Here is a 60,948-nt window from a genome sequence, read left to right as displayed (position 1 = left end):
GGCTGGGAGCTTAATTTTCCCCCAGACACGGGAGTACACGGTGGAGCCCTGAGGAACACTTTAAAATTCGCACGTGACGTTCCACCGGAAGTGACGTGCTAGAAGCTGACCGGAAATTAGGTAATTTCGGGAGGAGATTGTGACGGAACCATGGAGGCACTTCAGGGAATACTTCAGATCCATCACCATGTCCTCCTCCAACAGCGCGGACAGCAGGATCGCCTTGGACTCGGGGATGCCGGCCATGTGAGCGGATCATGATATGTCCTGCATCAGGAGGCTCAGGTGGGCTCTACAGTGGGAGCCGGGCTGCTATAGTATCTTTATAGAATCCTTTCTCTCTCTGTTTCTTTATCTCTCTAATCTTTCTTTTTTTCTTTCTCTCTCTCTGTTCTTTCTTTCTCTCTGTTTCTTTCCTTCTTTCTCTGTCCTTTCCCCTCTTTCTTTCTCTCTCTCTTCTGTCTTTCTTTCTCTCTGTTTTCTTTTTTCTCTCTGTTCTTTCTTTCTTTTCCTCAGTACAAGTCAGTGTGCCCACAGCACCAGTAGAATAAGAGGGGTAGGAAACTAGGTGGCACTGGTCATATTGAGCCTCTCATACTTTTTTACTTGTGTATAATTATATGCCCTGAGCACCCCCATAAAGTGGGCCAGCCCCAGACAACAGGGTACAAACAAATCACTATTACTATCAGTCCAAGTGGACAATTATATACGTAAAGTTAATGATGTCTTGTGCCAAGCAGTGCAGAGGATCAGAATACACTGAGGAGACCAGAGCAGCGGGGTTTGGGGAGAAGAATTATATGGGGCCCATTATACTGTATGAAGTAATATATGGTGCCCATTATACTGTATGAAGTAATATATGGTGCCCATTATACTGTATGCAGTAATATATGGTGCCCATTATACTGTATGAAGTAATATATGGTGCCCATTATGCTGTATGAAGTAATATATAGTGCCCATTATGCTGTATGAAGTAATATATGGTGCCCATTATACTGTATGAAGTAATATATGGGGCCCTGTTATGATTGGGTCACCGAGGAGGAAAGCAAGACCAAGCTAAGCCACAGAAAACCAGAGAGGTTGGTAACTAAGCAGATTGCAGACCTCTGATCCTATCCACACAACTAGCAGTAGCCGTGGAGCGTACCTACGATGATCCTAGATGCCTCGACACAGCCGGAGAACTAAATAAGCCTAAAGCAAGAAAGGGAAAATCTAAACTGCCCCAGAGCAGACCCCAAAGGAATAGATAGCCCCCAAACATATATTGTCGGTAAGACAAGATGAAAACACAAAACGCAGGTAGGAAAATAGACTGAGCAAACGATGGGGCACACACTAACTAGACAGGACAGGAAAGGACAGACTCTGTTAGCAATCACGCAAAAAACCCTTCAAAAAATGCCCAACACGTCTGATAGAAAAATACTGAAGTCACTAGACGTCGCCCACTATATCAGCACTCTGGTATATTCTGAAAGCAGAGCAAAAAGAGGCCAATCTAATAAGGGACAAAAACAAACTGACACAAGCAGTAACATAAGGATGGAAATTCAGCACAGCCCCACACAAAACTGAAATAGACAAAACCAGATCAAATGTGAACAATAGCAAAAGAACACTTAGCTGAACATGCAGGAACTGAGCTGGAAACTAAGACCTCATGAGGCAGGAAAAAATCACCAGCAGGGATAGCAGGGATAGAGGGAGTCGGCTGTCTTAAATCCAGTCAGAAACTCCAGGTAGGCCAGAAAGCAAATTCACAACAGGGCCCATTATGCTGTATGAAGTAATATATGGAGCCCAATATACTGTATGAAGTAATATATGGGGCCCAATATACTGTATGAAGTAATATATGGGGCCCAATATACTGTATGAAGTAATATATGGGGCCCATTATACTGTATGGAGCATTATATGGGGCCCATAATACTGTATGCAGTAATATATGGGGCCCATAATACTGTATGGAGCATTATGTGGGGATAGGGGATGACTTTGTTTGTTGTGGATGTGACTGCTGGGACCCCCATGATCCTGGAAACGTAGCTTTGAAGAGCATCATGTAAATGGGGCTGTGGTCAATCATACGCACTGTGGTGCCATTCACATGTGGCTCTTCAAATAACTCCTTAAAGAGAGTGATGAGGGGACGACAAAGTATAGCAAAAATTCACTGATCGGGGTGAGGAGTGTTATAGTTTGTGCGCTGGTGGGATTTGTGTGGCAGGGCTGTTTTTTTGTCCCAGTCAGGTCCTGTGCCAGGCCTACTACTGCCATTAATGATCCTTGTTCTGGATACTTGTGTGTTGTTCTTGTATGTGCGTCAGACATCCTTGTGTTTGGAAACTTTTTTTTTCTAAATCAAAATGTCCACTATTATACTCAGTTTTACAGGATAGATATGAAAATTTACTTTGTGTGCGGGGGGGGCATCATTTTGCTGTCCGCCTCAGGCAGCAGAGAGGTCAGGTTCATCCCTGCATGCAGCACATGGGGATTCTATGTGGGTGACATACTGCACATGGGGATTCTAAGGGGGTGACATGCTGCACTTGGGGAGGCTATGGGTGTGTCGTGCTGCGCATTGGGGGGCTATGGGGGGTGACATGCAGCATATGGGGATTCTATGGGGGTGACATACAGCACATGGGGATTCTTTGGAAGTGAACATGGGGATTCTATGAGGATGACAGACAGTACGTGGGGATTCTATGGGGGTGACATGCAGCACATGGGGATTCTATGGGGGTGACAGACAGCACATGGGGATTCTATATGGGTGACATACTGCACATTGGGAAGCTATGGGGGGTGACGTGCAGAACATGGGGAGGCTATGGGGTGACATGCTGCACATGGGGAGGCTATGGGGGTGTCGTGCTGCGCATTGGGAAGCTATGGGGGGGTGACGTGCAGAACATGGGGAGGCTATGGGGTGACATGCTGCACATGGGGAGGCTATGGGGCTGTTGTGCAGAATATGGAGATGCTATGGGGTGACATGCTGCACATGGGGAGGCTACGGGGGTGACATGCTGCACATGGTGAGATTATGGGAGCTTCTTGCAGTGTATATAGGGAGGCTATGTGAGGCTCATGCAATATATAGGGAGGTTGTGTGGGGCTCATGCTGCATATGGGGAGGCTGTGTGGGGCTCATGCAGTATATAAGGGGCTGTGGGAGGGTTCATAGATATATAGAAGAGGCTCAATAGAGGAGTCGTTCAGGAAAGGTACATGTGCCTACATCTGGGTATCCTCCTTTACACTACCTGCGCCTATACACTGCCCTGGGGTTACAGCTTCACCTGTGGGGAGCTATACCATCTATGCTGCAACACATCATCAGCCCCAGAGGATTTGCACGCAGCATTGGCTTAACATCTTGCTTGCCAAACACCACAGGTGGCGTCACAAACTATTTCTTCACATAAACTATATCACAAACCACCATTGATTTGGGCGCCCAGGGCCACGGACCGGGTCAATGCTGCTGTGACACATCCACTGACACCGGCCCGGTACCGAGTACCCCACAGCCCTGGGACGGGGGCGACCCAAAAGTGCTGCGGAATATGTCGGCGCTATAGAAATAAAATGTATTATTATTATTACAGTGTATATAGTACAGGAGTACATAGTAAGGTGAGGGAGGTACAGGGTACAGTACAGGGGTATATAGTGAGGCGAGGGGGTACAGTGTACAGGGGTATATAGTGAGATGTAGGGGAAAAGTGTACAGTACAGGGGTATATAGTGAGGTGAGGGGGTACAGTGTACAGTTCAGCGGTATATAGTGAGGTGAGGGGAAAAGTACAGGGGTATACAGTGAGGTGACAGGGTACAGTGTACAGTATAGGGGTATATAGTGAGAGGGTACAGTGTACACTACAGGGGTATATAGTGAGGTGAGGGGGTGCAGTGTACAGTACAGGGGTATATAGTGAGGTGAGGGGGTGCAGTGTACAGTACAGGGGTATATAGTGAGGTGAGGGGGTGCAGTGTACAGTACAGGGGTATATAGTGAGGTGAGGGGGTACAGTGTACAGTACAGGGGTATATAGTGAGGTGAGGGGGTACAGTGTACAGTACAGGGGTATATAGTGAGGTGAGGGGGTACAGTGTACAGTACAGGGGTATATAGTGAGGTGAGGGGGTACAGTACAGGGGTATACAGTGAGGTGACTGGGGTTACAGTGTACAGTATAGGGGTTACAGGTATATAGTGAGGCGGTACAGTGTACACTACAGGGGTATATAGTGAGGTGAGGGGGTACTGTGTACAGTACAGGGGTATATAGTGAGGTGAGGGGTACAGTGTGTGTGAACAGTACAGGGGTATATAGTGAGGTGAGGGGGTACAGTGTACAGTACAGGGGTATATAGTGAGGTGAGGGGGTACAGTGTACAGTACAGAGGTATATAGTGAGGTGAGGGGGTACAATCTACAGTACAGGGGTATATAGTGAGGTGAGGGGGTACAGTGTACAGTACAGGGGTATATAGTGAGGTGAGGGGGTACAGTACAGGGGTATACAGTGAGGTGACTGGGGTTACAGTGTACAGTATAGGGGTTACAGGTATATAGTGAAGGTACTGTGTACACTACAGGGGTATATAGTGACGTGAGGGGGTACAGTGTGTGTGAACAGTACAGGGGTATATAGTGAGGTGAGGGGGTACAGTGTACAGTACAGGGGTATATAGTGAGGTGAAGGGGTACAATGTACAGTACAGGGGTATATAGTGAGGTGAGGGGGTACAGTGTACAGTACAGGGGTATATAGTTAGGTGAGGGGGTGCAGTGTACACTACAGGGGTATATAGTGAGGTGAAGGGGGTACAGTGTACCGTACAGGGGTATATAGTGAGGTGAGGGGGTACAGTGTACCGTACAGGGGTATATAGTGAGGTGATGCGGGTACAGTGTGTGTGAACAGTACAGGGGTATATAGTGAGGTGAGGGGTACAGTGTGTGTGAACAGTACAGGGGTATATAGTGAGGTGAGGGGGTACAGTGTACAGTACAGGGGTATATAGTGAGGTGAGGGGGTACAGTGTACAGTACAGGGGTATATAATGAGGTGAGGGGGTACAGTGTACAGTACAGGGGTATATAGTGAGGTGAGGGGCGGCACAGTACAGGGGTATATAGTGAGGTGAGGGGGTACAGTGTACCGTACAGGGGTATATAGTGAGGTGAGGGGGTACAGTGTACCGTACAGGGGTATATAGTGAGGTGAGGGGTACAGTGTGTGTGAACAGTACAGGGGTATATAGTGAGGTGAGGGGGTACAGTGTACACTACAGGGGTATATAGTGAGGTGAGGGGGTACAGTGTACAGTTCAGGGGTATATAGTGAGGTGAGGGGGTACAGTGTACAGTACAGGGGTATATAGTGAGGTGAGGGGGTACAGTGTACACTACAGGGGTATATAGTGAGGTGAGGGGGTACAGTGTACAGTACAGGGGTATATAGTGAGGTGAGGGGGTACAGTGTACAGTTCAGGGGTATATAGTGAGGTGAGGGGGTACAGTGTACAGTACAGGGGTATATAGTGAGGTGAGGGGGTACAGTGTACACTACAGGGGTATATAGTGAGGTGAGGGGGTACAGTGTACAGTACAGGGGTATATAGTGAGGTGAGGGGGTACAGTGTACAGTACAAGGGTATATAGTGAGGGGTACAGTGTGTGTGAACAGTACAGGGGTATATAGTGAGGTGAGGGGGTACAGTGTACAGTACAGGGGTATATAGTGAGGTGAGGGGGTACAGTGTACAGTACAGGGGTATATAGTGAGGTGAGGGGTACAGTGTGTGTGAACAGTACAGGGGTATATAGGGAGGTGAGGGGGTACAGTGAAACAGTACAGGGGTATATTGTGAGGTGAGGGGCGGTACAGCGCAGTCTCCTCACATAGTCTCCACTCCGTCAGTCTGGAGTCGGTCACTACTACGCATGCGCAGGCGGCAGCCGTGTCTTGCAGGGCTCTGGTGATTGTACTGGGCCTGAGGTGTCCCGGGGTCTCGGCCTCACACACGGCAGCAGCTGGGAGCAGGGAAGCGGCGGACAGATCGTTTCCTCCACTGACAGCATGGAGCCCTGAGCTCACAGCACCGGGAGCCCCGGAGACATTGCGGCCTGAGGCGGGAATGAGCCATTGAGGGAGAGAGGGACCCGCACATCCCCGGGGAGACCGGGAGCAGCGCCGACATCATGGCTCAGGAGAAGATGGAGCTGGACGTGGTGGAGATTCCAGCGGACGGAGGCCTGAGGAGGTCCAACAGCGCCCCCCATATTAACGGGCTGAGGTGAGAGCTGCGGGGGCATAGAGGGAGGGTGGGGGCGTAGACAGTCTGGATATGTAGTGCAGTTTGGGGGATTATAATCAGGCTGGGGGGGCTCAGAGAGGCTGGAGCTGCGAGGGGGGGGACTGAGGTAAACTGGGAGTTTGGGTGTAGACAGAGTCTGAGTTCCTAGTGCAGTTAGGGGGACTTTAATTGGGGGTCAGTAGTTGATAGTATATTTTGAGAATCGGGGGGGGGGCTTGGGTTATATTTAGTCATGACATTTGTAGATAATGGATCTAATTGTGATGATTAATCGGGTGCGAGCAGTAGAGAATAATAATTTTCTTTCTATAGCGCCAACATATTCCGCAGCACTTTACATTATAGAGGGGGGGAATAGTGATGAGCGAGTGTGCTTGGATAAGGTGTTATCATAGCACGCTCATGTCCTACTCGGGTATTTTTGGAAATTCAGAGTGTTCAAAAAAAAAAAATGCTCAAGCCTCCGCTGCATGTCTCATGGCTGTTCGACAGCTGCAACACATGCAGGGATTGCCTGTTTGTAAGGCTGGGCGCACACGTTGCAGATTTGCTGCAGATCCGCAAGTGATTTACAGTACAATGTAAATCAATGGGAAAAAAACTAGCTGTGCACATGCTGTGGAAAATTCCACATGGAATCCCCAGCGGTTTATTTTAAGCAGCATGACAATTCTATTTGCGGATCCGCATGCGTTTTTACACCCATTCCATCATATTATATTCCAATCGGCAGGAAATCCGCACAAAAAACGCACAAAGTCTGCAAAAAAAAGCGCGGATTCTGCCAAGAGATGCAGATTCCGTGCAGAAAATTCTGCACACAAATCTGCAATGTGTGTACACAGCCTTAAGCAACCCCTGCACGTGTTACAGCTCTGAGACATGCAGCGGCGGTTCGAGCATTTTTTTTTCCTGAGCACTCTGAAAATACTCAATTAGGCCATGTGCACACGGTGCGGATTCTGCTGCGGATCCGCAGCGTTTCAGGCTCTGCGGGTCCGCAGCAGATTTAGCTGCGTTGTACAGTACCATAGTTTTCAATGGTAAGCTGAAAAACGCTGTGCACATGCTGAGGATTTTTCCGCGGGTTCAAATCCGCAGCATGTCAATTCTTTGTGCGGAATCCGCAGCGGTTTCACACCTGCTCCATTATAGAGGTGTGATCCCGCAGGGCTAATCCGCAAGTAAACCGCAGGAAAAATCTGCAGCACCTAAAACTACGTGTGCACATAGCCTTAGGACATGAGCGTGCTATGATAACACCTTATCCGAGCACGCTCGCTCATCACTAATAGAGTTCTGTCCAATCAGTCTGAGATCAGATGAGAGAAACTTGTCAGAGAAATCGTCTGCAGCCGTATATTGTGTGCATGTATGTGTATATACGGTAATAATAATAATCTTTATATAGCGCTAACATATTTCACAGCGCTTTACAGTTTGCACACATTTTCATCACTGCCCCAATGGGGCTCACAATCTAAATTCCCTCTCAGTATGTCTTTGGAGTGTGGGAGGAAACCGGAGGAAACCCCACACAAACACGGGGAGAACATGCAAACTCCTTGCAGATGTTGTCCTAATAAATTCTTTTTTTTTTTTTTTTTTTTTTTTGTAAATAACAAAAACAATAAAAGAACACATTTAGTATTGCTGCGTCTGTAACGACCCGCCTTATAAAACTGTCCCACTGGTTAAACCCTTTAGCGAACCCCTTAAAAAAAACAAACAACAAAAAACAATGCTTTATCATCATACCGTCAATAAAAAAGTGCAATAACACGTGATCAAAAAGATCATCTTATCATTGCGTCATCTTGTCCCGCAAGAAACGAGCCGCCATACAGCGTCATCAGCGAAAAAATAAAAAAGTTATAGCTCGCAGAATAAAGCGATGGAAAAATAATTCTTTTTTTATATAAAATTGTTTTTATTGTATAAAAGCACCAAAACATTAAAAAATGATACAAATGAGGTATCGATGTAATCGTACAGACCCGAAGAATAAAACCGCTTTATCAATTTTACCACACGCGGAACAATGTTTTTGTTCATTCTGCGTCCCAAAGATCGGAATAAAAAGCGATTAAAAAAAGTCACGTGCCCGAAAATGGCACCAATTAAAACATCAACTCGTCCCGCAAAAAATAAGACCTCACGTGATTCTGTGGGTCAAAATATGGAAAAATTATAGGTCTCAAAATGTGACGCAAAAACTATTTTTACAATAAAAAGCGTCTTTTAGTGTGTGACAGCTGCCAAACAAAAACCCGCCACAAATAGTAAATCAAACCCCCCTTTATCACCCCCTTAGTTAAGGAAAAATAAGAAAATTAAAAAAAAAGTATTTATTTCCATTTTCCCATTAGGGATAGGGTTAAGGGTGTGTTGGGGTTAAGGTTGGACTTAGAATTGGGGGTTTCCACTGTTTGGGCACATCAGGGGCTCTCCAAACGCAACATGGCGTCAGATCTCAATTCCAGCCAATTCTGCGTTGAAAATGTCAAACGGTGCTCCTTCGCTTCCAAGCTCTGCCATGCACCCACACAGTGGTTTACCTCCACATTTGGGTATCAGCCTACTCAGGACTAATTGCACAACAACTTTTGGGGTCCAATTTCTCCTGTTACTCTTGGGAAAGTAAAAAATTGGGGGCACAAATATAATTTTTGTGGAAAAAAATGATTTTTTTTTATGGCTCTACGTTATAAACTTCTGTGAAGCACTTGGGGTTCAAAGTGTTCACCACACATCTAGATAAGTTCCTTGGTGGGGGGGGGTCTAGTTTCCAAAATGGGGTCACTTGTGGGGGGTTTCGACTGTTTAGGCACATCAGGGGTTCGCCAAACGTGACATGGTGCCCGATCTCAATTCCAGCCAATTTGCGTCAAACGGTGCTCCTTCCCTTCCAAGCGCTGCCATGTGTCCAAACAGTGGTTTACCCCCACATGTGGGGTATCAGCATTCTCAGAACAAATTGCGCAATAACTTTTGGGGTCCTGTTACCCTTGGGAAAATAACAATTGGGGGCGAAAAGATCATTTTTGTGGAAAAAATGATTTTTTAATTGTACGGCTGTATGTTATAAACTTCTGTGAAGCCCTTGGGGGTTCAAAGTTCTCACCACACATCTAGATAAGTTCCTTAGGGGGTCTAGTTTCCAAAATGGTGTCACTTGTGAGGGGTTTCCACTGTTTAGGCACATCAGGAGCTCTCCAAACATGACATGGCGTCCGATCTTCATTCCAGTTAATTTTGCATTGAAAAAGTCAAACGGCGCTCTTTCCCTTCTGCCATGTGCCGAAACAGTGGTCCCCCCCCCATATCAGGTATCAGTGTACTCAGAACAAATTGCACAATAACTTTTGCAGTCCAATTTCTCCTGTTACCCTTGGTAAAATAAAAAAAAATTGGACCTGAAGTAATTTTTTTGTAAAAAAAAAAAAAAAAGTTAAATGTTCATTTTTTTTAAACATTCAAAAAATGAATCACCTGAAGGGTTAATAAACTTCTTGAATGTGGTTTTGAGTCACCGTCAGGAGTGCAGTTTTCAGAATGTTGTCACTTTTGGGTATTTTCTATCATATAGACCCCTCAAAGTGACTTCAAATGTGATGTGGTCCCAAAAAATAAAATAGTGTCAAAATTAGAAATCGTTGGTCAACTTTTAACACTTATAACTTCCTAACAAGAATAAATTTTGTTTCCAAAGGAAAGTAGACATGTGGGAAATGTTACTTATTAAGTATTTTGTGTGCCATATCTCTGTGATTTAAGGGCAGAAAAATAAGTTGGAAAATTGCAAAATTTTCACCAATTTCCATGTTTTTTTCACAAACGCAAGTTATATGAATGAAATTTTACTACTAACATGAAGTACAATATGTCACGAGAAAACTATGTCAGAATCACTGGGAATCACTGGGATCCATGGAAGCGTTCCAGAGTTATAACCTCATAAAGGTCTAATGATCTGCTAACAGCTAAATCAAATGGTCATTACTCCATGCTAATTCTCTTGGATCTCTCTGCAGCATTCGACACTGTGGATCATCAGCTCCTCCTCACTATGCTCCATTCCATTGGCCTCAAGGACACCGTTCTCTCCTGGTTCTCCTCCTATCTCTCCGACCGCTCCTTCACTGTTTCTTTTGCCGGTTCCTCCTCCTCTCACCTTCCCCTTACTGTTGGGGTTCCTCAAGGATCGGTTCTAGGCCCCCTCCTCTTCTCCTTGTACACTGCCCCTATTGGTCAAACAATCAGTAGATTTGGTTTCCAGTACCATCTCTATGCTGATGACACCCAATTATACGCTTCTTCTCCTGACATCACGCCAGCCTTTCTAGAAAACACTGGCGATTGTCTAAACGCTGTGTCTAATATCATGTCCTCACTATATCTGAAACTGAACCTGTCAAAGACTGAACTCCTTGTGTTTCCTCCCGCTACTAATGTACCTACACCCGACATTGCCATTTCCGTCTGTGGTTCCACTATTACTCCCCAGCAACATGCCCGCTGTCTTGGGGTCATACTTGATTCCGAGCTTTCCTTTGCCCCCCACATTCGATCACTGGCTCGCTCTTGTCATCTGCACCTCAAAAACATTTCTAGAATTCGACCTTTTCTTACTTTTGACTCTGCAAAAACTCTTACTGTTTCTCTTATTCATTCTCGTCTCGACTATTGTAACTCTCTTCTAATCGGTCTCCCTCTTACCAAACTCTCCCCTCTCCAATCTGTCTTGAATGCTGCAGCCAGGATCATATTCCTCACCAATCGTTACACCGATGCCTCTACCTTGTGCCAGTCATTACACTGGCTACCCATCCACTCCAGAATTCAGTATAAACTTATTACCCTCACCCACAAAGCCCTCCATGGCTCAGCACCACCCTACATCTCCTCCCTTGTTTCAGTATACCACCCTACCCGCGCCCTCCGTTCTGCTGATGACCTGAGGTTAGTATCCTCAATAGTCAGAACCTCCCACTCCCGTCTCCAAGACTTTACACGTGCCGCGCCAATTCTTTGGAATGCACTTCCCAGGTCAATACGATTAGTCCCCAATCCCCACAATTTTAAGCGTGTCCTGAAAACGCATTTATTCAGACTGGCCTATCGCCTCAACACATTAACCTAACCTATCCCTGTGTGGCAGAGCCAAAAATTTTACCATAACCAGGTTCCCAGCATCATGTTCCCACATGCTTTATGCATCCATTAGCCCTCTGTGTCTGTACTGTTACACACTTAACATTATGGCTGGTCCATACAATCAGGGCAATTGTTACCACCCACCTTTCGTGTCTACCTCTTTCCTCATAGACTGTAAGCTTGCGAGCAGGGCCCTCACTCCTCTTGGTATTTGTTATAATCTACTGTATGTGATTATTGTTATGCTGTAATGTCTATTGTCTGTACAAATCCCCTCCGAAATGTAAAGTGCTGCGGAATATGTCGGCACTATAAAAATAAAATTTATTATTATTATTATTATTATTATTATTATTATAAAGGGACAGTGGTCAGAATTGTAAAAATTGGCCAGGTTATGAACGTGCAAACCACCCTTGGAGGTAAAGGGGTGGTCCAGGTTTGACATGAAAGTCTGCAGTCACTGAATGAGACTGCAGACTTGTGGTTCCTGACATCACACACGGGGTGCGCTGTCAAGATTCTCCAGCACTGGGAGAAAACAGTTATGTGACTGCAATTATGTGATATGCAGGGTCCCTGCCACATTCTGACTGACATTCACAGCCTCCCTCAATACAAGTGAATTAAGTGAAGTTGGACACGTCTAGTTGTTATGTGACCAGGAGTGTGCAGTTAGCATACTTGTGGTCCCTAACCACCCACTACCTGCACTAGAGAATTCTGACAGAGCACAGTGTGCATAGAGTGACTGCAGGCTTTTATGCCAAACCTGGACAACCCCTTTAACGTCAGAAGTCGGCACAGTTCTACCGAACTAATGAAGACGGCTTTAGATCTACTTTGTGGATAAGAGACTAATAGTATAGCTCTACAGATGGCTGATCATGTACATGATTATTTACATTGTGCCTTTTTTGTTCCGCTTTCCACAGTGATCACTCCCAAATATTTCAACCGTATGTAGCCCGTGCTCGCAGAAACAGCACTACTGTGGTGAACCGCCAGACCGTGGTAAGAGCGTGGTGTTATCTGTAACCTAACCATTGCTGACCTTGTGTGTTACTTTCTGAAGCTTTTGGATGGATGTTGGAGCACCTGGTGTGCAATTCTTCAGTCTTAATAAATTGGGGCCTTTATGGAATGTAGATACAAGAAATCTTGCAATGGTTGTCCACTATTTAACCCCTTAATGACATAGTCATGTCCGAAAGTGTTGGCTCCCTTGAAATTATTCCAGTAAATGAAGTATTTCTCCCAGAAAATGATTGCAATTGCACATGTTTGTTTCCTTTGTGTGTATTGGAACAACACAAAAAACTGAAAAAAAAAAAAAATAGGCAGATTGGACATAATTTCACAAAAAAAATGGGCTGGAGAAAATCATTAATACTTTGCCAAAATTTGTAAACAACTTTGTTCCTAGCTGGGGATGCAGCAGTTAACCTGTAAAATCTCGCTGTCAATCTCTGACTTGATTGTGGGGTGCCGATGGCTGCTGTGAAAGTCAGCTTTTAGGTGATCGTAATTTTCAATTTTCATAACAGTGCTGAGGCACTGCCGTGTATAGCACAAGCGATCGCAACTTCAAGTCTCCTGAGGGGATATTAAATACAGTAAAAAATAAATATATTTTTTTAAACATATGGTAAAAAAAATAATTTCAAATCACCCCCTTTTTGCACCATTAAAAAAAAACCCATATATCTGGTATTTCTGCTTCCATAAAAGTTGATCTGTCGAAATATAAAATTAATCCAGTCTGTAAATGCCTGGCGCAGCTCCATATCCTGAAAAATGAAAACGTTACAGGTCTTGGAATTTTTTTTTTTTCCCCACCACTTTACTTAAAAAAAAAAAAAAAAAAAAAAAAGTGTATGTACGTACATATTTGGTATCTGCATACTCTTAACCCCTTTACCCCCAGGGTGGTTTGCATGTTAATGACCAGGCCAGTTTTTACAATTCTGACCACTGTCCCTTTATGAGGTAATAACTCTGGAACGTTTCCATGGATCCCGGTGATTCTGTGCCCGCTCCTGGCACTTAGTGCCGGTTGTCAGCTGTGAGAATCGGCTGACACCCGGCCACAATCGGCCGCACACCACTTGTGTGCGAAGCCGATCGCTATGACTTAATGATCCGTCCATAGTAAGACAGGCCCAGGTCACATGGACGGACCATTACGTTAGACGTCAGAAAGGGGTTACTGACCTTGAGAATCAGATGCCAAGTCAGTTTTACAGTATAGTGAACACGCTAAAAAAAACAAACTGCAATTGTAAAATTGCACTTTTTTTTTTGGAATTTTTTCCCGCTTTCCAGGGCGCATCACATGATAAAATGGTGTCTTTCCAAAGTACAACTCGTCCCACAGAAAACAAGCCCTCATCCACCATATTGATAGAAAAATAAAAAAAGTTGTGGCTCTTGGAAGAAGGGGAATAAAAAAGCTAAACAAAAAAACCCCACAGAAAATGGCCACTGGGTTAATCCTCTTTTTAATGGCCCAAGGGTGATGGAAAGTTTTTTTTTTTTTTGTTTTTTTAAATTGGACTCTTTCCAAGCCAGCACCGCAGCTAATGACCATTACTACCTGTGATTTCATCCCTTTGTCACAGCAAATGAGACACCCAATTGCAGAACCTGCAAAGTTATATCGCTGCTTTAACCACTTTCCGACATAATAGTACACCGACGTCGGACTCCCTCCCTTTGATGTGGGCTCCGGTGGTGAGCCCACATATTTCCCGGGACATATCAGCTGTTTTGAACAGCTGACATGTGCCCTCATTATCCGCGGGTGGAATTGCGATCCACCCACGGCTATTAACCAGTTAAATGTCGCTGTCAAACTCTGACGGCGGCATTTAACAAGCACTTCTAGCAATCGCGCCAGAAATACGCACACACCGGTGACCCGCGTCACGTGACCGCGGGTCACCGATGTGTCGGCATGACAACCGGAGTTCTCCTGGAGGCCTCTATGGTTGTCGGTGCCAGATTTCTGTGAGCGCCACCCAGTGGTCGGCGCTCATAGCAAGAGAGTAATTATACTACATAGAGGTGATCTGATCATCAACTATATGTAGCAGAGCCGTTCGGGTTGTGGCAACTTCTAGTCTCCCATGGAGACTATTGACTTGGAGACTTTTGAAGCATGCCAAAAGTTTAAAAAAAAAAAAAAATGTTTTTAAAAATGTAAAAAAAAATATAAAAGTTCAAATCCACCCCCCTTTCGCCCCATTCAAAATAAAACAATAAAAATAAAATCAAACATACACATATTTGGTATCGCCACATTCAGAATCACCCGATCTATCAATAGAAAAAGGATTAACCTGATCGCTAAAGGGCGTAGTGAGAAAAAAAGTCAAAACAACAGAATTATGTTTTTTTGGTTTGCGCGACATTGCTTTGAAATGCAATAACGGGTGATCAAAAGATCGTATCTGCACCAAAGTGGCATTATTAAAAACATCAGGTCGGTGCGCAAAAAATAAGATCCCAACCAACCCGAGATCACAAAAAATGGAGACGCTACGGGATTTTTTTTAAACAAAGTTTGGAATTTTTTTTCACCACTTAGATAAAAAGGAACCTAGGCATGTCTGGTGTCTATGAACTCTTATTGACCTGGAGAATCATAATCAGTTTTAGCATTTAGTGAACCTAGCAAAAAAGCCAAAGAAAAAACAAGAGTGGGATTGCACTTTTTTGCAATTTCACTGCATTTGGAATTTTTTTTCCAGTTTTCTAGTTAACGACATTGTAAAACCAATGATGTTGTTCAAAAGTTCAACTCGTCCCGCAAAAAACAAGTCCTCACGTGGCCATATTGACGGAAAAATATAAAAGTTATGGCTCTGGGAAGGAGGGGAGCAAAAAACGAAAACGCAAAAAAAACAGTTAAGGGATTAATATGCTTGACACCCCCCCCCCCTGCAAAAAAAAAAAAGAAAACAACTTACAGGTAACATTGATACATGATAAATATAGTAAAATCAAGCATGCTGTATTCCCTTCGGTGGATCCAACATCTGCCATTTTGGTGGTCTGTACCAACCTTGGATGGTACTGTGATTGGCTACTGCAATCAGATGACTGTAATGGTGGGCCGTTTCTATCATTTGATCACTTCAGTAAATTCCTGACCTCTGCAAATTTCCATTGCATATGGTACTGGCGAATAAACTGCATCCATGAGGATTACTGCAGGTGAGTATGCTTGATTTTACTATACTTGTAGAGAGTGGCATGCCAGGTCTGGCACGCCAGTATGAGGAGACTTAAAAGCCTCGCGTGCTCCTCTTCAAAATTAAATATGCAAATTCTCTTCAGACAGGAAGAGGACTTGAACTCTAGCGCCAACTATTGGAAGTAGCAATCCTAAGTCAATATCGACCCTTTATTGAGCCTTGCAAAATAACTTGGGATAAAAGCCAAATCAGAATCTACATTTGCAGACACGGTGTTTCGGGGTATTTCCCCTCATCAGTGCAAAGTATGAGATCTGATTTGGCTAGGTGAGAGGCTAAGACTGGGCCCGTGTCTGCAAATTGAGATTCTGATTCTGCTTCTATCCAAAGTCATATTGCAGGGCTCGTTAAAGGGTCGATATTCGCCTTTAGAATTGCTAACTCCAATAGGAGGCACTAGAGTTCTACTCCTCTTCCTCTCTGAAGAGACAATTAGCATATTTTATTGTACTTAAGACCTCCATGACATTGGTTATTTTGGGGGAAGACAACCACGCCCACTTAAGTCCCATTCCAGGCTTTTTTTTTTTTTTTTTTTGTACTTATTTATAAATTAATATCCCCATCGGTTAGGTATCATTAATGTATGTTCTATGTGTGAGCAAAATACTTACTGGTTACTGTCTTCTACAGTTTCCCGTGATAATTCTGTCCCTCTCCGCCATCTTGTAACCTCAGTTATCACTGGCCGGATATTGCTACTCACTGTTGCTTCCTCTCTTAATGTGTCTGAGAGCTTTGTTTTGTCTCATTGACTTACATTGAAAAGTGACTTCTGGTCCTCCCAGCACTGGAGTGAACAGCTAGTCACAACTGATGTTGCTTGATCCAGAAGAGGCAAAAGATGGTGATAAGTAAATACTTTGCTACACACACACACACACAGGATATACATTACTGATACCTAACTGATGGTGAAATGCAGAGTCGTGCTTTCAAGGGTTGTGCGATATTTCGCTAAAATCTATTGATAATTCTCTCCTCTCAGGTGCCGTCATCCTCTCCTGTACGCATTCCAATCAGCAGACTTCATCAGCTGAAACAGGTAATTTTACCATTAATTCAAAGTAGAAAAGATATTTTTCTTACATCTGTGCATTTTTCATTGTCTGTGGGCCTGACTGAGATAGACAAGTGCTCTACTTCCCCCAATTTAAAACAATCTCCCCTCACTCACCCCAAAAAAAAGTTGTGCAGACATGTTCCTAATCATTTAGGCTGGTTTCCCATTTGCGGACAGAGGGCTGCTGACTTCCTCTGTGAAGCCCCGCCGCGCCTCCTCCGGGTAGCTCCGCCTATTTCTCTATCGCTTCTTTGGGGGACACAGGAAACTATGGGTATATGCTGCTGCCACTAGGAGGCTGACACTATGAAGAAAAAAAAGTTAGCTCCTCCGCAGTGTTCACCCTGCCGACAGGAAGTTGCATGTCCAGTTTAGCTTAGTGTCAGTAAGAGGTGGACACGGGTCTTTCATTAGACCCTTATCTACCTCAATGTGTGTCGTTCCTTTTCAGGTACCAGGAGGGATACAGTGTGAAAGGTCACAACAGTACTCCCACAAACAGACTATGAGTACGGCGTGTACTGCCACCCCGTATCCTCATACGTCTAGCTGTCAGGACCAAAACCCCCTAGCAAAGAAGCGTGCTTAGGTGATCCAGACCTCGTCCTGGCCCTTCGTCTCCCACCTATTCGCCCACCAGAGCCTGTTAGTTGGACGAGATGTGACGTCCTGCAACATGTTTCTGGACGTCTGACACCACATGGAGAAGAGGTTAACATTGCATAAGAAGATAGGTAAAGAAGAGGAAACCCCCTAGGCTCCAGTAGTCTAGGCCCGGCTTATATCGGACCGAGTCCTCCCCTCTCCATGGCCGCTCCTGCCGCACATGTGGGGAGCTCATTCCCTGCCGAGGTCGGCAAAGCCCTCACCACTGCTTGCCGAGTGCTGTGTGGTTCAGGCTTCCCCCAGCTGGTACCCTATTCTGCAGAATAGGCGAAGGTGGGCAGCAGCCTGCTCTCCTCAGGGCAGGTCTCCCACCGCTTCCCCCTGCACCAGACTACCTTTCTGGTAGGATCCAGGTGATAACTCCAGATTTTTTCGGGCCTCCGCACCGAAAGCCCCCCCCCCCCCCTTCGTCGGCGAAGCGCAAGCTCCGCCCTCCATCCGGCCTCCCTTGCGGTGCAGAGAGAATATCCTTCGCCGCCATCTTCCTGTCCCCAGAGCTGACGGTTGGCTCCGCCCCCGTTCGGGCTGTGCAGAGTGGAGTTGTGCACAGCGCGCCCTTTTCTAAGGCGGGTAGGTGGGGGCCCTGAGCGGCCATATTGGTGTGAGCACACCGGTAATGACTCTGTCCTGCCTGCGGGCAGCGCGGTCCTCGTCACCGCTCAGTTTTGCTCCTCTTCTCTCACTTGCAAAATGAGATGTCTTCCTGGACCTTGGCATTCTCCCTGCGTCGGCATCCACCACAGCGGTCGTATTCTCCCAGCGTGGGACACGGCTAGTGCCTTCACCGGACAGGACCAGCTGTTTCCTGCCTATCTCCCCTCAGCCGAATCAGATACAATGCGGAGTATAAGCCCCTCATAGTAAAATTAAGCAGGGCCACACTTTCTGCAGGTCCAGTGACGGAGCAGAGGATCCATCTTAGCTATTGCATCTCATGTGAAATGCGCTATAGTCGTACAGTCCCTGGAGCAGTACAGTCACTAACGTAATGGTTTTCTGGAGCCGTACAGTCTCTAAAGTAATTGTACTCTAGAACTGTACAGTCACTGACTTAATAGTACTCTATAATCGTGTATTTTCCTGGCGTAATTGTAATCTTCTGCCGCACAGTCTCTAGTGCATCAGTATGTCTGGCATAGCAAACAGAGGCTTGGAGAGCCACGCTGCTGTCTTCTGTATTTGCTGCATGGCGTTGGCCTGGTAGGAGGTTTCACTCGCACGTTTTTTCATCGGAGATCTGATTTTGTCACATGGCTGTTGTGTTTTCGGCCATTGCAGATATGTGCCTTGTTTTCAGCAGAGCAACACTCAACCATTGCTTCACACATAAAGGTGCTGGAGCCATGGCATAGCATCTGCTCCCATATCTACTGCTCACAGGCACTCGCCCTTCCTTTTTTTTCTGCAGCCTCCTCCGGACGCTGGATTCATACTGCTCTAAGCAGAATAATGTGCGGCTTCTATCTCTTCACGTCTGCAGTGTTTGGGCCGGCCTTCCAGCTGGATAGAAGTTCGTGTTACCTGGCAATTGTCTACTGTGGTTCCGTGGATTGAGAAGCTGACCACAACTCGCAGGTCCAGAGGTTGGAACCATAGCACACAACAGAGAGTACAGTTAGTCTCTTTCTGATCCCAGGCCTAATGTTCTACCGTCAGAAGAATTGACTGGTCAGAATCTACTTTACTACAGTCTTCGTAGTACGGCTTACTACACGTGAAGCCGTTATTCTACCTAATGTCAGGTATCCAGACCTAGACCGCAACACAGAAGCCGTTATTCTGCCTAATGCCGTCAGGCATTCAGACCTAGACCGCTACACAGAAGCCGTTATTCTGCCTAATGCCGTCAGATACCCAGTCCTTGACCGCAACACAGAAGCCGTTATTCTACCTAATGTCGTCAGGTATCCAGGCCTAGACTGCACCACAACACAGAAAGGGCTGTCTCCTATACCCTTCTCCGGGTTCTCTCGCTGACTTGTTCACAGGATACTTGGAGCCGATGGCAGCTGTGCTATATCCGCTATACAGGCTTCAGAAGCACCACCTTCCAGGTACAGTAGTTCAAACGGCCGTATTACTGTGGAGACGTGTCTGGGGTTGACTGCTGCAGTGGTACTGGTGTTCTGTACCGTATTCAGGTGAGTTAGACGCTCTCGCCTTCAGGTTCCTCACGTTCTATTGCAGCAGTATTCTATCCCTTATCGAGCACTTGAATAGTCCTCTATCAGACATGTTTAGTCAATACATGCCGTCTTTCTGGTGACTCAAACGTACCCGAGGTCCATCTACTACACCTGTCCGACTCTACTGTCCCATTTTCAGGTGACTCAGGAGTGTCCTCTTTCGCGTTCATCTGGGTCTTTTGCAGCTTTTGCCCAAGCTCCCGTCTAATCACCACTCATGGTGAGGTGCCGGCATTTATTGCTCCTGACGGGCTGCAGCTGCGGTTACAGGCCGCGTCCAGGCTTAGTCAAACACACCTTTCAGATGCATATTTCATTGTTAATAACATCTGTGGTTTGTTAACAGTTAAACGTAAGCACTACCATGTCCAAATGGAGCGGATCTCTGTACCACAGAGCGGATCTCGGTAGCAACATAACTGGATTCTCCACCCTCAGGTGGGTCAGACACTCTAGTGTCAGGTACGGATGGTCGCGGTTTTACTGCGGCATGCTCTGGACCCTATGTGCGAGTTGCCCCACAGGAGTTTTTTGCCACACCTGATCAGTTTACAGTACTGTCCGCAGGCTATCTTTACTGCAGGTGTTACGTCTATCTTTAATGTTTGGCCAATAGTAGTTTATAAGTTCTAGTCTGTCCTAAGGGCCTTCGAGCTACCACAATGCCTAAGCTCCTTATCTGTCAGAAGTTAAGGGCCTGTCACACTAAGAGATATCGCTAGCAAGATCGCCTATAACTAGTGACGTTATAGCGATATTGCTAGTGATATCGCTGTGTCTGATACTTACCTACGACCGGCTCCCCCGCTGGTTATCGCTGATCGCGCAAGAACAGGCTGGACTGTTTCTCTTCGTCAGCTTCCTGCGGCGCTTCATGCTGTGATGACGAGCGACGCGTGGAGCCGGGCGGGAGGACGCAGGATCGCCTGGTGTGACAGGTAAGTAGCGACCCCCGTCCCCAGCGATGTCGCTGGTGAGATCTGCCTATGTGGCAGCTCACTAGCGACCACTTAGCGATGCACCAGCGATCCTGACCGCGTCATATCGCTGGTCGGGATCGCTGGTACATCGCTAAGTGTGACAGTACCCTTACTTATTCTTTCTTACAGACGCCGGGTAAAGCCTCCAGCAGCTCAGACAGGTGACTTCTGACCGTGACTGGAAAATGTATCCCACCTCAGACAGGAGTGGAATCTGACTCTGCGCAAGCATCGACCAGGGTAGAAAGCTGCTCCAGTCTGGGATCCAAGGATGAGTCTGGTGATAATGTGTTTCTTCCTTCAGCTAGAATTGTATCTTTTCCCTGTTATCCTCGGGCGTGTTGTCTTAGACTTAGGTAAGCGGGTCTACTCTCCGCAATTCCCTCCCTGCTCCAGAGGGTCCAGGATGGATTTAGTCGTTTACATCGTCATACGGATTGACCTGCCTTTCGTCAGCCTAGTTGTCTTCTGGGGTCTATTTTATCTACCTAGAGCCAACTTTCCTTACAGTTGACATAGTCCATGTTTTGCATGGACTTCCCTTGCTCGACTAATCTTTTCTTTTTTTTTTTTTTTTTTCTGATCAAATAGATTTTTATTTATCAGAATTCAAAATACAGAATATACAGTAAATCTTCCACAAACAATAGATTTACAAATTGAACATCCCCTCCCACCCCCCCATGTAGACAGCTTATATAACTCTTCTCCATAAGATTTCTCTTACACCGTAATTTACCATTAGTCATCCTTTTTACCCATATTGTCAATCAAACCATACAAAACAGAAATGTTCGGGTATTAATGGTTTATCCACAACACCAGCATTGTAAAATATAGCACAGACTAATCTCTCTTTTCTAAGTCTGGCTGGACTATTTTTTTCCATATCCACCCTCATCCCTGCATGATGGGTTTATCTTCCCTTTGATCTCAAAAGTAATCCAGTAGTCTTTGTTCTACCTGCCTAGTCGAGCAATCAGTTGTCTCTTCATAGCCATCCTGAGCCTACATTGCGACGATGAGATCCAGGTAATCCCCAGGTGCCATTCAGTACGTTGTAGGGAAGGTGACCGGATGGACTGACTGGGTAGATTTCAGAAGGGAAAACGGCTAGGAAAGTGTAGGTGACGTGCAGTACCTTGCGTTGACCATTAGAGGGCAGGGAGGAGTGTAAGCATAGGACTTGACATCAGCTTAGGGCTAAGAAACCGTTGGTCATGGGGGGCGGGGTTACAGGGAACCGGGAAAGCTATAAATTTGACAGGAGGGTTCCAGAAAGTTTCAGTCCCCAGGGGGAGCTGAAGTGGCAAGAAGACTGTGAAAGTTGGTGCACTGTGAGGAAAACCTAACCAGGGGACTGAGGAGAAAGAAAGACCAGGGGGGTGGTCCTGACACGAAGTACCGCAGTGTAGACGAGGTTCCGGATGTGGAACACCGTATTGGAACGACGTTTGACCGGTAAAATTACTGTTGGTGTATAGGCCTAAGGCAGCCACAGTGACGGAGCTGTCAGAGCGTCACTGAGTGTAAAGGAGGATGGTACGTGTAACGGGGTCTTCCAAGCTGGGGTACCTCTTTCAGTATCACCCCGTGTTTTCGGAGGTCCGCTCTGCGTTGGCTGGAGTCTGAATGAATGACGCTGGCTGGAATTCCTTGTTTTCATGGGCACATATAAAAGATCACTGCTTCTCCATGTATTTCCAGTCTGACAACACTTTACTCACAGGACACAGAATATATCACACAGATACAGAGGGCAGGCCAATAGAAAAGCGGCAGGCCAGACATGCATTACAAAAGCCGCAGGTGGCCGGAGCCTGCCGATGTTTACTGTGGAAATTACAAAGATGGGGGGAGGGCGGACAAAAGGGGAATGCTGATACATTAGGGATATGCATCTCACATAGAACCTATTATATATCCATATAACTGCACAACATATTCTGGGTGCTGAGTGGTTCTGTAACACGTAACACGGCTCCCCCTTTTCAGCGACGCGATCGGCATACACAGTCTGATCCTCAACGGATCGGTTTGGGGATGACCGAAGTTTATGGGGTTGGTACAAGTTCCGTTTGTCGACTTAGTCCATCGGCGTTACCGTTTTGTTTGCCGGGTCTGTGGTGGATGGTGAAGTCCAGAGGTTGTAGGGCTAAACTCCACCGCAGCAATCTGGCGTTCTCAGGAGACCCGATTAAGCCAGACTAGGGGATTATGGTCCGTTAGGAGGGAAAACTGTCGTCCATACAAATATGGTTGCAACTTCTTGAGTGCCCATACTACGGCCAGGCACTCCTTCTCGATGGCCACATAGCTTACTTCACGGGGCAGTAGTTTCCGACTCAGGTAAGCTACCGGGTGTTCTTGGCCGCCCGGCCCGACTTGGCTCAGTACTGCCCCCAATCCAAACATAGAAGCGTCTGTGTGAACCAGGAAACGTTTAGTTGGATCGGGTGCGGCCAATACAGGGGTATTGGTGAGGGCGTCCTTTAGGTGGCGGAAGGCTTCCTCACACCCTGAGGTCCAGGTTACCTGGCGGGGTTGGTTCTTACGGGTCAAATCAGTGAGGGACTTGGCTACGCTGCTGTAATTGGGAACAAATTTCCTGTAATACCCTGCTGTCCCTAGAAACTCCATGACCTGGGTTTTAGTGCGTGGGATGGGCCATTTGGCTATGGCCTCAATCTTGGCTGGTTCTGGTCGTTGTTTCCCACTGCCCACCCAATGCCCTAAATACTGAACCTCTGCTTTGCCCACGTGACACTTGTTTGGGTTCCAGGGTGATTCCGGCCTGGTGGATCCTGCCAATACTGTCTCTAGGTGATTTAGATGCTCTTCCCATGTCGCACTGTAGATGGCGATGTCGTCCAGGTAGGAACAAGCATAGTCCTGGAGACCATCCAGAAGCCGGTCAGCCAGCCTTTGGAAGGTCGCCGGGGCATTCTTCATCTCGAATGGCATAACTCGAAACTGGAATAAGCCGAACGGGGTGACAAATGCCGACTTGGGAATAGCTTCAGGACTAAGGGGAATCTGCCAGCAGCCTTTGCATAGATCAATGGTGGTCAAATACTTTGCCCCCGCCAGCCTGTCTAGCAACTCATCCACACACGGCATGGGGTATGCATCCGTCACTGTTTTCTCATTGAGCTTACGATAGTCTACACAAAACCGTGTAGTCCCATCCTTCTTGGGCACTAACTACGGGGGATGCCCAGGGACTATCTGACTCTTCAATGACCCCTAAACGCAACATTTCTTGTATCTCTTGTCGCATCCCCTCTCGTACAGACTCAGGGATGCGGAAGGGGTTTTGTCGCAGGGGGGTCTGATCCTGGGTCTCAACCTTGTGTTGTGCCAGGCGAGTGTACTCCGGTCTCTCTGAAAACATCCTCTGTTGCAGCCTCAACAACGCCTCCGCCTGCTGTCTCTCCCGGGGGCCTAGGTCTTCACCCAAGTGTACCTGGTCCCATGTTTTAGACTGAGTCCTTTCCCCTAAGACATCCGGCAAGGGAAGTCCGGCTAAATCCTCTGCTTCAGGTGCAGAGATGGCCACTACCTCTTCAGGGCGCTCCCGGTAGGGCTTCCGCATATTCACGTGGAACATGCAGATAACCCTGGGGTCGTCACAATCGGCGACATTATAGGTTGTGTCGGCTATTTTCCCCACTACTTGGTAGGGCTCCTGCCATGCAGCTTGAAACTTATTCTGCTTAGTGGGCTTTTAACACCAGGACCTTCTGTCCTATTTCCAAAGTGCGCTCTCTGGCCCTCCAATCGTACCATATGTGCTGGCACCGCTGGGTCGCCTGCAAGTTCTCACGTACAGCCTGAGTCAGCTCCTGTAGGCGGTCCCGGAATTCCAGCACATAGGGTACAATAGGTACCCCTTCTATGAGGCCCTCCCCTTCCCAGTGTTCCAGCACTAAGTCTAGGGGTCCCCTTACCCGTCTCCTGTATACCAGCTCGAACGGGGAGAACCCCGTGGATTCTTGGGGCACCTCCCGATAGGCAAACAGGAGGTGTGGCAAGAATTTCTCCCAGTCCCTGTAGGTCCTGGTAAAAGTCCCAATGAGCTGTTTTAATGTCCCGTTAAAGCGTTCACACAACCCATTGGTTTGCGGGTGGTACTTGGCGCTTCTAATGGACTTTACGCCGCACAGCTTCCACAGTTGGTTGGTCACCTCTGCTGTAAATTGGGTACCCTGGTCCAAGATAATCTCCCGGGGAAATCCAACCCGTGAGAAAACCTTGAGCAGGGCGGCCGCCACAGTCTCTGCCAGTACGTTAGGTAACGCAACCGCCTCTGGATACCGTGTGGCATAATCTACCACTGTCAATATATACTTTTTCCCGGACGGACTGGGTTTGGCTAACGGCCCTATCAGATCGACCGCTGCTCGGCTAAATGGTTCCTCCACAATGGGGAGGGGGCGTAATTTGGCCTTGCATCGATTTTCCCCCCCCCCCCTCTTGCCAATGCGCTGGCAACTGTCACAGGTCTGGCAGTACTGACGAACATCATAGGTTACCCCCGGCCAAAAGAAGTTTTGTGTCAGACGATGCCTGGTGCGACTGACGCCGAAGTGCCCGGCCAAGGGTATATCATGAGAGATTCACAGTAGCTCCTGCCTATACTTCTTGGGAACTACCAGCTGTTGTTTTATAGTGGGGCTCGGCCCTGTGTGGTGCCTCTCCGTGATCCGGTAGAGGAATCCCTGCTTCCATACAAACTGTTCCCCTTCCAGTACCCCTCTCCTCTCCTGTGCCTTCACACGATATCCCTCTAATGAAGGATCCTCAAGTAACTCCCTCTTAAATTCATCTGGAGTGGCCCAAGAAATGTCTGGCTATGGGAATACGTGCAGGGCTGGGATGTCTTACCTGGGCCTCCTCTGAGTGTGATTCTGCCTCCGCAGCTCGAGCTGGTCTCCGGGTGGTCACAGGATAGGTCTCAGCCAGAGGGGCCACCGAGAATGCAGACAACATGGGCCCCAAGTCATTTCCCAGCAAGACGTCTGCAGGCAAATCCTCCATCAAGCCGACCTCAACAAGGCCATCCCCGACTCCCCAGTTCAGGTGAATCCTGGCAGTGGGTAGTCGATGTATAGCTCCCCCTGCTACATGGACTGCCACTGTCTGGTCCATCTTCTCTTGGTCCTTGACGAGATGAGGCTTCACAAAGGTCAAAGTTGCTCCGGAATCTCTTAGTCCCTGCATACATTTCCCATTAACCCACACAACCTGTCGATGCTGTTGTCGATTATCTGCCCGGGCTGCCTGCACGAGATCTACTTCATGCAGCACTTCCTCCATCTCTTCCTCCCCTTGGTTAGTCGTAGCCCCCAATGCCGGGTCAGCTTCGCCTTGGTAGCAGTGTACAGCAGCCCGGCTGAAGGTAGCTGTTCCCGCCTTTGGCCACTGGGTATGCTGAGTCCGGTTGGGGCATTGTCTTTGCAGGTGACCCAGCTGACGGCAGGTGTGGAATCACGCCCCAGGGGGACTGTGGTAGGCCGGGTTTCTAGCTGGTCCCCCTACAATCTTCGGTGGTTTGGGGCCCTCCAGGTCCATGGGCGGGCCCCTAGTGACCACCTTTGATCCGGAGAACTGCGGCCTCCTGGCATCATGATGTTCATCGGCCAGACGAGCGGCTTCCTCAAGAGTCATTTGCTGCCTGTCCCGAAGCCATTCCTGTGTCTCGGGGTTTAGTCCATTAAAGAATCGTTCTAACAGGAAGAGCTGGAGGATGTCCTCCTTAGTGGTTGCTTGGCTCCCTTGTACCCACTGTAGCAGTGACCGTCGTAATTTACAGGCCCATTCAGCGTGGGTATCGGTTACGCGTTTTATAAGTCCGCTGAACTTTTGGCGGTAGGCCTCTGGTGTCAGCGCATACCGGGCCAAGATCACTTCTTTGATCCGCTCATAGTCCATACAGTCCTCATCAGGTACCGTGCGATAGGCGTCCGCTTCCCGGCCTGTCAGCTTGCTGGCCAGAATCTGAACCCGTTCCTCCGACTTCACTTGATGAAGGGGACACTGCCGCTCAAAGTCCTGCAGAAAGCCATCAATGTCTTCCTCTGCCTCCCCCAACTGTCGGAATGCATTATACTGGATCTTTTTGTGGCTTACTGTTGAAGGTACCTGGTCGAAGGCCAGAGCTCCCCCTGCTCGCTGGCTCTCCGCTCTGCCATCTCCATCTTGGCCAGCTCCACTTTGGTCCGCTCTGCCATCTCCATCTTGGCTATCTCTATCCTGGTCCGCTCGGCCATCTTTTCCTTCAGATCAGTACGCACATCAGCCATCACCTCTCGTATGATCTCTACTGCAGGGTTTAGGCCATAGAACGCCAGTCTGTTCTTTACCTCCCTCTGGATTTCGGTCTCTTCCACGTTCACATTGGGGGGGCGCTGGATTGTCGTGTTCCATGATGGCTGCTATCAAATCCGCTTTTGTTTTGTTGCTGGCGATCAACCCTCGGGCTTCCACCAGATCTTTTAATGTAGTCCTCTTTAACTTCTGGTAGTTATTTTCCATTCATTCCTTTCCTCCTGTAGAAGGGGTATCAAATCCCGCTGTCTGCCACCAGTATAACGGGGTCTACCAAGCTGGGGTACCTCTTTCAGTACCACCCCGTGTTTTCGGAGGTCCGCTCTGCTTTGGCTGGAGTCTGAATGAATGACGCTGGCTGGAATTCCTTGGTTACATGGGCACATATAAAAGATCACTGCTTCTCCATGTATTTCCAGTCTGACAACACTTTACTCACAGGACACAGAATATATCACACAGATACAGAGGGCAGGCGAATAGAAAAGTGGCAGGCCAGACATGCATTACAAAAGCCGCAGGTGGCCGGAGCCTGCCGATGTTTACTGTGGAAATTACAAAGATGGGAGGGCGGACAAAAGGGGAATGCTGATGCATTAGGGACATGCATCTCACATGGAACCTATTATCCATACATATAACTGCACAACATATTCTGGGTGCTGAGTGGTTCTGTAACACGTAACAGTACGTATATATACGTCCCCGGAGAAAGTACGGTGTCACAATGTATTCTGTAACCGGAGAGCTGTGAAGAAAAGTGCGGTGTGCTGTGAGGACGTCTGGAGGACGGCGAGAGAAAGAATATACTTGGACCTGTTGCACCCGAAACTTGCCTCCAGCTTGTGTCTGTACGTTACTGTGTGGTATACAGAGGGACCACCCCCCAGCCCGTCCCACCGACCCTACACTTGGCGTAGTCAGCAGGATCAACGCCGCTAATACAATATCTTCTGCGGCAGGCCTGCCTCTGAGGAATGGAGACGGGCTTGGACTGTACTGTTTGGATTATAAACACCTGTGGAATACAAATTGGGAGTGCTGTGGCGTAACTGCGTTGTTAGCCGAAGATCCGGGGTGGTACCAGGTTCAGAGCAAGATGGTGGTGGTGGTGCTGCTTCAGCACAGAGGAGAGATCGAGGTGTTTGCCGTTGTACCCAATGGGCTGGGACCCCCTCCTACGTACCCCTGGACCCCTGGGGACAGCATTATGTACCAGGAGGCCGGCGCTCCCACATACTGGACCCTTACAGGTGGGTGGAAAGGCCTGCCGTTGCCCCACCCAGTAGAGGGAGTGGCACAGAGAAAAAGATTGTCTGCGGCTGTTTGGCGCCATTCGATTGCTGCCCACTGGACGGGATGCGACGCTGCAGTTGTCGAGGCATCGGCCGCCTGGAGTGGCGATGGCGGCAGGAGGACAAGCTTCACCAGAAGATCCACTCCTCGGAGTCACGAACAGCCAGTCCAATCTCGGGTGGAGGAGCGGAGCCATGGCGGATCCCACGGGAGCTGCCGCCAAAGATACCAGCAGAGAGCTTCTTCGCGGAACCTCTGTGCCTGGAGGCCAGCCCCACCGGATGGTGGAGTGAAGAGCGGAAACTGCGGGAGCAGCCGTGGAAAGATGTGACGGAGACCGCGACACCGGGGAAGGTGAGAGTTCCCCCGGCTCTGTCGGCGGCTCCGCAAGCAGCCCCCACCACTCAGCTGCAGCACGCGGTCTCCTGTGATCCCGAAAGGCTGGCCAAGGAAGACCCCACTGTCTATGCGGAGCTGAGTGGGCCCTCCACTCCCAGCCCCGAGCCACACCGCCTGGTGACGCCACGCCCAGTGTCGCCCGTGCGGAGCCTGTTTCCAGAAGACGCTGTTGCGTCCCCCCTGCAAGTGATGACATCCTCCCCGAAACCAGCTGTTACTCCAGTTGTGACGGCTCCGGCTGAAGCTCCGGATGCAGTCCACCCTGCGGCCGCGGCTATGCCGGCGTTGGAACTGACTGTGGCCTGTTTGTCAGGCCCTGCGGCCCAACCTCCGGAAAACCTGTCTGCCCCTGTCCGCCACCCGGCCCCAGCGGCTGCTGGGCCGCTGACATCATCCGCCGCCTCTGCCCTGTTTTCACCCCCGGCTAAGTCCCACCCACCGGACTCCCGGGCTCACACCGGACCCTCCGTTTGGGTCGCAGAAGTGGTGAAAAAGAAGAAAGCCAGGGAACAGGAGGTATGGAACCTACTCCATGCAAAGGCTGGCATGGCGGCTACACCATCTTTAGGACGGCTCGTGTACACGAATATACCCAAGGGGTATGGGTTCATACGTGATCTGGCTACCGGCCAGAAGGTTTATATTAATGTGGCCTCTATTTGCCACGGCCGGGCTCTACACGAGGGGGACTTGGTGTCCTATTATAAGGAGTATTGCCCCCGTGGCTATTATGCGGTAGCCGTGCTTGCCGAGACAGAGGACCGCGAGCCCCCGTAGCAAAGACGCATAGGACACTCCTTAGATCCCGGGAACTCCACGGCTGTGGAACCCCTCGCTGCCGGCCACTAGGAAGTGGCTTGAACTTTCGAGACTCCGTTGTGCAGATCACAAGGACAGTTTGCGTCCAAGTTAATGGAAAAAAAAGTTTTAATGTAAAAATTGAAGTTTTTATGTGTATTAAGCCTGACAAAGCGGGGATGTAAGGGGAGAGGAATTGTCCATGTTAAAGGAAGGGGGAGAAGGAGAAAATCTGTTACGTTTTATTTTTTTGTGTGTGATGGTTTTAAAGCAATAGTAAAATAAAAAAAAAATAAGAAAATGGGGTACTTGTGATATGATATAATAAAGTTGTCCTGATGTATAATATGCACAAGAAAATGCAACCGGTCCGGGTAAGGGAAGGTCTGTGTGACCAAAGGAAACGTGAGACCGAAGGGGTCCATGAGTGAGAGGGTCTGGGAGACTGAGACGCCGACCATGACTGGTAACCAAGAGAAAGACAAAGAGATGGAAGATTTGAACCGGACAGGGGTCCCAGGTCAGGTCCCTGACACCACAGACACCCCAGAAAGAAGTCGGGCGCTGGTAATGATCTGGTAGGTGTAAGGCCTCGATCATGGCGTACCGGATTGTGGAAGGTGACAGAAGGGTAGAGTAGGGGAAGGTACACGCTGGAGGGAAAGAATCCAGGTGTACCTAGCCCAGTTTCGAAAGACGTTGTCATGTGGCGTGCGCGCTGGCGAGTGGCAGTAGGCCGCTCAGAGCATGGTGCTCCCGGTTTGGTTTGCCCCCCGCGGATAGCGGGTTTGGCCCAACAACTGGTTCGACAACAGATGGTAGTAGAAGCTTCAGAACGACTAAGGCAGAGACGACAATTGTCGAGGACGACAATAGACAAAGGAAGGGGGAGTGTAGGGAAGGTGACCGGACGGACTGACTGGTTAGATTTCAAAAGGGAAAACGGCTAGGAAAGTGTAGGCGACGTGCAGTACCTTGAGTTGACCATTAGAGGGCAGGGAGGAGTGTGAGCATAGGACTTGACATCAGCTTAGGGCTAAGAAACCGTTGGTCATGGGGGGCGGGGTTACAGGGAACTAGGAAAGCTATAAATTTGACAGGAGGGTTCCAGAAAGTTCCAGTCCCCAGGGGGAGCTGAAGTGGCAAGAAGACTGTGACAGTTGGTGCACTGTGAGGAAAACCTAACCAGGGGACTGAGGAGAAAGGAAGACCAGGGGGGTGGTCCTGACACGAAGTACCGCAGTATAGACGAGGCTCCGGGTGTGGGACACCGTATTGGAACGACGTTTGACCAGTAAAATTACTGTTGGTGTATAGGCCTAAGGCAGCCACAGTGACGGAGTTGTCAGAGCGCCACTGAGTATAAAGGGGGACGGTACGTATATATACCGGAGAAAGTACGGTGTCACAATGTGTTCTGTAACCGGAGAGCTGTAAAGAAAAGTGCGGCGTGCTGTAAGGCCGTCTGGCGTACGGCGAGAGAAAGAATAAGCTTGGACCTGTTGCACCCGAAACTTGCCTCCAGCTTGTGTCTGTACGTTACTGCGTGGTATACAGAGAGACCACCCCCCAGCCCGGCCCACCGACCTTACGTTTCCAGTGTTCGACTCTTTAGCAGGTTCCCAGTGGCCTGCTCTCAGGTCCTGTCATTTTCTCACAGAACGGACTTCAGCCGTTTCCAAACAAGGAGGCGCCTCGGTATATCTTTTTTTTCTCCAGAGCGCTTCGCAAATTGGACTACTTCTGTGGCTACGAACCCTCCGGTTCCAAGTTTTCCACCACTATGGTCCTTCCTCTCCCAGAAGTCCATTCCTCAGGGATGCCAATGGCGAATTCACACAGTAGTTGGCAAAATTCTAAAGCCGCGTAGCCTAGCTTGCTCATCAGAGCATTCTTTCTGGACACCAGTCGGAAGATTTGACTGTCCTCACTGTCCAAAAATTTTTCTTGCATGGAGACATGGGTTTTCGCCTATCGTTCCTATCCAAGGTTCCATTTGGCTTTGGTTTCATGAGCGAAATTATCCCCAAAGAAGTCCCTCACCAACTTTCCGTTCTTTCCATGTGGCTCCAATAGGCCAAATCATTGATGAGGTCACCGGAAGGACAAACGCTCTCCTTCCTCAGGCTAAACCTCGTCATTCTTCAGCGCTTTTTCCTCAGCGTGACTTTGGGGATCTAGGTTTGAGTCCATACTTGTTTTTCTCAGGAAGAAATTTTCGTCGTTCAGCATTTGCATCCTGTGAATCGCATGATTTTCCCTTGTTCCATGAAGCTCTTATCCAGGTCCTGATTTCTTCAGGGCTTTCGCGATATCTGCGTTTGCAACGGACGCGTTCCTTTTCCTTCCACTTGGTAGCCTGTCCTTTCAGACTCTCAACCACCCCTGGGGTCTCAGAGCCTGTAGCAGCCATGGTGCACTTCCTGTGGATTAAGGGTCCACTCTCCATCATTCTGAATTCCCTTTCTTTCGTCCGCCTCAGACTTTTACTTCGTGACGCTCTCGCATCAGGCTGCCTAGCCACCGCAACGGTACTTATCAAGCTCCGGCTTGAAGTGTACAGGTCCTCTGGCCTCCAGGTCAGCGTCTGCTTACGGAATCTGGTCGGCATTAGTAGGGTTGCCGGCTCAGAAAGGACTGCGTTCTTTTGAGTATGACGCACTCTGCCCGGGCAGTGTGTGTCCTCCTGGTGGTACTCTTTGGGCTTGGGCTTCGTCTGGCACCTCTGCAGTGCGATGATATGTACTCCACAGGTCCATGAGGTTTTTTTTTTTTTTCAGAGCCCATGCCTAGCTTCGGCAAGTGCCGGTCGGGGTAAAAAGACCTTGCAGATGACCTTTCAGGTGACGAGTGTGACTTCCTCGTCCTGATTGGAGTTGTTTGCTGTTCCCTCCCCTTGGGGACAGCTTTGGGACGTCCCATGGGTTCCTGTGTCCCCCAATGAAGCAATAGAGAAAACAGGCTTTTTAGTTGCTTAGCGTAAAACCTGTTTCTCTGAGCCTTCATTGGGGGGACACAACACCCTCCCAAGTTGAACAGATCGGTTACTGCATAATATTGTTAGTGTGGATTTGTGTTTTCTGTGGTTTTTATCTCGTTTACAGATTACTTCTCCTACTGCTTTCTCACTAACTGAACATCCTACTTCCTGTCGGTAGGGTGTACACTGTGGAGGAGGAGCTAACTTTTTTTCTGCATAATGTCAGCCTCCTAGTGGCAGCAGCATACACTCATGGTTTCCTGTGTCCCGCAATGAAGGCTCAGAGAAACAGATTTTACGGTAAGCAACTAAAAATCCTGTTTTCTGCATGCGGCCTGCATACCCAATCTTTAACATTGGGTATGCAGGCCGTGCTGCAGTATGCAGATGACGCCGCATGCGTCGTTTCGACGGCGCTGCGACCTGCGTAAAACGCATTGTTAGAATTTTATGCGTGCGCCGCATTGTCAAAACTATGCATGCGGCGGCATCTGCATACTGTGGCACGGCCTACGTACCCAATGTTAAAGATAAGGTATGCAGGCCGCATGCAGAAATAGGCGGAGCTAACCGGAGGAGGCGGGGCTTCACGGAGGAAGTCCGCAGCCCTTCGTCCGCAAATGTGAAACTAGCCTTAGTGTGAAATCTGTGGTCTATACATGGCTGACTTGCATCATTTATTTATAAAGGAGGAAGGTGTCGACTTAATGAATCGAGAAACGGCTCGTGAGCGGTAAGTTGGAGTAAATGTTTGATAATGTAACTTTGTACTCATTTTTGTGCCGCTTGTTAGTATTGATCAAAATTTGCCAATTTGCAGAGGTCATAATACTTTGTTTAATTTATTAGTGAAGTGCAGACGGCAATGCAGATGAGCTTATCCTGGGAAGAAAGCTTTACCCTGGTAGGCACTTATTTCCCTATATAGACTTTCTTCTTCCTTTGCTTGTGCGCGTTTTATTACTGAGATATTAAAGTTTTACACCATCCAAAATAAAATGTAAATCTTGGATTAGACTTAAAGGTGATGTTCAACTAAATACATATCTGGAATCACCCATGTCAAGAGTAACCATCTTTTTATTTTATATTTAAAAAATATATATATATTGCATGTGAAAATGTTCAACTTTCTAATATATCTTTTTAGAGAAAGGACTGATCATTCTTTGCCAAAATTCTCAATTCACGGGTAACATCTGTATTCAGTGACGACGGGTTTTCCTATTACTAAGATAGGAGACAGCGTTGACTACTGGTCAGATTCTGTGTAGAGGAGGAGGAGCTTTGCTTCTAGCTCCTCCTGCTACTTAGGAAATGACAGTTGCCACCGATGGAATCTTCATTTCAGTAATTTAAAGAATCTGTCATCACTGAATACAGATTTTACCCAAGAATTGAGAATTTTAAGAATGACCTGATCAGTCTGAGAGGAGGAAAAAAATCAGATTTATTCAGAACTAAAATTCAGAGACGCTTATCTTCACCTGTACTATTGATTAATGAAATGAAAATTAAAATTATTGTTGCTCTAACAATATTGATCCAAAGTAATGCCACTCTCCAGTGCACTTTTCATTCGTTGTCACCCATCCAACAATCCTTCTATTTTTGTTTTCCGCTTGTTACATCTACTGCACATACCGTTGTTCTTCTCTCATTACCTCGTAGTATTTTATGTCTTACTGTCAGATTACTACACCGCATGCCTGTTAACCAAGGCGCTTGCCCGTTATACACGGTGCATGCCCTTTCACCACTGAAGGGGGATCTGCACTCCAGCCGTAGGAGAAATAGAATTGAGGTCTAGTACAGATGTTGATGTAATTTGCGTACAAAACACACTATTAATGGATGTATATTGCTTCTTTTCACGTGCTCTATTGATTTTTAAACATCACTTTTTGTGAGACCCCTGTCACATACACCAGGGTTCCCCATATCCAGTCCTCAAGGCCCACCAACAGATCATGTTTTTAGCATTTCCTTTGTATTGCACAGGAGATGCAATTATCACCTGAGCAATACTAAGGAAATCCTGAAAGCATGATCTGTTGGTGGGCCTTGAGGACTGGAGTTGGGGAACCCTGACATTACACCATAGTAAGTTAACATACCACATTATATGGTGACGTCACAGTAGTTGGAGGTCTAGTACAGATGTTGATGTAATTTGTGTACAAAACACACTATTAATGGATGTATATTGCAAATACACGTCTTTGCACATGCTCTATTGATTTTTGAACAGCACTTTTGGTGAGACCCCTGTCACATACACCATAGTAAGTTAACATACCACATTATATGGTGACGTCACAGTAGTTGGATTTGGCCCACAGCAGCATTTGCAAATTTTCTATCAAATATAAGAAAATAAACCACCCTAACTAAGCTGCAGTGAAGAATGAGGTGGAGTGGTTTTAACGGGGTAGTTCACTACTCTGACAACCCTTTCTCAAGTACTATGTATACCGCTCAAGTAAAATAACAGCTATAGTCAGCTTTGGTGTCAGCCGCATTCTAACAGTGTCGATACTGTCTCTCGGAGCTTGTGTGACATTGACTGCAGGGCTCACATTTTACAATCAGCAGCTGCTTCACTGTCCTCACCTTCTGGCATAAATGGCATCCAGAGGTAGTGAGAGAGCAGCCAGAGCAGTGACTCCCTCTGGTTGTCAGTTGTGTCCGAAGAAGGGGACAGTGAAGTGGTGCTAAGAACCAGGGCACGTACCGCTGGCATCGGGGGTGAGTATAGCTATTTTATAAGGGGGAACATAGTGATTGAGAAGGGGTTGTCTAAAGTATTGGACAACCCCGTTTTGAGGGTTTTTTTCTCTTATTTTTATTTTCGAACTTTAAGTTTCTATATTTTAAACAGCTTGTGTTCCCTTACAGAGTGACAATGATTATGACAAGTTGGATAAACCTTCATCTCCGAAGCGTATTGACTTTGCTCCGGTATCACCAGCTCCATCTCCTACAAGAGGAATAGGAAAGGTAATATGTGGTGTGTTGGAGATTTGGCTGTCACGTGCCAATGTGCAGAGAGATTGCTTTGTCTCGTCACAGCATTTGTTAATTTTTCTTGCGTGTTGGGTTGTCCTTGAGATCACATAATTGTGCATGGCTGGATATTACCGTGTTCTTTATTTCCATAGAACAGCTCGAGTCTATCCATGCAATATAATTACATGGAGTCACCAGGGCTTTCAGCCTCCAAGTACAGGCTGAGAAGAAGTATATTACTCCTACATATTTCTATGCCTTTTATTGTAATGGATCTGTTTTCTGGCACGGTATGAATATTTTTTTTTTACCTTTTTGATATGTAAAAGTCTTAATCCCTACCTTCTTTGTCATCCACAGCAGTGTTTCTCTCCATCTCTACAAATGTGTCTGAGCAGCAATGGTTTGCCTCCCAGCCCAATCCCCAGTCCTACAAGACGTTTTACCACGTAAGTTTGTTTCCACAAGTCTATGTGCACTCCTCTTTGTGGTTCTTGCATTATAATAGATATTTTATTTATCTTAATGTCCTGACAATCTATAATTTGCACTGGGGAGTCTTTTGTGTAATAGGCATTTGCTTTCAACTCTGAGACAGAGAAACTGTAGTAATCAATATGAGAACTTCCCAAATTTTCAAATTTTTCTCTGTTAAATGGACATAACTTGCTATCCAGAGAATAATCGTTTTAGGTCCTGTCCATGGGATAAGGTAATTTAATAATTTCAGGGAGTCCGAGTCCTGGGAACGCACTGATGTAACAAGGTCTGTATTCAGAGAATCTGTTTCTGCAGAGCCCAGTCTTGAATAGAGTGGAGGTGTACATGTTCGTCCTCCATTGTATTCATTGTCTAAGGGACTGCTTGAAAAGGCCAAGGATCACACTACCTATTTTAGCTACTCCTATAAACAGTACAATTGTTTGCTTTTGGCCTGAAGGTGCTGATACCTATTAGACAAACTTTAGCCATATCTGCTAATTTCAGTTAAAGTAACCAGCCATTTGATCAAGAGTAGCAATTTTTTGTCACTGGTCCTGATGAGGAGGCTTGGTGGATGCTCCTGATTCATGAGGGTGTGCACACCTCTACATGAATCTAGAGTGCATGACGAGTAGTGTGCGCCTCTGTTGTGCAATGGCAGAAATCTTACTCTTTCCCCTGGCGGATCTGCAAAAAACTGGTGTGAAAGCTGCAAAAATCGCTACATTTTTGCTCATTTCTTGAGTTTGCAGCAAAAATTAGCAACTATTCAAAGTTATTTACACCAGAGTTTTGGCAATATTGCTTTGATGAATTTGGGCCTTACTCTTTTTTGTGAGTTTCTCATCTTTTTGTCAAGAGATTGTCAGGTGAAAGTGTAGGATAGGCGAGGGGAGGTGCTGATCCAACAGGAATGGGGGTGACCCACTTCTTGCCGCCGACAGACACGAGACTGAGTTAGGAGTAATATTCAACAGGTCCGTTTTTATTGGCCGCCTCTCTGACGACCGATGCAATTCTTCACAGGAATTTCACAGACCCGGGTACCTTCACTTCTTAGTTTCACCGCCGTGGTGTCCTCTGTGGCTCTCCTCACTGTGGCTGCCCTAGGCACATCCACCACAGCGCTTCACCAATCAAAGTACACCGTCCACTTGGTACCCCCAGACCGTCTCCGTCTGCGGCTAATGTCCTTTGAGTCACCCCTGTGACCATCTCAACCGTCAGTTACTCTCTGAAGGCTTTTACCGTCTTTCTACGGCAGATCCTCCTCTCTAGTGAGCTCCCCTGGCTGACTGGACCTTCCATAACTTTCCCTCAACCTTTAGGGTACGTGCACAGGCTGCGGATTCCGCTGCGTTTCCGCAGCGGTTTTGGCCGCTGCGGACCCGCAGCAGCTTTAGCTGCGGTGTACAGTACCATTCCAATGAATGGGAAAAAAAAAACGCTGTGCCGACGCTGCGGAAAAAAAACGCGCGGATTTGCTGCGGTTTTGAATCCGCAGAAAGAATTGCATGTCAATTCTTTATGCGGAAACCGCTGCGGGTTCCTATCTCCACCATTGTGGAGATAGTGAATCCGCAGGACCAAACCGCAGGCAAAACCGCAGATAATCCGCAGGTCTTTTGACCTGCGGATTATCTGCGGTTTTTGCAAAATCCGTGCGGATTAATCCGCAGCGGATTCCGCAGCGTGTGCACACACCCTTATACTCCCAGTCCTGGTAGCTCCGCCCACTATCACCTGACAGTTACCTTGACCAATGGCAGTTACTTTGACCCATGGCAGTTACACAGTCACTCTCTTACACTCCCCACTGCCCTCTAATGCTCAAACTATCACATGACACCCCTTTCTCTGTATCTCAGCCTACACTGCGCTATCCCTCTGCCTCTCTCCACAGGCAGACCTGTCCGTCAGTCCAACCTCCCCACAAAACAATGATTGGACATGATAGATTTTGATTATTCCTTTCATTCTGATCTTGTGCTCGATTGTGTAAAAGGGAATGTGGAGTATAAGCTGTTGGGCAAATGCCAGCCATTTAAAGGGAACCTGTCAGTAGTTTTGGCCGATATAAGATGAGGCCACTGCCTTTCAGGGCTGATATACAGCATTCTATAGTGCTGTAGATAAGCCCCAGATCTGACCTTAAAGATAAGAAAAATAACTTTTATCATATTCACCCGGGGGGACAGTCTGGTGCGATGGGTGCGCAGGTCCGGGTCCGGCGCCTCCCATCTTATGATCGCTGGGCCTCTCTGACCTTTCCCGGAGCCTGCACACTGCAGTACTTTCCTCTGCCCTCAACAGGGCAGAGAAGTATGCCTGCGCAGGAGCGCGATGCAGGGGACGGATGAAGCAAGCAGGGAGGCGGTGATCATAAGATGGGAGGTGCCAGACCCGGACCTGCAACACTCATCGGACTGTGCCCCCCCTTCCCGGGTGAGTAAAATAAGTTATTCTTATTTTTCAGATCGGATCGGGGGGCTTATCTTACAGAATTATAGAATGCTGTAAATAAACCCTGAAGGGCAGTGGCCACATCTTATATCGGACAAATCGGATGGTTTGCTTTAAGGAGTGCCGTCACTTTTTTTTTTTTTTTTTTTTTTTTTTTTTTAAATAAGTTGTCAACTACTTGGACAAATTCTTGTCGTACCCTAGGCTTAGCACCCATAAAATAATAAAGCCTATACTCGCCTCCCGTGCCAGCACTGTTATCTCGGTGTCTACACTCGCTGTCCTCTGGGGCGGTGTTGTGACGCCGGCACCCAATCAGGGCTGACGTCACTGTCTCCACCTATAGACAAATAGAACATGAAGAGGAAGTCCGGGTTGCAGCTGCTCTCTGACTTCCTCTTCATGTTCGATTTATCCGAAGAGGGAAATAGTGTCGCTAGCGCTAATTGGGCGTGTCACAACATCACACGACAGCCCCGGGGAGAGCGAGTGCCGACACAGGAGGTGAGTATAGGCGTTATTTTATGGGGGCCAGACATTTTGATCAAGCAGGGGTTGTCCTAGTAGTGGACAATAGTGATGAGTGAATGTGCTCATATATTATGTTTAAGTTTCTGTGGATGCATGATTTGTGGCTGTTAAGCGGGAGTCACACATAGCAATCTCGCTAGCGATATCGCTGCTGAGTCACAACTTTTGTGACACAACAGCGATCTCACCAGCGAGATCGCTGTGTTTGACAGCGATCAGCGACCGGCCCCCCTGCCGGTATCGCTGATTGCTGCAAGAAACCTCTGGACCTATTTTTCGTCGCTGGTCTCCCGCTGGCCAGCACGCATTGCTGCGTGTGACAGGCGGGAGACCAGCGATCAGCTGTAAAAAAATAACAACAAATATTGTTGTTCTCACCTTCCGACGTCCCGCGCAGCCATCCTGCCTCTCTCCACGCTCCCGGTCCCAGTAATCCTATGCACGAATGACCGCGAGACGTCGCGCTGCCGCGAGACTGTGACATTCTCGTGGTCATTCTCGCAAAGGATTACTGGGACCGGAGCGTGGAGAGAGGCAGGATGGCTGCGCGGGACGTCGGAAGGTGAGAATAACAATATTTTTTATTTTATTTCTATTTTTTTACAGGGATATGGCATCAGCGCTAACGAACACAGCGATGCCAGGCGCTCGGCATCGCTGTGCTGATCGCTGGTGAAGCTGTCTGTTTGACAGCTCACCAGCTATCACATAGCGACTTACCAGCGATCCTGACACGTTGATATCGTTGTCGGGATCGCTGCTAAGTCGCTATGTGTGACTCCAGCTTTAGTCTCAACACGTGGGGAAGGGCATGGTGCGGACCATTTATTTTTTCTGAAGGTCTTGGCACCAAAATCCATGATGGCAGTCTGCTCTGATTATTGCTGCATACTTTTTATGGGTTTTTTTGTTTGTTTGTTTGTTTTTTTACTTTGGTGCAGATTTGACATCACTTTTTTGTATGCATTTAGTGAAGAAACTCTAATTATGCATTAAAAAGAAAAACCACAATTGCGTTTTTTTGCATATAGTTTTTATTTTTATGTTGGAACATGGCTTTAGAGCAGGGGTAGGCAGTTAATTTGCCCAAGGGGCCACATGAGAGACTGTGACTGTTGTGGAGGGCCGAACCAATAGCTTGAAATTAATTCTACTCAATATTAATAGTAACATAAAAGTAATATAAATGATTTAATATCACTTAATATTGAATAGAATTAAGTATGCTGACATCCTCCTATATAATACCACATGAGCTCCCACATAGCCTCCTACATGCACCGTGAATCCCAGCATAGCCTCCACATATACAGTACATACAAATATCCCATAGACATGAAAGCAAAAAACATACTCTCTTCGCTCCTGTTCCCCCAGTGCTCTGCTCCTGTCTCCTGTGCACTGAATCCCCGCAGCAGTGCGATGACATAATTGCGTCAGCTGTCTCACACACTGAAGGATGGAAGCTGGTGCCGGCGTCCCTGTCCTCCTCGAATGTATTCACCGCTGTCTGCATCCTGAGGATGCTGATAGTGGTGAAAACAGGCAGCAGATTGCTGGTGGGTGGGGAGGGCATATGGTGTAGCCCATGGTCCACTGTTGTCTTGGTCCGCGGGCCGGATGTGGCCCAAGGGCCAATTTGCTCATGACTGCTTTTGAGTTCACATGCCAAACTCAGTCCTGGAGTGTAATTATATTTGTCAGGTGACAAAATGCCAAATGTCTACTATAGCTGGCCTACTGGATATTTTTCTGTATGAAGCAATATATGCAACCCATTATACTGTATGGAGCACTATGTGGGTCCCATTATACTGTATGGAGCACTATGTGGGGCCCATTATACTGTATTTAGCCCATTAAAACCTGAAGCTGGCCCTGTCGCTGGTACACAGGGCATGCTAATTATACAAATCTTGCCTTTTTGATCCGGCATCCTCCCTGTTACTACAAGGCTGTTTTACAACACGCCCCATAATAACATGCTCCCCAGCTATGCCACAGGCATTCACCTGAGCCAGTAGTGCCGTCACTTCCTCCCTACATCACCATGCACTCCCATTGTGCTCTCCAATACATCCGAGCACACATAACGTGCTATTGAGTTCATAGAATGGTAGAGTTGGAAGGGACCTCCTGGGCCATCTGGTCCAACCCCCTGCTCAAAAGCAGGATTTAAAAGTTCGCACATGCCATGATTTAATACAGTTTTGAAATTAACACAAATGGAGATGAATAACCTGAGGAGAGTATGTTGTCTAATCCAAAAAGGTCTAAAGGGGCAAAACCCCACTAGAAATGACCCCTATCTAGTAGGTCAATAAAACTTGGCTTTTATTGTACTACATTACAATAGTTATTTTATTGGGTAGCAAATTAAAATATGACAATCCTAATTTGCCGTGAATAGATTAGTTTCAACACATTGAATATTCTAATTATTTATGGCAAGCTAGGATGGTCATCAATGGCTACTTTTTGCGTATGCACAGTGTACACAGAAAGCAGCCAATCAGTGGTGTGGGTGGGGTTATACAGAGCTCAGAATTCAGAGTACTGCTAGATCTGCAGCAGAGGAAAAGGGATTTTTATGAAAAATTCTGATCAAGCAGCCCAGTAAGTCACACATAGCTGAAATCAGGGTGACTGCCCCTATATTATGCTGCCTTTTACCCTAAGCTTTGCTTGTTCCAGATTCAATATTTAAACAAAAATTTAAGTTTGTTTAGACATGAAAAGGTTCATCGTTATATTTGGTGAGAAAGAAAATCTTATTGTATTGTAGACATTTTTTTTTAAATAAATATCAATGTTGTCATACGACTGTCCAAGTTGTTTTTTTTTTTTTTTTTATTTTTTTTTTTTTTTTTACGCTTTGGTCCTCTGTGTATTTCAGTTTGACATCCCTGCAGGCTTAGAGAGGTAAAATTTAATAGTTTCCAACAGTGCCGGAGACGCAGTATGAAGCCAGGTTCACAGCGTATTTCCCAGTCCATATACAGACAGTAATACTTGAGTTGACAGCGGGTCTACAGAACCAAATTTACAGACTCGCAGACACTTACCAGGCTAGAAGTTCCTGTTGGGAGACCCGCAGTCAGCCGGGCATCGTGCTCTGTATAAGGACCACAAAATATCCTGTAAACTCTGTATTTTGCAAAGGTGAAGAATTGTTAATTGCATGGATGTTTTTTTTTTGTTTTTTTTGTATATGGTAAAATAAGTCTTGGACCACACCCTGCTACTAAAGTTTAGGCGAAACTGATTCCATCCTTCATAACAAAAGAAGCCCCACTGCAAATCTATTACTATGGTTTGTTTCCCTGCTGACCTTTTATTTTAATTCTTAACCTTTTGAACTTTGTCTTTAGCAAGAGAAGTCAGAGTCCTATTAACTGTATACGGCCGAGTGCACTAGGTCCTATAAAGAGAAAAGGTATTTTAAAATCCATATTTTTCCTTCAAATGTTTTTTTTCTTATATAGAACTTCCCCTATCTACAGTCTAGACATGTGCATGACGGACGTTACTCGTGTGCTCTATAGTACATCAGTGTATCCGAGGCATGCTAGAGAAAGTACATCAGGAGTTATCAGGGCTGCCAGTTGTGCAGTGCAGACTGCGTAGTAGTATATTACTCCTACACATCAATGTATAAGACGATGTGAATACTGTCTGTTACCAATGATGGATAAGAAGGTCACCGGTACACTGTGAGCTTTTTATGCAATGTCTTCCTAAACAGTGTACTATTTATTTATTTAAGTTGAAATGGACATGGAGACGCAACCAAAGAGACTGTTTCAAGGAACTACTAGTATGCTATCTCCAGACATGACGCACCTGTCGGATTACAGCTGGTAAGGCCAAATCTTCAGTAGAACAGGTTGCATGGTTGTTTGTAGATGAAATTTAATTGTCTTGCCACTGTCTCTGCCATCTGGAATGCTCTGCTGGACTGCTCGTGTTTTTTATGAGAGACTTAAGGCCCCATCACACACAGCATTTTGTGACGCCACAGCGATCTCGCCAGCGAGATCGCTGTGTGTGACGGGGATCAGCGACCGGCCCCCCTGCCGGTTATCGCTGATCGTCCTCGATCGGCCTGGGCCATTTTTTGATCGCTGGTCTCCCGCTGGCCAGCACACATCGCTGCGTGTGGCAGCGAGAGATCAGCGACGCTGGTTTGTAATGTAAACATCGGGTATCCAGGAGCCGCGGCTCCTGGATACCCGCTGTTTACCTTGGAAACCGGCGTACATGCTGGTTTTCAAGGTAAACAGCGGGTATCCAGGAGTCGCCTGGCTCTTAGATATCTGATGTTTACATTAGAAACCAGCGTCGCTGGTCCTGATAGCTGGAGGGGCTGTCTTGTGACAGCTCACCAGCAATCAGCCTAGCGATGTCCCAGCGATCCCATCATGTCGGATCCTTGGTGGGATCGCTGGGACATCGTTATGTGTAACAGGGCCTTTACTGCTTATCTCGCTGAGAAGAAAAGGATTAGCAGTCAAAAATCAAACATGCCAGATCCCTTATCTTCCCTTGACATCATCTATCAGGAGACCTCCCTTACACATTACTTTCGGGCGATATTGGTCTAATGTGAATGGGTTTCTTTTAAGTTGTGTTCTTCAACTCCATGGAAAGGAGATGAAAAGTTATGGGCTCTTGTGTACAGTACAATAAAATACTGGGAGATGAACTTAAGGTTTCATAGTTCTTGAGGTTGAAAGTAGATAAAGTCCATCGAGTTCAGCCTATAGTCTAACTTGTTGCTCCAGAGGAAGGCAAAATCCCCATGGGGCAGAAGCTAATAGCTCCATATTAGTGGAACAATTCCTTTCCAACGCAACATAAGACAATCAGACTAGTTCCCTGAATTAACGCCCCATCGCAGAATCTAGTGTCCATAATCTTTCAAATTATATTTAAGAAATGCATCCAGAGCCTTCATGGATTTTAGTCTTGAATCAGTCATTACAACATCATGTGGCATCACTGCTTTTACAGTAAAGAATCTACATCTGTGATTGATAAAACCTTTTTTCTTCTAGGTGTAGAGGATGCCCCTCATCCAACCTTTTTAATATATTTTCAAGAAAAGCTTCCAGACCTTACTTGTACTTTAGTGTTTTAAGACATAATTGAGTCTTCCTGCTCTTACAGTAAAGAATCTCCATCTGTGATTATGAATAAACCTTTTCTCTAGACGTAGAGGATGTCTCCTTGTCAGGCCTGGATGTAAAAAGATCATTATACAGCTCTCTCTACTGTCCCCCATTGTGCATTGTAAAAAAGATCGCCCCCAAAGCCTTTGTTTTTCAAGTTGCATAACTTCAAGCTTGATGATCTGCTATTGCAGTCCACCCATTCCAATAAAGGGGTTTGCTGCAATGGGGTAATTAATCTTATATTTTGATCAAATGTTTTAATACCCTGTGTAAGTATTTTCTTATCCTTATTTTTAATGGGGCAATGTGAATTTTTTTCTTCACTTTTTACTGTAGAGTACTTGACCTTTGTGATCCTCTGATCACTTTACTGTATATAGCAATATCACAGTATGGGCCACATTGTCCATGGATATTGTCTGCGACATGCTGAAGGTTTCGGAGACTAATATAGCTGTATGCAAATGTGCTGCCAGGCCCAGATTCAAGTAGTTTTGGGGGGGAGCACAAATTCCCTCACAGGTTCACTTTAAATATTGTCATGAAATCTGTTATATTTTAGGGATAAGGTTTTATTTATATTCAGTAATGTTCCTTCATTTGCAGTCTTTCCTTGGACCTTGACAGCAGCAGTAGTATCGGTTCTTCTTCTGACTCTACAGCTAAGGAAGGCTGTGTGACTGACTCTCCCGCCGCTTGCTCTAACTCCTGCTCTTCATTCATATCGCTGGACGACATGTCTCCCAAGTGAGCGGCACTGGACCCAAGTGTCCACAACCACCATTATTGAAAGACTATGTGGCAACCGTCAAGAACCTTGGTCTTCAATTTGTATTAGATTTTTATGATGTACAGTATATAATAAATTCTCCTCCTGCCTGATGGACTGTTACAGGACTGGCAAATGGAGGAGGAGAAATATGTATTTTGTGTACAGAATAGTATGTACAGTATCTATGTACATATTGCCAGCCTGTCCCAGGTATTGATGTGTAGTTTTGGATTTTTATTTATTCCTTAAATTGTGTCATTCTAGATTGAGAACGTGTCATTGTTCCGGCTGGTAACCTAGATTCTACATATTCCAGGAAGGGAATACGCACTTTGTGTTTTAGGTGGGCTTACACTCAATGACCAGTCGGATTCAGCTCAATAAGTCAAATCACTTTTCTGTTACTACACTTTGAGAAAACATTTGACCTGTTTTAAAGACCTATCTAAAGTTTTGATTAGTTAGGTTTAGTCAGTGCTTCATTTTAGAGATCTGCGGTCCCCCAGGCCTCCATAATCAACTTTTGACATGTCTCAACACACCAGACCTTTGTTTGATTGTAAAAACTTTCCAGTAAAAAAAAAAAAGCCTAAACTCCTTACAGTATATAAATGTCAAAGTGGATTTCTCATAGAAATGAATAGAAAAAGGTTTCCAAGCTGCTTTTGAGGCGTTTGAAGCAGATTCACGCAAAAAAAAAAAAAGTTAGAACATAGCCTAAATATGGAGTCACACTTAAGTCAACTTGTAGCTTATCATGTGAAGTCTCCCAAGTTTTTTTTCTTTTAAATACTTCACTGAGACTACTAGATGCTACCCTTTAAAGTCCCGCTTGGGGACTTTATGCCAAATGTAAATCATGTTCCCTCTCGCCTAATGCCTATGATTAAAAAAAGAAATTGTGCTCATCCTGAGCTAGCTGGTCCATAAGGCTCTCACAAAGTTTTCTTTGTTTTTTTTTTTTGTTTTTTTTTACAGTTCCCTTTTTTATCTTTATAATATTGAAATCATTATTGAGTATTAAGCGTACTATCAATTCCTGCCTATCCACAAATGACGCCAACTTATAACCGAAAAAGACTTGTCTCTTCTGACAGGCATTCTGTCTTAATATAGTAGGTAGGATGATTGTGGAGATTTTGGCCACTTTTATTGTGGCAAATTCCCGGCTGCCCCTCTTCATGGACAGCGACCCAATGAGGCCCTGATATTATGAGCCCGAGTACGACACTATATGCATTTAAAGTTTGCACATGAATGAAGCCTGTAAAGTCAACAGCGAATAAATCCCTAGAACCACCGAACATAGACAGAAGTGGCATGGGTATAAAAAAAAAAAAATCTCCTTCACAGAGTGCTCAGACTAGTCATCATGGCAGTAAGTAATGGTTGAAGAATTGCTGCCATGAACCTTGTCGCTGAACAGATCGGATGTTTTGAGTGATCCTCGGTGTAGTCCGTGCCGGGACCGGGAATGACAGAGGGGATTTAACATCAGAGAGATGAGTTGTGTGCTACCCATTATTTCCGTCTAACCACTTTCTGTTAATTGTAACGCTTTGTTTGGAGGTCGGCTCAGTGTTCAGCAGAGCACGTGCACAACGCACTTTATTGATGTAATCCATAAATCAACACAAGTACAGTCAGTACAATGCATATATTAACAATTCACATCGGGGGTGAGGGGGTCCTATACAATGGGGCCAATTCATTGTGCCTGCCTTTGTGTAACACCACTATGGGCAATATATGCACTGGAGTGGCATGGGCAAAACTCATTTAAGAATCGTGTTTGTCGTTCAGCGGCCGTCTGCCAGAATCAGATATGTGCCCCAGTAGTGGACTAGAGCACGTTCCTGCTTTAATTTACCCAATTTTTTGTGACATAGAAGTCACTACCTTCTCCACCTGCCCCCTCTACACTTTGGCAACCTTTCAAAAAGTTGAAGCTTGTGTTTAATCTGCTAAATTGTTTGCTCAGCAAAAAAATTGCAACACGTTGAACAGTTCCACAACGAATTTCTGGCACAAACTGATAAATCAGCCCCAAAATCCCCTATTGCCCGCTTTTTTATGGCTTGTAAAAAAACCACGAATCTTTTTTTTTCTTCAAATAAAAAGTGATTAATTGGGTGATTAAAGTTTTATTTAAAAAAATAAAAAAAATTTCCTGGCGTTTTACAAGCCATAAAAGCGTGCAACATGGGATTTTGTAACTAAATTGGTAATTTGAATTTTTTCTTTCATGCAGTCATATACTGTTAAGGGAAATGGCCACTGTAGAGTGGCGTGTGTTTGCTTTTCGGATCAACCAGATTTTGTTTTTTGTTTTCAAACTAGAACTTTAAGTTTGTCGAGTTGTGTTTTATTTTTATATATATAATTATCCATGATACTCTTTCTTGTATAGGGTAGGTTATTAATCTATTTTGTATAGCTAAGATTGACAAATATCTATATTTGTCCTCGGAATAAATGTCTGTATGGTGTACAAGCCGTGCTAGTCTTCTCATTCATGTCTTTACTATACTTAGCCATGCACTTTACAGAGTAGGTGGCATTGTTATTAAATATTGGTTAAAAAAAATTAAACTTTATTAGGGAAGAGGTAGACGGGTGTATAACTCAGACAGAGATTGCAACACAACGATCGGACTTGGCCTTCTGCTCTCCTGACCGGAGCGTGACCGCATGTATTTCTATCAAGCTGTTATGCTCTGGTTGGAAGAGCTGATGGCCAGCCCAAGCATTGAGATTCCCATCTGACTCTTCCCCTTTAGTCCCACCGACTTCAAAATGGCTGCCATGATGGCCCACCTTGTATATATGTCTGTGTATGTATGTATATATGTGTGTATGTGTGTGTATATATGTGTGTATATATATATATATATATATATATATATAAACATGTTCCTATTTATATATCTGTTCTATTCTTGCAGCTAGTTGATAAAGAAGATATATTGTGCTAATGCAAAATCACATTACTTTCAGTGTCCTGACTTGTGATTATTTACATAAAACTAAGAACATAATATATCCAATAGTCAGGGAAACTTGCGACTACTTCCAGAAGATGTTACATTCTTGTAAGATGTTTTTTTTTTTTTTTTTGCATTGAATGCCATTTGCATCTAGAAGGCAATCATGGCTTCTCTGATGTGATTTGATTTACTGTACACATAGGGGTAGCCCTAATGGTGAGAGAAATCACTCCTGAATGTAGATGTTACTGAATACATAATGAAGCTCCTTGATGCCCTTTGTTTGAAAGAAAGTAGCAGAGTGTTTGTCTCTCCTTGAGTAACATCTGGAGGCAAAGCTATTCATATGGATGAGACACTAAACCAGCCTACATTCTTTTTTTGTTGAAATAATGTGACTAAACTAAAGCGTTTACCCCTTGTGACTTAACTCAAAAAAGTAAAAGAAAATCTTTAAATTTACACAATATATCAAACATTGTTCAATATTTTGATTAAAATCTGCCAGAACAAAAAGAAAGCAAAGGAATGTAAACAATGCAAATGATCAAGGCTTAAGGTACTTACACTTAAGGGCATGTCACACTAAGAGATATCGCTATAACTAGTGACGTTATAGCGATATTGCTAGCGATACCGCTGTGTCTGATACTTACCTACGACCGGCTCCCCCGCTGGTTATCGCTGATCGCGCGAGAACGTTCAGGACTGTTTCTCGTCGTCTGCTTCCTGCGGTGCTTCCTGCTGTGAGGACGAGCGACGCGAGGAGCCGGGCGGGAGGACGCAGGATCGCCTGGTGTGACAGGTAAGTAGCGATCCCCGTCCCCAGCGATGTCGCTGGTGAGATCTGCCTGTGTGGCAGCTCACTAGCGACCACTTAGCGATGTACCAGCGATCCTGACCGCGTCATATCGCTGGTCGGGATCGCTGGTACATCGCTAAGTGTGACAGTACCTTTAGCGATACACCAGCGATCCCGACCAGCGATATGACGCGGTCAGGATCGCTGGTGCAACGCTAAGTGGTCGCTAGTGAGCTGCCACACAGGCAGATCTCACCAGCACCATCGCAGGGGTCGGGGGTCGCTACTTACCTGTCAGACGAGGCGATCCTGACGTCCACGCGTCGCTCGTCTCCACAGCAAGAAGCCCCAGCAGGAAGCTGACGACGAGAAACGGCCCAGGACGTTCTCGCGCGATCAGTGATAACCAGCGGGAGAGCGGTCGGAGGTAAGTTTCAGACATAGCGATATCACTAGCAATATCGCTATAACGTCACAAAAACCAGTGACGTTATAGCGATATTGCTAGCGATATCGCTTAGTGTGACAGGCCCTTTACAGTGTGTTATTGGGCAAAAGTGGATTTTTGGAAAAATCTGTTTTACAGTGGCAAATCATAGCCATGGTTTTAAGGACTATCATACATATGCTGAGCAAAAAAATGCTCAGCCTAAATTCACAAGCTTTATGCGTTTGACATCTGCAGAGTGTCCATATAAGCTGTGGATTTCACCCCTTGCAATGTGGAGGGTGAAGCGTGCAGCTCAGGACTCATCCACACTTCAGTTTTTTCACATACAAGTTTTAGCTGTAGAACGTGTACCCAATATACAGTTGTGGCCAAAAGTATTGACACCCCTGCAATTCTGTCAGATAATACTCAGTTTCTTCCTGAAAATGATTACAAACACAAATTCTTTGGTATTATTATCTTCATTTAATTTGTCTTAAATGAAAAAACACAAAGAATTGTCCTAAAGCCAAATTGGATATAATTCCACACCAAACATAAAAAAGAGGGTGGACAAAAGTATTGGCACTGTTTGAAAAATCATGTGATGCTTCTCTAATTTGTGTAATTAACTTACCTGTGGCACCTAACAGGTGTTGGCAATAACTAAATCACACTTGCATCCAGATGACATGGATTAAAGTTGACTCAACCTCTGTCCTGTGTCCTTGTGTGTACCACATTGAGCATGGAGAAAAGAAAGAAGACCAAAGAACTGTCTGAGGACTTGAGAAGCCAAATTGTGAGGAAGCATGAGAGCAATCTTAAGGCTACAAGTCCATCTCCAAAGACCTGAATGTTGCTGTGTCTACCGTGCGCAGTGTCATCAAGAAGTTTGAAGCCCACGGCACTGTGGCTAACCTCCCTAGATGTGGACGGAAAAGAAAAATTGACAAGAGATTTCAACGCAAGATTGTGCGGATGTTGGATAAAGAACCTTGACTAACATTCAAACAAGTTCAAGCTGCCCTGCAGTCCGAGGGTACAACAGTGTCAACCCGTACTATCCGTCGGCGTCTGAATGAAAAGGGACTGTATTGTAGGAGACCCAGGAAGACCCCACTTCTTACCCCGAGACATAAAAAGCCAGGCTGGAGTTTGCCAAAACTTACCTGAAAAAGCCTAAAACGTTTTGGAAGAATGTTCTCTGGTCAGATGAGACAAAAGTAGAGCTTTTTGGGCAAAGGCATCAACATAGAGTTTACAGGAGAAAAAAAGAGGCATTCAAAGAAAAAGACACGGTCCCTACAGTCAAACATGGTGGAGGTTCCCTGATGTTTTAGGGTTGCTTTGCTGCCTCTGGCACTGGACTGCTTGACCGTGTGCATGGCATTATGAAGTCTGAAGGCTACCAACAAATTTTGCAGCATAATATAGGGCCCAGTGTGAGAAAGCTGGGTCTCCCTCAGAGGTCATGGGTCTTCCAGCAGGACAATGAGCCAAAACACACTTCAAAAAGCACTAGAAAATGGTTTGAGAGAAAGCACTGGAGACTTCTAAGGTGGCCAGCAATGAGTCCAGACCTGAATCCCATAGAACACCTGTGGAGAGATCTAAAAATGGCAGTTTGGAGAAGGCGCCCTTCAAATATCAGGGACCTGGAGCAGTTTGCCAAAGAAGAATGGTCTAAAATTCCAGCAAAGCATTGTAAGAAACTCATTGATGGTTACCGGAAGCGGTTGGTCGCAGTTATTTTGGCTAAAGGTTGTGCAACCAAGTATTAGGCTGAGGGTGCCAATATTTTTGTCTGGCCCATTTTTGGAGTTTTGTGCGAAATGATCAATGTTTTGCTTTTTGCTTCATTCTCTTTTGTGTTTTTTCATTTAAGACAAATTAAATGAAGATAATAACACCAAAGAATTTGTGTTTGCAATAATTTTCAGGAAGAAACTGAGTATTATCTGACAGAATTGCAGGGGTGTCAATACTTTTGGCCACAACTGTAGTCTATGCATGTGTAGATGTGTTTTTTTTTTTTTTTTTTTCCAGGATGTCCCTCCTGACAGCACCACCAGGAGGTTGTCCTTCTTATCCTTGATTGGGACAGGAACACAGAAGAGGTTAAATAGCCCCTCCCCATCAACCCCTTCAGTGTTTTTCCTGTCCCTATCAGGGACAGACGCAGAAGAGTGCAGCTGTGCGTGTACCTGTGAGGCCGGCGTGTCGGTCGGCGCCCGGTGGCAGGAGCTGCCGGGAGCGGTGCCCTCGCTGGGGGTTCCGTGTGGCGATCCTGCCGCAGCAGCGCTGAGACCGATGGAGGTCCCTCAGCGCTGGGGGTAGAGCTGGTTGCTCCCAGTCACGCGCATCCCCTTGGAGGGCTCTGCGCTGCAGCAGCTGCTGGTCCTGGCTGCAGGACGCCGGCGCCTCGGGTCCCGGATTCCGGCGCGCCGCTGACGACCTGGGGGCGGAGCCAAGGAAAAACAGCGGTGCCTAGCGCGACGCGGCCCGGGCAGCAGAGTATCCCACAGGGCCGGCGTCACGGATATCCTGGCACCCTGCACAGAGGTGTCGGTAAAGGGCGGGGAGACCCTCGCACACGCAGCAGGCATCAGCAGCAGCTGGGCTCGGAAGAAGGTCAAATCAGATGTCTTGAAGCTGGGTAAGGCGACTACTTAGAGACACTCTGACGGACAGCACACTGACTCAGTGGAGATGGAAGGTGGTAGCCGTCCAGACGTTCAGTCCCTAGAGCCAGACCCGGACCATGTGAGTAGAGGGTACCATGGTCTCTTACGGGTCTCCATAAGCAGATATACAGGACTCGCTTCCCTATATATTTTTCAGGCCAAGGAGGCACCTAAGCAGTCCACCTCGACTACCAGGAAGAAACCTAGCAAGTGCCCCCTATGCTCGGCCAAACTCCTGTCAGGACATACAAAGAGCTTATGTCAGGACTGTATATCAGGACTCCTAAGACAAGAACAGTCCTCTCTGTTGGACAATATGAGAGCCGTATTACAAGAGGAGGTGCAGTCCACGGTCGCAGCGCTGGTACCGACACAATCCCCGTGCCCAAAGAGGCCCAGATGGGAGCTAGAACAGAGTTAGGAGGAAGGAGAGGTGTCAGACTACTCTGATCCTGACTCCGGCAAAGGTTCCTCGGCAGCTCGCCCGGAAGAAAGGAAGAGATACCTTTTTTTCTTTGGAAGATACGGACACACTCTTACAAGCAGTCCAAGATACAATGAAAGTAGAAGATTCTACGGAACCACGGACAAACCAAGATGAGATGTTTGGAGGGCTGAGAGCCCATAGAAATACTGTTTTCCCGGTTAATAAACATATATCGGCGATTATATTAGAAGAGTGGGAGGAATCGGGGAAGAAACTAATAGTCCCAAAAGACTTTAGATACCGTCTTCCCTTTGATCCAGGAGAAACAAAAGTGTGGGAGACAGTTCCGAAGATCGACATACCTGTAGCCAGAGTGTCAAAGAAAACGGCTATTCCCTTTGGGGAATCGTCCGGCCTAAAAGATCCGATGGACAAGAGATCAGAGGACCTCCTCAAGAAAGCCTGGGAAGCATCAGCAGCCATTATTAAGGCTAACATAGCAGCCACTTCAGTAGCCCGATCAATGAGCTTATGGGTGGGGGAATTGGAGGATCAGATTAGCGCCAACCCCCAGAGAGGAGATCCTAAAATCACTACCTCTCCTGAGAATGGCTACTGACTTCATGTTGGATGCTTAGGCGGAATCAGTCCGGTTTGCCGCAAGAAATAATGCCTTATCTAATTCAGCAAGGCGGGCGCTGTGGCCGAGATCCTGGACAGGAGACACTCAGTCAAAGAACAAACTGTGTTCTATACCCTTCTCTGGGCTCCACGTTTTCGGGCCCGTATTAGATGAGCTGCTCGAGAAAGCTTCCGACAAAAAGGGCTTTCCAGAGGAAAGGCCTAAACGAACGCCTTTTTTTCGGAGGACCCGCTCCCATCCCAGACAGGACTATAGGGGAAAAGGGAAGTCCGGTAGGTGGAGCTACCCGAAAGGTGGAAGAGGGAGAAGTTCTCAGGAGCAGAAGGCAAGACCTACCAAGGAATGACGCCAGGAAGATAGGAGGGAGACTCCGTTACTTCCAAAACATCTGGAAGGATATTACCCAAAACCAGTGGGTTCGGAATACGGTCGCAGATGGTTACAGAACAGAGTTCACCGAGCGACCGCCCAGAAGATACTGTGTAACCCAGACCCAGTCTGAAGTGACCCACCAAAGACTGTTAAAGGACATACATGACCTGATAGAGATAGGGGCCATCACCCGAGTTCCCCATACTCAGATATTTCAGGTTCACTACTCAACTTTATTCTCCATAAAGAAACCAGGAGGTTAACCATCGTTAAATCGGTGGGTGACCTACAAAAGATTCAAGATGGAATCTCTGAAAGCAGTTATACCATTAATAAAAAAGGACTCGGTCATGTGCACCCTAGATTTAAAAAGTGCCTACTATCATGTGCCCATCCACATATCTCACCAAAAGTTCCTCAGGCTCGCCATAATAGATCACAGGAAAATACAACATTACCAGTTCCATTGCTTGCCATTCGGACTCGCCTCAGCGCCCCAGATCTTTACAAAGCTCATAGCAGAAAACATGGCCCATCTAAGGGAAAGAAATACCCTTATCATACCATACTTGGACAACCTGCTGCTAGTGGCAGACTCTCCACAACAGATGGAGCAAGACCTTACATCCACCATATCGGTCCTACAGAGCCTAGGGTGGGTAATAAATTGGAAGAAGTCCAGCTTAAGACCAGAAGGAGAAAAGATGTTTCTTGGAGTCATATTGAACTCAGGCAAAGAATGTTCCTTCCTTCCTCTGCACAAACAGCAGGCAATCGCACAACAGGTCCAGTGGGTCCAGAGACGCAATTACATCTCCATAAGGAAAGCCATGAGAGTCCTGGGTCTCATTGTTGAGGGAGCTATTTAGGGAGGGCTAAATTAACCCTTCACGGTTGATCCAGTGATTTCCAAATTAATTCACAGGGCGTTACTAGCAACTGGGAGTGACCACACGGAGACGGGGGTCTCTGTACGGGAGGATCCAGGCAGATCACCAGTCCCCTTTATTTTAGTCACTTCTTTTATAATCTTTTGCTTAATTATGCAAAGTACTCAGCTACCAATAACATCGTCGTAATACATTCACTTAATAAGCCAATAGTATTGCAAGAAAATCGGAATATGTCCCTAGTTACGTGACGTAGAGAATAGAACAATAGCACATTCTTTTAGGGTCTCATATCTCATATCTTGTACAAGCTAGAACAGTCTAGTTTCATAACAGCTGCGAACTTTCACCTAATTACAAAATTTATCTTGTAAACAACAAGATGGCGTCGCAAGCACAAAAATGGTGTCTGAAGAACAAGATATTCCGTACATCTGAATACTGTACTTCACATCATGACTTCATGTATCTCCAGTGCACGATGGAGCCAGTTCCACTCAAGAATACTGCAAAGAGAGGTCTTAGCGACCTGGGACGGCAGGGAAACATCGTTAGACAGGAACATGACACTTTCCGAGGAAGGAAAGCAGTCCCTTTCCTGGTGGACAAACACGCAAAATCTCGGGAAAGGGAGACCCTGGAGGCTGTTGCCATGTACAAACATCACTACGGACGCCAGTCTCAGAGGCTGGGGGGGCTCACATGGAAGGTCGATACCTCCAGGGGATATGGGGCCCATCAGTACGCAACCGGTCCTCGAATTACAGAGAGCTCAGGGCAGTCTGGGAGTCGCTAAAAACATGTCAAGAAGAACTGGAGGGTCAGAATGTCAGGATCTTCTCTGACAACTCGAATACAGTTGCTTTCCTTCAACATCAGGGAGGCCCCAGATACCGTCTCCTTCAGGACCTAGCGCACGAGATCTTTGGTTGGGCAGAACAGACAATAGCCTCAGTTACGGCAGTCCATCTAATGGGATCCAGAAATCAGGTTGCCGACTTCCTGAGCAGAGAAAAGATCCAGTCGTCAGAGTGGTCACTAAGCGAGGAGGTCTTCAAACAGCTGTGCCAACATTGGGGGACACCAGAGGTCGACTTATTCGCCACAAGAAAAAACTCAAAAACAAAGATTCTTTTCTCTCAACCCGGCAGACAACCAAATAGGAGTAGACGCGTTAACCCAAGAATGGAACATGGAGCTCGCTTACGCCTTCCCGCCACTCCCTCTTATACCAAGGGTCCTAAGAAAGATCCCGGAAAGCAGAGCATCAGTAATATTGATTGTTCCTTACTGGCCCAGGAGAAGCTGGTTCCCCTTACTAAAATGGATGGCACAGGAAGACGCGACGCATAGGGGAGATTCAGGCCCTGTCTATAGAGCATCCATATTTGAAGATCCAGGAAGACTGCATCATCTTAAAATGAAATCCAGCCTTTCTTCCCAAAGTGGTTACAGACTTCCACCGGAGCCAGGAAATTGTACTACAATCCTTCTGCCAGAATTACTACAACGAGAAGGAACGCTCTCTCCACCTCTTGGATGTTAAAAGAGCCATCCTCCAATACTTAGAGGTTACAAAAGGCTGTAGAGTAGACTCTAACCTCTTCATTCAGATGGCAGGCAAAAACAAAGGGAAGAAGGCATCAAAAGCTACTCTGGCTAGATGGTTGAAGTCAACTATCAGTGCAGCATATGTGTCGGCAGGAGAGACTCCACCAGAAAACCTTAGAGCCCATTCTCTAAGAGCAGTTTCTGCCTCATGGGCAGAGAGAGCGGGAGCATCCATGGACCAGATATGCAGGGCCGCAACCTGGTCTAAATTTAATACCTTTTGCAAACATTATAAGTTATAAGTTAAATGTTATGGCAAATCCTCAGACAGCGTTTGGAAGGAAAGTCCTCCAAGCTGTAATCCCGCCCTAGTTGTAGTAATTTGGTAATTCTCCTGGTGGTGCTGTCAGGAGGGACGTCCTGGAAAGTAGGAATTAGTCCTACCAGTAATGGTATTTCCTGGCATCCATCATGACAGCACCCCTTATATACCCTCCCTTGGATTTCCTATCTGATATGTGAGGTAACATGTATGGTAGGAAGTTCAATAAAATTGCGTTGCATCAATCCTGGTGTGGTACTTAGAAAATCACTGAAGGGGTTGGTGGGGAGGGGCTATTTAACCTCTTCTGTGTTCCTGTCCCTATCAAGGATAAGAAGGACAACCTCCTGGTGGTGCTGTCATGATGGATGCCTGGAAATACCATTACTGGTAGGAATAATTCCTACTTTTTGTGCTCCAAGTCATCCTCACAAAAAACAATGTGTCTGATTTTGATCAAAGTCACAAATCAAACTTGCCAATACAAATCAGAGTCCGTGAAAAAAAAAAAGACAAATGGACTGCACTATCTGGTTTCCCTGTTTGATATTATGTGTTTTCTTGTATGCAAGAAAAACTGATGGAAAAAGCTGACACTGACAAAACACTGCTGAAAATCTGATCAAAACCACTGATGAAAAATTGTTCAGTTTTATTTTTATACTAGCTGAAGAGCCCGGCGTTGCTTGGGCATAGTAACCAACTGTGGTTAGTTATAACAAATTATAATGATTATATTGCACATAAAAATATTTCACATCAGATTTGCAACACAAATTAACTAAACGATTACCCAAGTATTGATAGTATTTTATTTTCAACTCATTCAAGAGCCTTTTGATAAACAACATTTTTGGTTTTTCCTTTCGGTGCAAAGATGAACAGATTTTTGTCAGTTCCAACTCTTGAACAGACCACGTAAAGTTGACCATGAGAAAAGCATGGAGATTGCAAATCGATCCCTACTACTTAAATCGATCCCTACTACTTTCAAGGACTGTCCCTGAGCATTGTTAATGGACATTGCAAATAGCAGTTGAACTGGAAACTGGAGGCGTTAAAAATCAAAAAAACAAATCAGATGGAATGAGTGGAATTCTTGGAATGAAAATGTCCTCTCCTTTGGCACATCCTGTTTCTGAGCTGTGTATCTAATACTATCCTGTGTGATAACGTCTGCTGAGCTATGTACCTAATCCTCTCCTGTGTGATACTTTCTGCTGAGCTGTGTATCTAAGGCCGCTTTCACACTTCAGGCTTTCGGTATCCGGCATGGTGCGGCGAAAAACCGGACTGCCGGATCCGGCGCCTGTTACGACCAGATCCGGCTTTTTCCCCGTGCTGTTTCATTGCTGCCGGATGGCAATGCGGCGCGTCCGTTTTTTCCGGATCCGGAGAAAATAGCTGGTCCGGCGTCGGGAAAAAACGTTGCATGCAACGTTTTTTCCCAACGCCGGACAGGTTTTTCGCACAGCGCATGCCCGGAAACCTCTGCCAGGAATATATCCGGCAGAAAGAAGGATCCGGTGTCTGCGTTTGCGGCCGGATCCGGTAGTCCAATTTTCCCCGCACCATGCCGGATATCGAAAGCCTGAAGTGTGAAAGCGGCATAATCCTATCTTGTGTTACTGACTGCTGAGCCGTGTATCTAATCCTATCCTGTGTGATACTGACTGCAGAGCCGTGTATCTAATCCTATTCTGTGTGATACTGTCTGCTGAGTCATGTTTCTAATACTATTCTGTGATACTGTGTGCTGAGCTGTGTATCTAATCCTATCCTGTGTGATACTGTCTGCTGAGCCGTGTATCTATTCCTATCCTGTGTGATACTGACTGCTGAGCCGTGTATCTAATCCTATCCTGTGTGATACTGACTGCTGACCTGTGTATCTAATCCTATCCTGTGTGATACTGACTGCTGAGCCGTGTATCTAATCCTTTCCTGTGAGATACTGGGCTCCCCCTGCAGTCTGTGTCAGAGGGTGATCTGTGTTGGCACGGTAATAAATTGTGTTATTTCCAGCTTTACAGAAGGATGATAACACCATAGAAATGATAAGAATAATAGGCAAAATTGTTTGGTGAATTGGAACGCGCGGAGTTAAAATTTCGCCTCACAACATAGCCTATGAGGCTCTCGGGGTCCAGACGTGTGACTGTGGAAAATTTTGTGGCTGTAGCTGCGACGGTGCACATGGCAATCCTGGACATACACACATACATACATACAGTACAGACCAAAGTTTGGACACACCTTCTCATTCAAAGAGTTTTCTTTATTTTCATGACTATGAAAATTGTAGATTCACTCTGAAGGCATCAAAATTATGAATTAACACGTGGAATTATATAATTAACAAAAAAGTGTGAAACAACTGAAAATATGTCTTATATTCTAGGTTCTTCAAAGTAGCCACCTTTTGCTTTGATTGCTGCTTTGCACACTCTTGGCGAGCTTCAAGAGGTAGTCACCGGAAATGGTCTTCCAACAGTCTTGAAGGAGTTCCCAGAGATGCTTAGCACTTGTTGACCCTTTTGCCTTCACTCTGCGGTCTAGCTCACCCCAAACCATCTCGATTGGGTTCAGGTCTGGTGACTGTGGAGGCCAGGTCATCTGGCGTAGCACCCCATCACTCTCCTTCTTGGTCAAATAGCCCTCACACAGCCTGGAGGTGTGTTTGGGGTCATTGTCCTGTTGAAAAATAAATGATGGTCCAACTAAACGCAAACCGGATGAAATAGCATGTCGCTGCAAGATGCTGTTGTAGCCATGCTGGTTCAGAATGCCTTCAATTTTGAATAAATCCCCAACAGTGTCACCAGCAAAGCACCCCCACACCATCACACCTCCTCCATGCTTCACGGTGGGAACCAGGCATCTAGAGTCCATCCGTTCACCTTTTCTGCGTCACACAAAGACACGGTCGTTGGAACCAAAAATCTCAAATTTGGACTCATCAGACCAAAGCACAGATTTCCACTGGTCTAATGTCCATTCCTTGTGTTCTTTAGCCCAAACAAGTCTCTTCTGCTTGTTGCCTGTCCTTAGCAGTGGTTTCCTAGCAGCTATTTTACTATGAAGGCCTGCTGCACAAAGTCTCCTCTTAACAGTTCTTGTAGAGATGTGTCTGCTGCTAGAACTCTGTGTGGCATTGACCTGGTCTCTAATCTGAGCTGCTGTTAACCTGCGATTTCTGAGACTGGTGACTCGGATGAACTTATCCTCCGCAGCAGAGGTGACTCTTGGTCTTCCTTTCCTGGGGCGGTCCTCATGTGAGCCAGTTTCTTTGTAGCGCTTGATGGTTTTTGACATTGCACTTGGGGACACTTTCAAAGTTCTCCCAATTTATCGGACTGACTGATCTTCATTTCTTAAAGTAGTGATGCCCACTCGTTTTTCTTTACTTAGCTGCTTTTTTTCTTGCCATGATACAAATTCTAACAGTTTGTTCAGTAGGACTATCAGCTGTGTATCCACCAGACTTCTGCACAACTCAACTGATGGTCCCAACCCCATTTATAAGGCAAGATATCCCTCTTATTAAACCTGACAGGGCACACCTGTGAAGTGAAAACCATTTCCGGTGACTACCTCTTGAAGCTCATCAAGAGAATGCCAGGAGTGTGCAAAGCAGTAATCAAAGCAAAAGGTGGCTACTTTGAAGAACCTAGAATATGAAGGTACTGTCACACTTAGCGATGCACCAGCGATCCCGACAATGATGTGACCCAGTCAGGATCGGTGGTGCATCGCTAAGTGGTCGCTAGTGAGCTGCCAAACAGGCAGATCTCACCAGCGACAGAGCAGCGGTCGCTACTAGAGTTGAGCGAAACGGGTCGAAAAATTTCAAAAGTCACCGACTTTTGGCAAAGTCGGGTTTCATGAAACGAAACCCGACCCTAGGATGAGGTCGGCCACGAGGTCGGCGACTTACGCGCCAAAGTCGCGTTTCAAAAGTTTGTTTTGCGCTCTTTTTCAGCCAATCAGGATCCACGGACACTGTGGGCAACGTGATGACATAGGCAGGGGTCACCACCATCTTTCAGAAGGGCATGCAAGTGATTGGCTTGCTTTGGTGGGCGTCACAGGGGTTATAAAAGGGCGTGCACGCCGACCGCCATCTTACTTCTGCCGATCTTAGCATAGGGAGAGGTTGCTGATTCTGTAGGGAGAGCGTTAGGCAGGGAAGAAGAAAAAAAAACTGCTTCTGCTGCTAGCGATTTTGCCTGTACAACACACCAGTCACTGTGTGTGCAGTGCAAGGGGAGGCTATATTGTGGTGGATCAGCGGTGTTGGTTGTTAGGCTGCCTTCTAAGGCTTCCTGACAGCTGCATTGCTGTTTACCCACTGCTCTGCAAACTGCTTTTTAAAAAGCAATCCCAATTTTTTTTTTTGTCCTGCTGAGGTACTGAGCGTGCATTTTTTCACACCATACAGCGGTGTACGCTCCTCACACAGTACCGTGTAACGGCTGTTATCACAGACACAGTGAAGCTATCTGTGTGTCACTGTGGAAGGATAAGTGGAGGACTTGTTCCGTTCTTACAGACCTACACTCTAGGGAGATTCCTATTCTGCCCAATTCTACATACACCTTGTAGTTTGTGATACACTAGCCAATTTCTGCCTGTGACATAGCGCTCTGATATTCAGTGGGCCTCACACAATCCAAAAGTGTCCAGTGTCCACTAGTGTGTGCAGAAATTCAAAATCTCCCTTATCCTGTAGTCACTTTTTTCACACCTGTGCCGTCGAGCCTGTGACATAGCGCTCTGATATTTAGTGGGCCTCACACAAACCAAAAGTGTCCAGTGTCCACTAGTGTGTGCAGAAATTCAAAATCTCCCTTATCCTGTAGTCACTTTTTTCACACCTGTGCCATCGAGCCTGTGACATAGCGCTCTGATATTCAGTGGGCCTCACACAATCCAAA

General features: G+C 46.4%; 1 protein-coding gene and 2 non-coding genes across 4 annotated transcripts; all 3 read left to right on the top strand.

The window, feature by feature from the left end:
* Nucleotides 1–5,929: 5,929 nt before the first annotated feature.
* PABIR2 (PABIR family member 2) lies at nucleotides 5,930–47,396 on the top strand. Of its 2 annotated transcripts, none has more exons than XM_073543521.1 (10): nucleotides 5,930–6,333; nucleotides 12,447–12,525; nucleotides 16,759–16,815; nucleotides 33,158–33,201; nucleotides 33,318–33,372; nucleotides 35,367–35,468; nucleotides 35,841–35,926; nucleotides 42,326–42,390; nucleotides 42,721–42,814; nucleotides 44,735–47,396. In XM_073543521.1, exons 1-10 carry the CDS (start codon nucleotides 6,239–6,241, stop codon nucleotides 44,877–44,879), a joined length of 822 nt encoding a protein of 273 aa, XP_073399622.1. In that variant the 5' UTR covers nucleotides 5,930–6,238; the 3' UTR covers nucleotides 44,880–47,396. The 2 variants fall into 2 exon arrangements, with proteins under 2 accessions (XP_073399622.1, XP_073399621.1); XM_073543520.1 differs by having other exon boundaries at nucleotides 5,934–6,333; nucleotides 35,838–35,926.
* On the top strand, nucleotides 35,591–35,727 carry LOC141048236 (small nucleolar RNA U109). The gene has a single exon (XR_012220008.1). It is a non-coding gene; the product is annotated as a small nucleolar RNA U109 (small nucleolar RNA).
* LOC141048237 (small nucleolar RNA U109) lies at nucleotides 42,467–42,602 on the top strand. The gene has a single exon (XR_012220009.1). It is a non-coding gene; the product is annotated as a small nucleolar RNA U109 (small nucleolar RNA).
* Nucleotides 47,397–60,948: the final 13,552 nt, after the last annotated feature.

Source organism: Dendrobates tinctorius, unplaced genomic scaffold (assembly GCF_039654945.1).
Source record: "Dendrobates tinctorius isolate UK_male_01 unplaced genomic scaffold, ASM3965494v1 ptg000133l, whole genome shotgun sequence".
Lineage (NCBI taxonomy): Eukaryota > Metazoa > Chordata > Amphibia > Anura > Dendrobatidae > Dendrobates > Dendrobates tinctorius.
Note: the sequence above shows the minus strand (reverse complement) of the source record. Positions and strands in the feature narration are given on the sequence as shown.

Coding starts and splice junctions, on each gene's coding strand:
- PABIR2 (XM_073543520.1), top strand. CDS start 6,239: ATGGCTCAGGAGAAGATGGAGCTGGACGTGGTGGAGATTCCAGCGGAC. Junction 35,927..42,325: donor CCTACAAGACGTTTTACCAC/GTAAGTTTGTTT, acceptor CTTTGTCTTTAG/CAAGAGAAGTCAGAGTCCTA. Junction 42,391..42,720: donor AGGTCCTATAAAGAGAAAAG/GTATTTTAAAAT, acceptor TATTTATTTAAG/TTGAAATGGACATGGAGACG.